The sequence below is a fragment of the Vicugna pacos genome, chromosome 2, assembly GCF_048564905.1.
Source record: "Vicugna pacos chromosome 2, VicPac4, whole genome shotgun sequence".
In the NCBI taxonomy this organism is placed as follows: Eukaryota; Metazoa; Chordata; class Mammalia; order Artiodactyla; family Camelidae; genus Vicugna; species Vicugna pacos.
Window position 1 is genome coordinate 17,876,995 of NC_132988.1, and position 72,089 is coordinate 17,949,083.

The 72,089-nt window shown below is 41.0% G+C and overlaps 1 protein-coding gene across 3 annotated transcripts; it reads right to left on the minus strand.

The window, feature by feature from the left end:
- Window positions 1-13,118: 13,118 nt before the first annotated feature.
- On the minus strand, window positions 13,119-26,559 carry LSM6 (LSM6 homolog, U6 small nuclear RNA and mRNA degradation associated). 3 transcript variants are annotated; one of them, XM_015244150.3, is made up of 5 exons: window positions 26,435-26,559; window positions 24,915-25,015; window positions 19,181-19,296; window positions 15,721-15,834; window positions 13,119-13,324 (listed from the first exon to the last, which is right to left on the minus strand). In XM_015244150.3, exons 3-5 carry the CDS (start codon window positions 19,272-19,274, stop codon window positions 13,290-13,292), a joined length of 243 nt encoding a protein of 80 aa, XP_015099636.1. In that variant the 5' UTR covers window positions 19,275-19,296; window positions 24,915-25,015; window positions 26,435-26,559; the 3' UTR covers window positions 13,119-13,289. The 3 variants fall into 3 exon arrangements, with proteins under 3 accessions (XP_015099636.1, XP_015099637.1, XP_072832252.1); XM_015244151.3 differs by lacking the exon at window positions 24,915-25,015 and having other exon boundaries at window positions 26,435-26,556; XM_072976151.1 differs by lacking the exons at window positions 24,915-25,015; window positions 26,435-26,559 and adding an exon at window positions 24,535-24,680.
- Window positions 26,560-72,089: the final 45,530 nt, after the last annotated feature.

Sequence of the window (72,089 nt, forward strand, 5' to 3'; positions counted from 1 at the left end):
AATCAGGAGGGAGAGGAATAACCAATCAGGAGTGAGTTCAGGGAACCAATAGAATTTTAGGGGTAAGTTCCGCTTTCTTAGAAGCAAGCTGTTTCAGAGGCAAAAGTGAGCTAGAGCCTCTGGGCCAGGGAACCGGATGGTGCTGGCAGGACAGTAGCGGCCCTGCCTGGGGGTCCTGCCTGCCTTTTTTATGGCGCTTCCCGCCTCACTTCCAGCCTTTCCAGGGAAGCAGGAATAACAGCTCCCATTTATTGAGCTCTTACTCTGTGTCAGGCGCACATGGAGCTCTGCTTCTATGAATTCATCTCATCTTTACAAGGACCCTATAAAACTATGTATTAATACCCTCCCCACTTTTTAATAGATGAGGCATAGAAAGGTGAGAATGACTCATCTGAGGTCACACTACTCACAAGAGGAGGAGCTGAGTTGTAAACCCCTGAAGAGACCCTCTGGAGTTCGTACCCCTAACCCCCTGAGCTGTTAAACTGCCCTTGGATGTTCCTGAAAACTGAAGCACGTGGAGAGCGGGGGTTGCGATGGTTCTAAAGAGCAAATTGAGGACGGCGGCAAGACTTCAGTCTCCTGCTTCTCAGACCAGGGTTTGGAAGGACTTCTGTGTAGGTAGGACATCCAGCGAGAACTTCGCGTCCCTGAGGACCTTGCATCCTGACCTTCCAGAAACGGGCAAACCCACTTCTTCCAAGTACACAGGGGAAAACCTGCAGCGTAACTGGACCTGAGGGAGCCTCAGTCCTGAACACCGTCCAGTGTTTTCCTTCCTTCCATCCACGGCAGGTTTTCTCAAATTAAAGAACATTTTTCGAATTCTAAGGATCTATTTTCTTTACCCCCCCCCTTTTCTCTCTCTCCCTTTTTAAAATAAAGACGGCATTGTGTTTGTTCAAGTACCTAACATCATCCTTCACTTCCGCACCCTTCGCACTGCCTTTTCCCACCACAGAAGCAGTCACATCCTGCAGTTTTATCCATCTCCCCTTATAGAAACCATCCAAGCCTCTTATCCAACCTGCAGCAAGAAGCAGCAAATTGTTTGGTTAGCACCCCAGCTCTGCCCTCCCTTGGCAGTGGGGTCAACCAAAATCTTTTAATGTGAAAGCCCTTCATCAAAATTAAAAAAAATTTTAATACATATTTCAAGACATCTACAAAGACCAAACTCCAAAAATGATTCTCTGGTTCACTTTTTTTTTTAACTTTTATTTTTATTTTTTGTTTGCCTGTTTTTGGAGGGGGAGGTAATTAGGTTGATTTACTTACTTACTTACTTACTTATTTATTTATTAAAAAATTTTTTTTTAAATAGAGGTACCGGAGATCGAACCCAGGACCTTGTGGATGCTAAGCATGTGCTCTATAACTGAGCTACACCCTCCCCTTTTGGTTCACTTTTTATAGACCATTTCTATAGAACCAATTCCTTCTTTTGCTTTATGATCCTCAACTCCAGAGCTGGGTGCACATTCCCCGCTGACCAACTGGAGTTCTGTCACATTCTGTTATCACAGCCATTTCTTCTATTAAAAGGGCACCTGAAACGGACGGACCTCGTTCACTGGCTTCTTGCTAGTCAGCCTCTTGGGCAGCGCTCAGTAATACACCTGCACCTGCCACCAGGAGTCTGGCTGGTGTCATTGCTGAATTATTGAAGTCTTCTGCATGCACCTCTAATATGTGAGGGGACATCACAACTGTGCGAGTCTGAGGCATCTCCGAGAAACACACTCGTCTGCTTCCAACCATACAGCAGTCCAGGAAAGCCGGAAGGAGAAACACCAGACTTCCCAACTCCCAATTAATTCTTCTTTCATATAAAAACACTGCAGTGAAGGAGATCAAATCCACGTGGCAACAGCACCCTTAAACATTTAATGAAAGGTCTACCTTGGGCGGAGCCAACAATACCACTTTAACATCATCCTTTCACTAAACCTAATGCCAAATTGTTTATCTCAAAAGATGGAGAAATAGAGATATCAACTTTAGCATTAGTGTTATTCCCTCACTGAAACATCTCTATTTCCCTCACAAAGCCAAACTCACACAGGTTTTAATGAAAGATCTATAGATAAGCAGAAAATATTAATTTTTTGACTATAGGTGAAGTTTAAACAAAGTTCAAATATGGCAGTCTCCTAATGTTTTGTTTTTCTGGCACGTGTAGAGAAGTAACACAATTTGAAATATACAAGATGTGGCAAAGTCCCAAGTAGAATTTACTCTATATAGCCAAATTTTTAAAAATTACATATATTATATAAATACGTCATTTTAAAGTTTTTAAAGCTCTAAACGTTCTTAGAAACAATGAACAGTACATAGATGTAAATTTTAAAAATATGTGTAGTATATTGTGTATATGTATTTACATGCAATATATTGTATATGTGCTGTCAAATTGTAACAATTCTATCTAACTGAAAAATTAAAAAACAGATGACTGGATAAGGAAGATGTAATATATATAATATATATTACACACACACATACACACACACACAATGGAATACTACTTAGCCATGAAAAGAACAAAATAATGCCATTTGCAGCAACATGGATGGACCTGGAGATCGTCATTCTAACTGAAATAAGCCAGAAAGAGAGAGAAAAATACCATATGGTATCACTTATATGTGGAATCTAAAAAAAGGACACAAATAAACTTATTTACAAAATGGGGTGGGGGAGCTTTTGCCACACACGTTATTTCATTTCTATGGATTTTGAATGGCTTAGACCCATTGAAAATGGATGGTTGGCCCAGGTTCTGAGCTTCCTGGCAGCTAAGTAAGAAAGATGAGTATAATTGGTGTCTATTTCTCATTATCTTCATGGACCATTGGGAGAAAAATGGGCTAAAATAACACAAGGCTAACTAGAAGGATGTTAGCTGGCTGGAAGAGTTCCCCTAAAGTGACCTGAAGGAGACTGTCAGCTCCTCCGTGTCACTTGGCCAGGGCCTTCCCCAGGCTCCTTCCCTCCAGGGCTGTGGGTGGAAGGTGTGGTGAGCATGCCACTCTGGCCTGCAGGTGACCAGCACAGGGAGGAACAGGCAGACGACTGCGTGACAGAGTCATGATGAAAAACAGTCTTGACAGGCCAGAGCAATGAGCTGAATCTAACGAGATGAAATTAAACAAGGACAAATGTTAAGTGCTTTTCTTAGGTCAGAAAAAAAAAAAAAATCCAGTGGCATAAACCCAAGATGGAGAAGATATGGCTCACCAGCAGGCATTTAGAAGGAAATAAAAACTAAAACATCAACTTTGGAATTTTAAAGTACCAGCATGTCACTAAAGACAAAACAAAACGTTTTTAGGGCAATTTTGTCTTTTAAACAAGGGATATGAGTTTTCCATTATATTCTGAGATTACGAGTCTACGTTTGGAATTAGATTCTGGGCACCCTGCTTTATTTCTGTGGAAGATGGGTCTACGCTAACATTAAAAACAATTTTGAAGCAGCAAAGTAATTATCAATCAGCTCTTTCACCCAACACGGTTATTTTCATTGCTTGCATGTTATTATTCATGTGGCAGACTCATTTTAACATTATAATACTAATCATCGTTATAAATGGTTTGGGGGTGGGGTTTTTTCCCCCTATTTTACTTTCTTAAAATGCCGAACTTAATCCACTAAATTGATTTAATCTCCAGTGCCATATTTTGTAGACTGAAAAACATTGGACTAGAGAGCTATTGAGCGGGCAAACTAGAAGGCCAAAAATTCCTTCCAACAATGAGATTCAATAATTCCAGGTTCTCCCAAATTGTGCTAAGTAGCTTAAAAAAAAAACAAAACCCAAACCCTGGTTGAAGTGCCTTTTGTTTCTAGTTTATTCATTCTCTTATTCTAGCTTACTGAGTTTTTCCACTCTTGATTCTAATGTTATCTGTCCTTATAGAGTATCATCTGAAAAATCTCTTACTCCTTTACCTGAGAAATTGATGGAAATATGAAACTATATAGATCCAAGAACAGAAGACTGCAACACATTTTAAGTGTAGTTGTTTGCCCAGCTGTGTTTCTTTGTGAACACTGGTGTTTCTTTTCCAAAAATCAGTAACAAATCCTCCAGTCATACTAACAACTTCTCTATTTTATGTTTGTTCACAAAGTTAAGAAATGTTGTTCAATGTTGTTAAGATTAAGAGACCATGGCTGTGACGTACAGTGGTTGGCCCTGAGGATTAAATGAGATGATGTACACTGAGTTCTCCAGACAGTGCCTGCTCCTGGCTGTTAGCCAGGACGACACTGACCGCGACAATGATGGTGACATCACCGTTATCCTCCTCTAGTTTAGCGGTCTGAAAGCCACACTAATTAAAATACTACGTGGTCCTGACATGCCTTCTTCAAGTGAACCCATACTGCCCCCTAAAAATCACCCCCTTTTTCTGCTAAGTCTTTTGAATTCTTTTGAGTATTTCCGGGTTTTAACCTAAAGTCATTGGTCTGCTGTTTTCCTAACCTTTTCCTCCTTTTTTAAAACCAAGGCACTGGCTCACCTCTCATTTTCTTGGGCTCCTAGGCTCCTAAAGGTGTTTCTTCAAGGTCACCTGAAAGTTGTTTTGTGCAGGGGGACATAATTCAATAAGTTAACTTGGAGGAGCTACAGTCTCCCGTATCTGTTTCTTTCCTAGAAATATTTTCAGCTTGGAGAAATTATTTCATGTTTTAAGAATAAAGAAACTAAATGGGACCTGAGTAGCCTGTTCTCGCCACCTGGGACACCCTGCTGTCCTCATTAACAAGTGGCCTGCCCCTTGGTGGTTCACTTTATTCTGAAAAGCCTCAGCTGACTGGGGGTTTGGGCTTTTTGACATATTCAGGTGGTGGCTTAGGGTCTTTGAAATCAGACTGCTAGGTTTAAATCCCACCCCTGCCGCTTACTAGTGGGGTGCTGCCAAGCAAGTCCCTCTTTGTGATTCAATTTCCTCATTTGCAAAAGGAGTAATAATGCCTATCTCGTGGGCCAGTGCCAATAAGCCTGGAGTACACGCTGGCTGTTGGTATCACCATCCTGTGGGACTCTCTGGACCAATCCTTCACTTTCTCTTTGGAGTTTGTGTACAGGAAGGAACTTCACAACAGTTTCTAACCTTCTGGAGTCTCTTCTCAAAAGATGATGTTTTCTCCGAACTTTTGGGGACCTGCTGTCATAAAGGCTGGGATACATGCCTGACTACGTTCGTGTTTATTTCATTCCGTGGGACACATGCCAGGGTGACAAAGTCACTTTCCCAAATTCCCATCGCTTCCCTGCTCAGTGAGCATTTCCTGCTCCGAGCCCAGTATCAGCCCTGCTTGGTGTTTCTTGCCTGGCAGCCAGGCAAGCCAGAAAATGTCAGCTGGCCCCCTTGTAGCAGGATGAACTTCCAGCAGATGTTAGAGTGAAGGTCCCATTGCACTGTAACTGGCTCTTTGCCAGTTTTTTCAAACTTTCAAATGATAATAATAATGGGCTTGATGCTAAGGATGAGGGCAGGTCTATCTGGAAGCAAAAATACTTGCCAACGACTTAGATCAATTATCTAAGGGCATCAGGGTCGTGTTTCTGTGTAGTTACTTGTTAGCAGGAAGACAGCAGACAAACACCCACGAGCCAGACCCCTTCAGGCACTGGAAATCTAAAGCCAAACACAGCCCTGCCCGCAAAGAGCTTCCAGTCTGCAATGGCACTGAAACCAATCTCGTCTCCTTGCAGTTTTCAGTCTAAACTCTCTCTCTCTCTCTCACACACACACACACATGGATCAGAGAGGAACCTCTTTCTTCATGTTTGTTAAATTCCTAACGCATCTACATCAGTGATGCTCACCCCCCCCAGCCCTCCAAGGAGTCCCTGCCTGGGCTGTGAGTCCTGCTTCCACTGAAAGTCAACCATGACTTGGGCGCAGCTCCCCCACCCCCTTGTCGGAGTAACACAGACATCGACAGGCAACTCAGAGGAAGGGCAACTTGGAGGGAAATAATGCCTGTGTAATTTGGGAGGGGTGGTGTCAGAACTGGAACTGTAGAGTCTAAAAGCTGGTCTCTCCCACCGCACAGAAGAGGGAGAGATGGTTCGAGAAGAGAATGCATTAGTTCTGGGTAAGTTTCACTGTTAAATGGGGACAAACCATAATAATAAAAGAAACCATACTAAAAGTCTGCTCTGGTTTTTAATAAAAAGAGTGGGTTTTAAACTCTCGGCCTGATGGCTTGATTATTTACCCTGGTTATCCTTTCAGTTAAGACAGTACTTTCATTCCTCTGAACAGGCGAAACAGGTTTGTTTGGGAAAACACTGTTCTAATCGGGGGAAAGCATCTATTCTAGCTCAACCTCTCACCCATTCTTAGGAAGTATTTTAAATACGTCTTAAAATAGAAGTTTCCTTTTTTTTTTTTTTCTCCCTGCAGTGCAAACACAATGGGACATTTTGATCAAGGCCCATTACACCTCTGGGCATCTCGAACTTTATCCTCAGTTTTCAAAGTGATCAGTTTCCATGAAAAGCTTTTTAGAAAGTTATTGTTTTGTACAAAGTTACATAATAAACTGAAAAATGGTAAGGAAAACAGCAAAAGAGGAGTCGTAAGTAAACTTAACAAATAAAATGTATCTAACATGAAACACAGCATGACCTGATTCAATTTTAAGCCCCAGGTGTGCTCAGGTTGGGGTGCGGTGGTTTCCTGGCCTGGGGCTGGCTGCGAGGCGTGGGGGTAGGGGAGTTCAGCACACATCGTGAGGGTGACAGGGTGCAGAGAGGACCAGCAGCACAGCAAGTCTCACTGTAGTGAGGCACCAAATTGCTTCAGTCTCTTTATTCGACATCCGGGCACATGTACCTGTGACCAAGGACAATGGATCCAGCCAGAATTGGGCCAGGGACGAAAAGGCGGTTCCGATGTACACACTGCCCGTCTGCACCTCTCCCTCCTGTCCTTACTGGGTCTGAAGATGCAGCAAAGGGTTGCTGGGAAATGGCCTGTTGTGTAGTAATTAGTATTCAGGAGACTGGGGCAGGGAGGAGGGCAGGGGTGAGGGAACAAATTCTAAGAGACAGTCATCTCAAAAAACGCGACTCCGCACGCAGCGCCTGCAGACACAGACAAGGGGCAGCCCGTCCCTTGGCCCGGGTGTGAACGGCCCCTGGCCGCCTATTGATCTTTCCTGTCACACCCAAGCAGAGCGCCGACAAATCACTGTCAGCACCATCATCTTTGAACGAGGAGGATGTAGTCTGTGCGCACACCTTGGGACCTTCTTATTGCGACTACTGGATGAGTAGCAGAGAAAATTGATTTATTGATTAAATGCACGCTAGGAGGAATCAACAGAGCTCAGCACTTAAGAGTCTGATCAAACAGCAGTGGGAACTGTTACTCTGGTTGCAGTCACTCCCCAAGTGACCCAGGCAAGTCACGAGATGTCTTTGCTTCAGGCTTCCGCGTCTGGAAAAGGGGACTACCTTGCTCAGTGACCGCAGCGGGAGACAGAACTAGCCCAGGTTGCTCATGAAATCAGGGCGGAGGTGTGACCCCGTGGGGATCCTCCACCACCCTCTCGGCGTGGGGAAATCATCCTAGTAATCTCTGCATCTGTGCTCATGCCAGAGGAACTCCGAAGGGGGTGAGGCAGACTCTGCCCAACTCAAAGATCAGTTCCTACTAACTGGACATCTTTGAACAAATAGGGAGCATATTCACTCTCTCAGGACAGAGATGCCTGCAAAGGGTTTCAAATATACTAAAAGTGAGAACCATACAAGCCTTATGTCTGCTAAGTAATGAGGTTCAGTTTTAGATGTAATATATACCCTGTGCCTCTGAAAGCCAGTTTACGCAGAGCATGGTTGTGATGTACACTGAAGGCTCCATGACTCTTTCCACAGTGAACAAACAGAACACCTATTTGTCTGCCTTGGGGTAATGCTTCCCTGCTCTGTGGAAAGGTGCTTCTTACCTTTTGCATTTTCTTTTAAATCTAAAAATATATTAACTGGGAACTTTTAAGTTATCCTGCAACAAAACCAAGCGAAAGCAATCTCTCCAGACCCATCCTTGGAAACCATAAAAGGAAGCAATCCCATGTCTCCTGTGCACCCTAGTGAAGAACTAGTTAAAGCCCCAGGAGCACTGGTTCCTTAGCCCTAGTCTTAGCAAAGAAAGGATTCTTTTTTTCAATGCAGTAAAAATCTGAGACTTTGCAGTTTGGGATTTGGGTCTACTACTTACCTTCGCTAAGAAAAATTTATAATGCAAAGAACATGGTTAACATACTGTGACGGCGGATTGTATGAGTCAGCTTGGCTAGGCCACGGTACCCAGGTTTTTGGTTAAACATTCTAGATGTTTCTGTGAAGGTAATTTTTAGAAGAGATGAACATTAAAATTAGCAGACTCTGAGCAGGGCAGAATTATACTCCATAGTGTGGCTGGACTTCATCCAGGCAGTTGAAGACCTTAACAGAAAAGCACTGACCTTCCCAGAAGAAATTCTGCCAGCAGACTGCCTTTGGACTCGAACTGCAATTCTTCCCCAGGTCTCCAGCCTACCAGCCAAGTCTGTAAATTTTGAACTTGCCAGGCTCAACTGTGTGAGCCAATTCTCTAAAATAAATGCCTCCCACCCTCCGATAGACAGATAGGTAGATGCACATCCTACTGGTTCTGTTCCTCTGGAGAACCATAATACACCTACTGTGGTAAATATTACCATTGTTCACCAATATTTCTGGTCTTCTCTCCTTCTAAGTCCATGAAAAGATTATACTTCCCTGAAAACTTAAGGTAAACCACAGCCATGTAGCTTGCTTTGGCTGATAAAATGGGAGTGAAAGTGACTGGTGTCACTCAAGCATTTAAGAGCCAGGGCATGATTCTTGATACCCTTCCCCGACGGCACCAAACTAGAGGCACGCTGAGATGGTTGAAACATAAGGTGCTGTGTCGCTCTGCCCAGACCCCAGGTGACCGCAGGGGCAGAGTCCCATCTGCTGGCCCCTGTGATGTACAGCATAAGTGGAAACCGTTTGTTTCAAACCACTGAGATTTGGGGGTTGTTTATGAATGATACATAACCTGGAGGGAAAAAAGTCATCCTGTATCCTAGTACCATCCACTCAATGTTTAAGCAACATGCTCATTACAAATTCTTTATTTTTTTCATTATTACAACTTCAGTAGGCCTTCTATTTAATATGAACACTGAAGAGTGACTTGGAATGCTTCATGCACATGATGGTAGTAAAAATTTCTTTAGAAGTATTTTATGTAAACTTTTCACAAACTGGTCTCTCCTTTTGTCCAAATTATTGGTAGAACATTTGGCCAAACCCACCAGCATCCACTCCATTATAAAACTTGGAATAAGTGGAGTCCATATGGATTGAAAATTTTGTAAACAATACCTCAAAAACTAGTCTGCCCCAACTGCTCCAGTGTTTCATGATTTAAGATCCTAGAATATGTCCACCTTCTATTTGCTGTAACTCCCAAATTACTACTAAGAAGAGATAATCTTTCAATCAGACAGATGAATCAAAACAAAATATGGCTTTTGCTAGATAGGAAAAAAAAAGTGTATAAAGGTGGGAGTTTGAACCACATGGGCCTGCGAGGAAACAGGACAAACAGATGGAGAATATCAGATTTCAAAATTATCTAGTTCTAAAAAAGAAAAAGAAAATTATCTAGTCTTAAGGCTATCTGGAATTTTAAGACATGAACATATAGTTGAGATTATCAAATCCATCCAAAGTGTTCAGATTTAAAAAGAATTCTCAAAAATTTGGCCCAATTAGAAAAAAAACTGGAGGGAGGGTATAGCTCAGTGGTGGAGCATGTGCTTAGAACACACAAGGTCCTGGGTTCAATATCCATTAAACAAACAAACAAACAAACAGACTTACTAGCCTCCCCCTGCCCCCTCCCCCAAAAAAGACAGCGTCACTTTCTCCCATAAATATCTAAAGCTACAAACTCAGTATGGAGAGCATGAACAGGGTCATATTTACTTCTCTATCTCCTCCCAGGGCCTAGCACAGTGCCTGCCTACAGTCATCATTCAATAAATGGAAAATTGACTTCTGCTACCACTTTCTGAAAGCCCACTTGCCTGGCCGCCTCCCCCATGTCCTGAGGGAAGCAGGCTGAGAGGAGCAGAGCAAGTACCAGTTGGGGTCACGTCCACTCTCCCACCAGCCATCCACTTCTGTGGTCCCACCCCCACGCCGGCTAAGACTTCAACTGGCCAGTCAAAGCTGGTCAGTCAACAACAGAGACATGCGTGGGTACAAGGCCAGGTACTGGCACAAGCTGGAATTAAAAGTAGCTGCTGGATATTCAGACCCCAGAGGCCAAGCCTAACTCTTAGGTGGAGTCCAGCTCCACAACGATCAGGGGCGATCTTAGTAGAGGCAGTCAGAGCCATGCTGTTGAGGGCAGGACCTCCAGAAACGAGGTCACGGGAGACAAACACTGTAGTTTGTCTTCCTTTCACCAACAATTTCTTTTTGAGGAGAGAAAAAGGATGGTTAATGTAGTCTGGCTGTGGAGAACAGCCCTGGCCACACAATGGGCTGGGATCTGCCTCTGAATAGAAGAGCTAGCCAATACTTTGAGGATCATTTGCTCCGAGGAGGACAAAGGTCAGCGTCAGCCCACAATAAAAGAACACACTGGCCCTTTGGGCCGGGATGCTGTACTGAGGTCACCATGAGTCAGTGTGACTGTCAAAGACAATGTTTCCCCCCGAGGCTGTTTCTATTCTTATAGAGTAGGTTATTATAGCACCCGGCTGACCAACCACACACAGCAAGTCACTGCTGCCTTTAAGGTCAAAGGTCACTGGGATCTTAAGGAAACCCCTCAAACATCTACTATTTGTCACATAACGAAGCACCCCCAGCATGCAGTCCACATCCCCCTGAATAAAACAGCTTAAAATGTAAACCATCTCTCAACAGCATTCCCTTACTAAATGCTGAGATGGGAACACGGAAATTGCAGCACATGTCTGCCATCTGTATTTGTACTTGTCAACAGCTCTGTTTGGGGATAAACAGTTCTGAAGTTAAGAATCAATTCAACTTGTTGGGAGATTAGCCAAGGAATAGCTCAGAAGACCAAAACAGAACATGAAGTCAGATAGTCTAAAAAAAAAATCAAGCACAACTTTTCTGCTTCTCGCTAAACACTGTTTTGTCACAGCCTGAGAGAAAGAGCATGGCAGCAGGGTTTAGGGGCAGAAAGTCGGGGGAAAAAAATGCATTTACTCAAGTGAAAAATTCTTCCACCCAGAACAAACGACTTTGTACAACGCAACTGGAAATCACTCAGTGACCTCTAGGAGACTACAGTTAGGAACAAAGTAATTTTAGCATTTACACTGTCTCACGGTTCTACCATGTGAAAGGTATACACGGGGGACAACTTGCATCGGTCCAAGTACATAATACAGTCCTTTATTACCATAAAAATGGGAGCATTTCCCAAAGTCCATCTTGATTAAAAGTAGTTCCATGGCTGAAAACACCACCCTACGGCAGAGCTATCAGAATAGAGGCATGGCAAGGGGAAAATAAAGATGTATACCGAAAGGGAGGTCAGGGGAGAAGTTAGCAAAAATAGGATGCTACAGATTGGTGGGAGATAACAATGGAATTGCTTTTAGAAGCGGCTGCTGTGAAGGGACGCGGTAACCTGGCAGCCCCATAGTCTACAAAACAAATGGGAACATGTATGCTCCATGTGGAGGGACATCCATTTTCTCCTTAAAAGAAGTCATTTATAAAAGAGCAAATTGGTGATTTGTACTTACAGACTGGACCCCTTTCAAGCCCCTGTCAAGAAGTGATGAATTATTGAAGAGCAGCATCAAGTGTTTGATTTTTGGTGTGCACCCAGTAAAACCTTGTGAAATGTTTCTGTTCACCTTTCCCAAGTTATTAATTTAAAAATAATTGTTTCCAATTACTCTGTGATCTTTAAACGAAAACCAGACAAAATGCTGCATGTGTTTCTCCAGCCCCAGCCCTAACCCTCCCTCCCCTCCTCCCCATCTGGCCCCTACAGCCTTCAACCAGGAAACTGCTGAGACGCACACGGGGCTCCTGGACCAGGAGTGCTGCTTAGCACGCCGAGGGGTGGGGGAAGAAGGCGGGCACACAATTGTCTGGTGTTCATTCAACCGCAGTGACCAGATGTATTTGTTGTTCCTAGAGACGGCGTAAACTGTCCAGGGAATAGAGCAGGGTTGTGGGAACCTCATGAATAAAGTGTGGAAACCCTCCCGGCAGGAGCCATGAGATGCAGAGGCTGCGACGGGGATGCTTGTGCTCCGCTCCTGGAAGACGTGGCATCAAACCCAGCTGGGACCGGGGAGGAAGGCCTCCTGGAAGCCTCTCCCAAGCAACGGTGGGGAGAAACTTTTCCCATTACAGCTGAGCTTCTGGACCTGAACGTGTTCACAAGCTCCAGGTCTTGCTTTCATCTAATGATGCCAGGCATGTGCACAGTAATGGCTCCGCCCCACCGTGTGCATAAGATGAGAGGATGGCATGGGTGCCAGGGCTCCAGAAAGGGGGCAAGAAAACCCACCGAGTGAACCGCACAGGAGACACAACATGACAACGCACAGACTTGGCTTAAAGGGACTGATCACACCCACCTGGCATGTTGGAACCTCTGGAACCTCTTCCCCAAGTCAACGTGGATTCCTTCTCCTTTCGGGGCAGTGCAACTGGTAGGTCCCCAATTCTATTTCCCACCGAGGTGATGGACCAGGGGCTGAACGTCTGGCCTCAGGGGCCCTTTTTAGCCTCAGACTGAAACTGGATGCCCCGTAGGACATTTTTACTACAGCATTTTGCAGGACAAACAGAAGAGAACAGGATAAAGAAGGGCATCTCTACAGTGTTTTAATCATCCTCACATTCTGTGTCACTTCAGTCCGTCCAACAAGGAAAGCAGGCAAATCAAACGGCACTGCTTGAAACTTCAGTTAAAAATCGTGTAAAGAGAGAAAGATCTTTTCTTTTTCAAAAAATTCTTTTTGCTTTCCGCAAACTGACACAGAGGTAAAAGGAAACAGTTGCAACTTAAATATGAAAGAATGCTTTACAATTAAATCCACAATGTTACACGTTTATCTTTCTCACGCGTCAGTGAAAAATCACCATTACAAAATAGGACAAATTATATGACAAAAGGAACGAAAAACTTAATAAAAACCATATGCGAGTATGGGAAGTACTGCATGCTCACTGTCTTCACATCCTTCTCTTCTGTGTACTTATGTACAACACTGAAAAGAAAAAATAAACCAATTGAGAAAATTGTTCTTGGGTGTCATAATAGCAGGTTTTAAAATTAAAAGCAAACAGGATTTTAGCCCGACACCTCTGCAAATTTCAAAGGAATCTTCATACCACACAAGAGATCCTAGAACTCCTACAAGACTAATTTTATGAATCTAGGCCTGAGTTTGATGTTACAGGACTGTGTTCCAGGCTTCGCTACACTTGACTGACTTGGCAAATCCTGACCAAATGGGTAAGATGAATCTATGTGAAAGTCTCTGGAATCTTAGAGTGTTTCATAGTTGTAGGTATGATAATTATGACTGCAGTGAAGTAAATTAGCAAATCTACCAGGCTAGACCTCAGGTTAAGAATAAAGGACATTAATATACACATATATGCATGTATATGCGTGACTGGGACATTGTGCTATACACCAGAAATTGACACATTGTAACTGATGATACTTCAATTAAAAAAAAAGAATAAAGGACATTATTTTCATCCATCTCCTCAATATAATCACTACACTTGCTGTTTCCTTTTTAAACTATATCAGGATAAACAAGAGCTGAGGAATTTGTCATGTTTCTTAAAGATACTGAAGTCCTTATTCTGATTTCCCTGGAAAGTATCAACCTTTGGTGTTACTCAAAGTTTTACTTAGCTAGTCTTCTCGTGACTACCCAAACTGAACTCTTCAGCATATGTGGTATATAAGAATTAGATGACATCTGATGACTGCGCCACTCCAGGCAAGCCTCCACCAGAGGCTACCTCCTCTGAGGCCTACTCAGATTCTGACAGGTTTGTTCAAAGTCAACACTAAAAGATACCTTCATCAAAGGGCATAGCACAGATTAATCAAATGAGCCAGGATCCTCTTCTAAGAGCCGAGGATGTAAATTACAGTCTAAAGGTAACTAACACTGATCGCCCTGTGGGAAAAGTTTCACAAAGGGAAGCACCATAATGACAGTAAAAACACTACTAGGAAACTGGACAAGTCTGAGATGTGGGGTGTGTGTGTGTGACAGGATCCAGCCTCCCACCACTCGCAGAACCCACAGCTGACTACTGCTAGCAGCTGTCTTGAGATGGGGAAAAGATCATTAACATTCCTCAGTAAATGGAAAGAGTCAAATAAGAACAATACTAAAAACAGGAGAAGACATCCTACACATTGAAAGGACAAAAAAGGTACATATAAAGATATGTGATGACCTCCATGTTCACAGCAGCACCATTTACAATAGCCAAGTCACGGAAGCAACCTAAGTGTCCATCAATATATGAATGGGTAAAAGAGATGTGGTATGTGTACAATGGAGTATTACTCAGCCATAAAAAAGAATGAAACAGTGCCATTTGCAGCAACATGGATGGACCAAGAGGTTATCATACTAAGTGAAGTAAGTTAGAGAAAGACAAATATATCACTTAAATGTGGAATCTAAAAAAAAAAAAAGCAGCAAATGAACTTATTTACAAAATAGAAACAGACTCACAGACACAGAAAACAATTTTATAGGTACAAAAGGGGAAGAGAAGGCAGAATTAGGAGGCTAGGATTAACAAATATATATTACGTATATAAAATAGATAAGGACCAGACAGAACACCCACAAGTCGGGATGTTTAGTTCACAGCAAAGAGATCCAGTTGTTAAGGGGGTTAAAGAAGTTATTCAGAACTAAAGAATGCACATCAATTAAAAAAATTCAAAATCAAGAGTCCTGGAGCCCCATTTGGATGGGACCAAAAAGTGGGGATGCATCAAAGGATAATTCCCACAGTTTTAAGGTCTTCCCTTTCCCCCACAAAAATTCAAATGTGACTTTATTGATAATGTGGTTTTAAATGAGGTACTTAAATGCAACCATAATAATCACAGCGATATATAAGTTGTTAAAAAGCTAGGAAAGTTGAGAATCTTATTTCCCATTTTGTCATTTTTGCCAAACTAAAGGATACAAATCTTCCACAAAAAGGCATCTGAATGCTTAATAGAGAAAAGGACAAGCTAACTGCCAAATGATGCAAACCAAAGACAGCAGGGAAAGAATGGCCACTCTCATAGCTCCAACTGCTACTGTGAGAGGCCATGGTGTGGGAATATCACACCCTTTGTTCAAGAGAACTGAGTTCTGGGTCAGTGTATCAAGGTCCCTCAGTTCCTCACCAGTAAAGAGGATGAGGAGAATTTCTTGTTCCAAAATGCCAAGAAACATCTAAAAAAGAACTGGTTGCACTGACGATCTGAGATGTAAGAATTTAAAAACAAATAAAGCAGAACCCAAACTAAACTTTTAAATTATCTACAAAACCTGCTGGTGATTCTGATTAGAACCAGAAAGGTTCACTGTGGCTACTGTGCAACTGCAGAGTGAAAGGATTTTACCATTGTTTCCTCGGATAAATGCATCCCCGTACTTATTCTTCAGTTGTCCATTTACATACTCTTCCGTCTGCTCCAAGGCAATGTTCATGTAGCCATCCAGGCAAGCCAGGACCCCTGGAGACAGAGTGAGTCAAGAGAAGATGTACAAAGCAAAGAGTTGAAACTTACAGGGTATACCTTAGGGCTGATGATCTCTTTATTCATAAGCACTTACATGCTTAATATAAAAATTCACACTGTAAATGAAACTCAACAGACTGAAGCACAAAAAAATCCCCATCTCTGCTCTCTGCCAGTCTGAATGAAGGCTAAGAAGCACACAGGGTGAGAGCCGTGGTGCACCCACTGCTGGCAGGAAGAACAACGGACTGCTGATTCGCTCGTGGTACGTGTTGTAATGACAACTTTTACAGTCTTCACAAAAGTAACACAGTAAGAATATTCCAAATAAAGTACCATTCTTTGAAAGCTAAAACCAGGAGTGGGCAATTATGCAGGAACAAACGACCACTAGCCAAGACACCTCATGTCCAGTGGCATTTCTTACTTAAGCCACCAAATGAAGAACGGGTCTGGCAGATTTATCTCATTCTCTCACAACCTCTCCCGCAGCAGACGAATGTACTCCAGGGTTAAGAGGAAGCCTCCACAATCTGTTACAATAATAGAGAAGAGGAGACAGCAGGTGGTCCTGAAAGAACATCTTAAAGCTGTGACTCACAGTGAAGAGCAGCTTGAGAACACGGGGCGACATATTGCATTACAACACGTCCCTTTCCGTGTGGCTCCAGTGAGGACATTTGCAAATCCAGACTAATATAGAAAAACGGCCAAAAACATTCTAGGGAGCTTTCAAGGAAACTGCTCAAGTAAATCCTTTTCATTGTGTTAAGATGATAGCAATTTTGCAAAATTTGACCTGATGATTTTTTTGTTTAAAGATGAAAATCTACATCTCTAACTCTGAGTCTCTAATTTCATGTGGTATTTTCTATAAAAACAACACCACAAAACAGAAAACAGAAATTTGATTTGATGAACTAAGTTGATGGCTTCATTTAGTCTCAACTTCGTTAATATGCTCCTCACTCTCTGCCTCTGCCCCCATTATCCTCAAGACAAAACAGTTCCTTTTCAAAGTTGTGTGTGTGTAATAAGAGCACAGGACATTAATCTCACAGAATTCTGCCAGGAGCTGCAAACTTGCAAAGCATCAGAATGGACTGTGAACAATTAATAACAATCATTTCCTATCAAAAGAAAGCTGAAGATACAACTTTACAGTTTATTTCCTGCTGTATTACTTTAGATCTAAACCCCCATCATGAATAAGCAGGAAACTTCTAAGACATGATATGCAAGTCTGTTTGAAAGTTAATTAAATGGACTGAAAAATGAAACGTTCACTTCTAATAAAAATACTCTCATAGCAAAGATTTTTTTAAAAGAAAAAGATTCCACGGCGTTGGAATGATAATCCCCTCCCTTCCCTAAGGGTTAAACTACAACGAATAACAGAAAATAAGTTTCTTCAAACTTAAAAGGCAACTGCTACAGAGAGCTGTTTCTTTTTTTATTATTATTTAACCATATTCTTTATCATAGATTCTCAATACCGTACAATATTTTGCTTTAATACTATAGAAGCCATGAACTGACATTCATAAAAGGAGAAAAATTATAGTTACTACCCATATGAAAGGTTGCTCAATCCCAAACCAGTAAACAAAGAAATATAAAAGAGATATTACTTGCTACCAATTAGAATGGAAAAGTTGTTGAAATCAAAGGCTAACCCAAGGGCTGATGAGAAAATAGGGGAAAACGAGCCATCTGCCCTGATGGAGGCCATTTGCCACCCTCTTTGACTCCAAGCCCAGGGAATTTACAAATGAGACACTTGGTCAAATGCTCGGGATACATGTCAAAGGAGCAGAGCTGTTTACAACAGCAAAAAACTACAAAACACCTAAATGTCCATTAATTGGACAGTGGTTAAAAAAAACATAACCGTGGTCCACCCACTCATGGTACTCCCATGCAGCCATTAAACACTGTATTGTCAGAGAACCGAATGCATTTTTAATGTTAAAAAAAAAAAATCAGGATGCGTGTCCCTGATTCCATTTCTGTAAAATGATGCATATATGGAGACAGGTCCTAGCTGCTACGGCTGATTATCTCCAGATGGTAGAATTTTGGGAGCGCTTGCTTTCTTCTCTATACTTTTCAGTCATTATTTGCTTTGAAATTTCTTAAAAAAAAAAAAAAAGAAAGAAAGAAAGAAAAGGAAAAGGAAAACGTATTTATTACCTTTATAGACAGAAAACATTTCCCTAAAAAGTATAGAGGAAAAAGGCCAGGCTGACGATCTCAGTGAAGAGGGTACTGAGGAGATACTGAACACAGGTCCCTGACCTAATCAGCTACGGAAGATTCTCCCAGAGTCTATCACCTTCTTTGAGCTCATCAAAGTTCCAGGGTAAGAAGCAGCACATAGAGACTTAATAATATCTCAGTATTCAGTATAAATCCATTAATTCCACTATAAAAATGAAATTAAACCAGAGATATGCTAATAAAAGGAGTACACAAACAGTAGAATACTTCTTAACAAGCCTTTTAAGTCAAGCTTGAGTTTGAGTTCCAGCTCCTCCTTTGCTAAGTGGGGACAATCAACAGAAATCTCAAAGGATTTTTATGACTAGAAAGTGAAAATTGAAGTGATTAAATTAATGCACACTGGACCCCTAGCAAGCGCTCAATAAAATTACGTTTGCATGTGTGGAAAGTGGAGAAATCTCAAGAGATTCTGATCATTATTCAGGAAAGAGACCAACATCTATTCAGAAAAGACCAAGAAAAGGATTTAAAATTCTGCTAATGAATTGGTTATCTATACCTGTGAAGTATTCCCCGTAATGGAACATATCTCAGTTTTCAAGATTAGGAATTTCAGACTTTAAAGAATGGAATTTGATACTGCTACTTCCACAAAGTTAATTTCAATAGTCACAGCCTCTTCAAAAGAGCATTTCATCCTCTCTAAGGACAGAAAGGTGTCTCTGGATACCCCACACACTACATGAGCGGGAAGTCTCTATCGCTGCTTGCCAATCCTGACCACTTCCGTACAAATGCGGCTGGGCCAAGGTGTTTTCAGTATCCAGTTACTCAGGCCTGGCTGTCAGCAGGGAACTCAGGCACACACGATCTCAAAGCAGAGACAGGAGACAGGAGCCGCACATCACACCGCAAGTCAGAAGTGCACACTCTGCTGTCAGAGCTGTCTCTCTAAAACGAACCATCTCAGAGCAAGAAAAAGAAGCGGGTAGACAAACTATGGGGGCAACCAATGCTTTTTGGTCTACTGGGTACTTCTAAGAGGCTCATAAAAATCAGTTAAGTCACCTTTAGTTATTTAGTTAACACCAGCAAAGATGCAGCATGAAGATATTACCTCGATAATCCACTCCAGAATTTAATTTTACCACTACTGGTCGCCCGATGATTTGCTTTAAGAAGTCACTGGGTGTTTGCTTCCGCAGACTCATTTTAACAACCCTGATCCGAAATCTGAAAAGGAGCAATAAAGGCAAAGATAAAAGTTAATTATTCAACAAAAAAGACTGGAAGGCCTTCATATATTTACAGGAAATCAAGAGTCAAAGGATCACAGTGAAGTCAACATCACTCCACCATGCTCCAGCAACGAGGCAGCTAACGCGATGCCAGTACTTCCCACGAGCCTGATGCTGACCTAATTAAGTGTTTTACACCTCTTCTCTCATTCAGCCCCACCAGAACCCTATGACACAGCCTCATTACAGAAGAGCCCTGTGTTTACAGAGCCCCTGTTCTCAATCACGCGTCACTGCTGTCTCAGGTGTAGTCAACACAGCCACCACAACCACAACCACCTCCACCCCTTAGGGAATGCTTGTCTTATGCTTGAGTGTCTGCTAAGATCCTTATAAAAACACTATCAAATTTAATCTTTACGAGGACCCTGGGGAGAAGGTCTTAATATCCCTACGTTGCTGGTGAAAATAAACGCACAGAAAGATGAAACAACATGCCCTCAAATGTGACGGAATCAATATTCAAGTTCAAATGAGCCCTATTTTAAAGTCACGGATTATATACTGCTTATATAACATTTACAACTACTGATGCCAAAACAGTCCCTCTGAAAAAAATTATAATCATAACTGAGAGCTAAAATTTGAGTGTACTACAGGCTAGCACTTCTCTAAGCACTTTACATCTATTAATCCACTTGGAGCTCACTGAGGTAGGTATTGTTTTAACCTCATTTTACTAATGAACAGACACAGAAAGGGCGAGGCATCCTGGTCAAGGTCACACAGCCAGTAAGTGGCTAGCCAGCCCATGTCTTAATCACATCTTTATACAGCCTCCAGAAAGCTGCTAATGTAGCCGAAGATTCTGATTTACCCTATTATAATGACAGCAGACAGATATTCCATATAATAAAGCAAAAAATCTTAAAAATCAAATATAATAGGAATCTGAAATAGGGAAAGAATATTAGGCACCCAAATCAATCACAGACATACAGAACTGCCCATCACTCCTTTCCAAACTCATCTTGTTATATAAGTTCTCTCTCAAAATACTTCGGTATACAAATTGGAAATTAACATTTCTGTTTCAGTCGAATCTAGCATCACTTTTATTTGGTAGCCATAAAAACAGCACTGACACTTAAAAATAAATATAAATACAATATTTTAAGGACTCCCCTAAAGAACTCAAATCGGTTTTTTCGTTGGTTTTCAATCAAAATTTTCATTAAACATTCTTCCATAAACAGCATTGCTTATCTCACTCCAAGTCCATCCACTCAATGATCTGAATTCAGGTTTAAGATCATCGTTTGGAGATTTTCTCAAAGTGAATCTGTGCAAGGCTCAGCAGTTTGGATAAGCTAGAATACTAGGTTATTGGCTTTTCATCTGGTTAACAATTATGTGTATGGACACACTTCAAGGGGATTCAAAAAATACCATACACACAGGCTCTGACCTTAAAGAACTTAGGATCTAGAACTTAAACTCCTGCTTAAAGGGTGTGAGTAAACAAAAGTAAATTTAAGTAAATAATTAAAGTAAAATAATTTTCTTTAAGTAAGAAAAGTCAACATCTCAAGTTAAATAAAAGAAAACACAAACTTCATAAACTATTCTTGAATTTGGGGCTGTTACTCGGTCCATCCTCATCCATTCCATCTCTCCAAGGCTTGAAAGATTTTTTAATTGATCAACTAATTATTCTTCTCAGCAAATTTTAACTTTTCCAATGAATTACCAGTTTATGTATTTTTTTAGCTACACAGTCTCAACAGATAACTAAAATTACCATTCAGGACAATCACTATTCATTCATGACTCAGACCACACAACAACTTTATTTATGCTGTTTTGAGCACGAGGAAAAAAAAAATTACAAAGTAAATCCTGTAGCAGATTCAGTAACTTTAACGAGTTTAGTAAAAAGAAACAGATCTTGCCATTCACCCATGAAGTGCTTTACTTACGTCTTGAACATGTGCTGTTTTGTGGATGACCGGGTCTGGAGAGACTATTAACTCTGAAGGTCTGATAGAGACCCAACTCACGGGTCTTAGATTAATTTCCCATCAGATGCTAAGTCCCATTATGTCAGCTTCCTCGTGTACAAAATTGAGATAAAACTATCTGTTTATTTTGTGCTAAAAAACCCCACTAAAATGCATTGTGATATGAAAATCTATTATTAACCACCTTGTCCAAAGGTAAAAGTTAATGACAGATTAAAAAAATACAAACCTAGACTGTCTGTTGCTTAACTGATGGTATTACTTTAAAAATGTTATTAATACTATCTTTCCTCATCTTTTAAAAAAGCACACATATATTCTTCTTCTAAGCTCATCAGAGATCACACCTCTGCCATTAAGCCTCATCTTTACTGCAATTAACATCAATCTCTTCCTGAAGGCACCCAACACTTCAAATAGTCATCCAGCACTTAAGTGTCAGGTACTTTAGGCTGGGGATGCAATTCCAGTAAGACATGGCCTTGTGCCCTCAGAGCTTACACTCCCAAGGGGGCAGAAACATGCAAATGGAGTTTTTAAAAGTTGTTTACATTTGGATAAAATTATGCAGAGAACATCACACAGAGAAGACTCACTGAGCCCAGGCCTGGCAGATCAAAGAAAGATTTCCAAAGGTACACCTGTGGAGAAAAAGTAGTCCACCAGCTGAAAAGGAGAGGAATCTTAACAAAGGCACTGGACAGTGTGTTTAGGTTTGAGAGGGAAATGCTACCTCGGCAAGGGGTGAGGAACACGCTCTTGGGGGACACAGCAAGGCAGAGTGCGGCCTTGAGCCTCTAGGTCAGTTTCCCTAACCCGAATCATCTGTCACTTAGAGATTCTGACTCAGTAGTTCCCGGGCAGAACCCAGCAATCCGTTTGCAAAAACCTAGGAAATTCTTATGGGCTGGCGAGTATGGGAAAGACTGTCAGCGATAGAGGCCATGGGAAGGTTTTAAGCAAAGACCTGCAGGAGTTCTGTTTCCACCTTATCACAGATTGGAGACAGGCCATCTCACTCAGTTTCTGGCCTCACAGTTTCCCATTTGGTTACATTTGATATAACTTGTCACTATTTACTCTCTTCTATGCACTTTTTTTTTTTTTAAAGAGGAGTCTTTTCTCCCTCAAAAGACTGGAAACCACATGAGAGACTAGTACCAAGCTTCTCACTTACTCTCTAGAACATCTCCATTGTTCTAAATCTCATGAAAAAAATTTTTTTTTATGTTATTTTGAAACAGGATGGTTGTTTCAAACGCATTTTACCCACCACTTGAGGAGAGAGTATCTTTTCCATTCGTCTTCATTAGGCTTCTGTGGTACTCCCTGTTACTTAATGACTTGCCTATAAATCCATTTTGTATGAGTAAATTGGTCTCGGCACCACAATTTTTCCCATCACTTGGCTCACATAATTTTAAGTTTTCATCTTTTAAATTGGATAAGGCAGAAGGATCAGTTCTGACCGTTTCTGAAGCAAGAGAAAAGCCTCTTGAACCATAAACATGTAGGAGGAAAAAGGCTTCCTTTTTTCAGGGTCACCTTGATAAAACTTCTCTTCAAAACTAAAGCCATAATCACCCTCTGTGCCTCCTCTCCCTTCCCTAACTCCTACTTGGGTTTGTTTCAAATGACCTATTTTCATAAATCGCTATTAAGTCAAAAGCAGTACATTTTCTGGCAGAAGCTACTGAGAGGTCAAGAATGGGGGTTGGGGGACCAAGTTTGATTCATCCAACTAACTACGTGCCTGGCCACGTTAGACTCCTGAGCAATTCATGTAGTAACCCTTCGAGGTGGTGAGCAGAACAAAGGCTTCACCCCAAAGCCCAAAGCTCTTTCAGAGGTACAGCTGCCCTTTTGAATATGTCAAGATTCTCTTGTTAAACCTGGGGAATGGCCATGGAGACAATGAGAGATCTCTTTGGAGAGTAGTAGTATTGCGGGGGAAACACTCAAAGTGACAGTACCATAAATTACCCTGTGAAGATACATAAAAATGGTCAGGTGGAAATATATTTAATATGACTGAGTTATATCATTGAGGAGAAGACATGCAGATCCTTGTTTCTTGGCAATGTTTACTGTAAACTTTCACCTACTTGGAGTATTTACAGTTTAGGGTAAAAGAACACTGAGATGGAAAAACAAAAAACCAAAAACCTGCAGTGGAACATGACACTACAGCCCAAGTAAATGCAGCTGTGGACCCCCACATCCGTGTCGGAGAGGGCATCAGACAAGGAAAACACGAGCTCTCTACAGATCTCCCGTCTGAGACAGGGGATACTTAGCCCTCTTTCAAAGGATTCAGACCAGTCTGTCCTCCCCACCCAGCAGGGACTACTTTTCTCCCCTCTGGCCCAAGCTGAGCTGGTACCCTGTGCACTCAGAGCACCCTCTCTGTGCCCAGTCACGGCCCTCAGCAGGCTGCTTTGTAGTTTTCCTGTTTGCTGACCAGTGGGTTTTAAGGTTCTCAGGACAAGAGAAATGCCTTGCTCACTTGGTATCCCTGGACCCTGAGCACACTGCCCGGGCCTGTGGAAGCGGTGTTTAAGGGCAGTGCCAAGGAAAATCCCCGGCCCTTCCCCTCCTCCCCCAACGGTGGGTACAGCGACTAGGACAGCATCATCCACACACGTGAACAGCTATAACCTAGTGATATCTCTATTACTGGCCACGGGGCAAAAGATGAAGAAAACAGAAAGGTTTCTGTGTTGTCCAAGAACTAGCTGCATCGGAATCAACACAGATGCTTGTTAAAATGCAAGTTCCTGAAACCCACTCCTGGTCAGACTCTCCAGGTAAAAAGCACTATAATTTGCATTCTAGAAAGGTCCCCAAATAATTTCCATAAGCAAGTGGTTCTCCATCAGGAGTGATTTTAAACCCCATCCACAGGGACACTGAGAAATGTCTGTAGACATTTTGGATTCTCCTGACTGAGGAAGGTGGTGCTACCAGTATCTATTAAGCAGAGGCCAGGGATGCCGCTTAACATTCTACAAAACACAGGACAGCCCTCCACAGCGAAGGATTACCTGCCCCCAGATGTCAAGTGCAGTTGAGAAACACTGTTACAAGCTCTAAATCAAAAAACCACTTGTTCTCTGATCTTAGAGCAACAAGGAGATTTAAAAACCTTTAAGGGTTAACAAACGAGAACAGCTACGTTCTAACCAGATGACAGAGTATAAACGATAACTTACTAGATATTTTATTCCAACATGTAAAGAATCTGAAAATGGGCAAAGAAATCTTGAAGGGATTGCCGTTCTAAAAAATGACGTTCTAGTCCTGGCCATGAAAACAGCCACTTTCCATTTTTCAGTGCTACAGATCCCTCAGATGATGATGATTTCTGGTACTTGGTACAAGTCTAAAAGAGTAGAGTATAAAATCATATACATATATAACTGAATCACTTTGCTGTATACCTGAAACTAACACAATATTGTAAATCAACTATACTGCAACCCCCCACCAAATAAAATGGTAGAATAATCCAAGTGATGTAAACACCTTTTTAAATTCTAATGTTAAGCCAGTTTAGTGAGAGACCACATGTTGCAGCATAAAGAGTACTCACTTGGGAGGCGGGAAACCTGAGTTCTAATCCCAGCTCTGCTACTTAATTAGCTGTGTGCCTTGGGTAACTCATTTCACCTCTCCAGGACTCAGGTTTCTCATCTGCAAAATAAGGGAGTTATGCCAGATGATCACTTAAGTGATCATCCTGCTCTAACATTCAGTCGGCCTATGCAGTAACTCCACTAATACACATAAAAACATACTAACACAGTCCTCTGTTCCTGCCCAAAAGTCAAGAAAGTTGAATTGCCAGAGACCACCATAAAAGAAAAAAAGTTTCAAAGAAGTTCAGCCTTGCCGGTTGATATATTAGAAATGAATTACTCTTGGTAAGGTATAGTCATACGTGAATGATGTAAACTACTAAAATTTTTTAAAAAACAATTTGGCGATGTGTGTGAGGACCTAAAAAGACCCTACAAGACCACAGCATTCATTCTAATAATTTCACGTCTCAGAATTGGTCCAAAAAAAAAGGTTTATTAAAGTATTAGCTGGAATACCAAAATGAAGCAAAAATTCACAAACACCCTAAATGCCCCACAGCTGGGAAATGGTTACACAATTCACAGGACCTACACAGTGATGGTACAGGCAGCCAATCAAAGGAAAACATAAAACTAGAAATTTAGGAGTGATTTTTTAAATGAAAATTAAAAACTAAATGTACTGTTAAGTGATGAAATGGGTACAGCCTTAGCTCAAGTACAAACTAGTACAAACAGGAGTAAAATACAGAGATTGTAGGTTGAAGAGTGCCACGAATATTATTTTCCTTACTAAACTCTTCTGTGTTTCCTACTTTTCTATAACCGTCTCGTACTAATACGGGGTGAAGGAAGGGCACCCCAAATCACAGTCAAGATGATCTGCATCAGCCTAGCCTAATTCTAGACACCTTCAATAAAAATACGTGCTGCGAACGCGCGCACACACTACACACAAAAGCCCGGGTGACAGGACTTCACCCCTTACAATTACAACCCAAATTACAATTACAGTGGGCGTCCCCGAACCTGACAACTCGGGAAGCTGGGCTAGTCCAGCTACTAATTCCTGGGGGCCAGGAGTAGCCACCCCGATGTAACCGAGGCCAGGTAGTTCCGGGCGAAGCCTGGCCTGTGTTCGGGGTCTGCTTTCCCGCCGAATCCCCGGGCTAAAGCTGGGGCTCCCTGCGGAACTTCGACCCCAGTGAGCGGTCTCGGAAGCCAACCCGGCGGAACCCGGCTCGTGCCGTCCCTCCCCGCTCGATCTAGGCGGCCCTCGGGGAGGGGTTCTCAGGGCCGGGCTGGGGAATCCAGGCGCCGGCGACCCCAGAAACCCCGGCCAAGGCGGGCGCCGAGGACCGAGCGTGAGCGCGCACCTCGCGGGGACCCGCCGGCCGCCGGCTCCCGAGTCCGCGCTCGCTCCCGGCCCCTCCAGGGGCTGCCGGGTCGGCCCCGGGCTGCCGCTCCCGAACCCTGCCCGGGGTGACGGAACACGGGGGCCTCGCACGGCCCGCGCGGCAGTGTGGCTCACCTCGCGGTCTGGAACAGATAGCGCACTCCACGAAGCCCACAACCCCGGCCTCCGCGGACCAACCGGGCGAAACCGAAACTGAAATCGCCGAGGCGGCGGCGGCACTTTCCCGCCTCAGCCAATCATTGCTTTCCCTGACTACGGCAGCCCGCGAGGACCGAAAAGGCCGCGCCCCCTCCGGAGCGCGCAAATCCCAGCATCCAGATTTGCCTGAATGCAGAGTGGGTGCCTCGGAGTCAAAAGGCTCTCTCTCTCATTACAGAAAGCAGACATCATCCACCCTCCTCCCCTACCCGACCTTAAAAAAAAAAAAAAAAACTGGAAATGATCTTTTGGCTAGGATTTCTTTAGGCAGAAATGTTAAGAAATAGCTTGAAGTCATAGAACTGAAATTCACTGCTAAAGTAATGACTATACATACTTAGAAATATCCTGAATTTGAATAATTAAATGCAAATAAATAAATAAAACAAGCAGCCTCGAAGCTTTAAACCTACTTTTGATTAAATGTGTGAAGACGAAGTCGTGATTAGCACGAGATTGTTTCCGTAGCGACGTTAATCGACACAACAAATTGAAATCACTAAAGTAACTCATAAAGGCATAAATTGCGTTACATTACAAACTAGTTCTAATTGGAAATGGTGTGCAGACATTATTTAAGTGCTGCTATGGGAACTTGGTTTGGAACTTTGCATGAAATCTCAATATTCTTGCTATTAAAAGGAAAGGAAAAAGAAGAAAACTGTTATTTCAAGACTTGATTCCTTTTTTCCCTACACACATATCCTCATCAGCTTAAAACTTATACTTTAATTCTATTCCAGATTTGCAATGCTATAAACAAAGTGATAATATCTTTAAACAGATCTTTAACCCTGTTTAAGTGTTATATGATCTAAGATACAAACGTTTTTCTAAGACAAAATGAGTTCACCCTCTTGTAATCCTCTCAGCTAAAGGCAGAAGAAATGAACCTTTGATTGGTATAGGGGACAGAGAATGGCTAGGTATGATTTGATAGAAAAATGAAACTTCTTTATATGCTTTTGTAAGAGCTCACTTTGCGTAAAGACTAAGTAATTATAGATTTATTGAAAAGGGCTGTATCTGAAGATCTTTCAATATAAAATATAATGCAAATTTTAAAAATATAAGTATCATTTAAATAAAATAATTAGCTGCAAGAAAAAACCCCACACAACATAATAAGATATAAAGTCCTGTTCCTAAAAACCTTCTTCACAAAAGACATCAAATGGTACCATATTCCACACTGATTGTTTCAATTATTCAAAAAAGAATTTTTAACTCATAGCCTCTCTCCCTTTAGCAAAGACCCCTCATGGGGTCAGTTCGATTGGTGTGGTGTGCAGGGGGCAATGAAGAACTCTAAGGATGTGGTCTACCTGCAAAGCAGCTGCGAACATTTCTAAGGGGCACAGATCTGTAAGGGCCCAACTAGACAAATGGAGTGGACACCATGAATTTGTTCATAAGCCAAAATGTTCATCAAAATGTGACTGTGTCCCGAACCCCCTCAGCAGCTTAGAATTGACTTTTACTAATCCACAAAGCAACTTCCCATATTTCACAGGGTTCCCCCCACCCATCATGTTTTATTTTACAAAGAAAATAAATGCAAGACTTTTTTGGAACACTAGACCACTAAGAACAAATCTTCAAAGCCTTGAACATATTTTATTAAGGAGCTTTAAAGTCATAAAAATAATATGACAGGATTTAGTTTAGCTTGTGTAGTTTAGTTGTTAGAATTAATAAACCTACGCCGACACATCATAATCACCCCAAGTCCATAGTTTATATTAAGGTTCAGTTTGGTGGTGTACATTCTATGGATTTTGATGAACATCGAATGACAAGTGTCCACCATTACAGTATTATACAGAGTAATTTCACTGTCCCTCAAATCACCTGTGCCTCGCCTATGTCTTCAACCCTTTCTTCCCACTAATACCTGGCAACCACTGATCTTTTTATTGTCTTCGTGGTTTTACTTTTTCCAAAGTATCATATACCTGGGATCATATAATATGTAGCCTTTTCGGATTGGCTTCTTTCACTTAGTAATGTGCATTGAAGGTTCCTCCATGTCTTTTCATGGCTTCATGACTCAATCCTTTTTAGCTCTGGATAACATTCCATTGTCTGGATGGACCACAGTTTATTTATTCATTCCCTTAACTGAAGGACATCTTGGTTGCTTCCAAGTCTTGGCGATTGTGAATAAAGCTATTATTAAATTCTGTGGGCAGGTTTTTGTAGAGACATCAATTTTCAGTTCACTTGGATAAATACCAAGAATTGCAACTGCTGAACTGTATGATAAGAGTATGTTTGCCTCTGTAAGAAAAAGCCAAACTGCCTTCCAGAGTGTCTGTACCATTTTGTGTTCCCACCCGGAATGACTGAGTACTCTTATGCCCCACATCTTCACCAGGATTTGGTGTTTCCAGTATTTTGGGTTTGGGCCATTCTAATATGTATATAGTGGTATCTCATTGCAGTTTTAATTTGCATTTCACGATGACATCTGCTGTGGAGCATCTTTTCGTATGCTTAATTTGCCATTCGTGTATCTTCTTCTTCATCTTCTTTGGTGAGCTGTCTTTTCGAATCTTTTGCCCACTCTTGAATCAGATTGTTCATTTTTAAAAATCAACTTTTAAGAGTTCTACATCTATCTTAGGTAACAGTCCTTTATCAGGTGTGTCCTTTGCAAATATTTCCTCCCAAGCTGTGGCTTGTCTTCTCATTCTCTTGAAGCTAATATTCTTAACATAAGCAAATGCTGGCATAACAATTCTGAGATGAAGGTTTGTCATTTCATTTTTTTCGTTCCAAACTTCTGCAGTTTTTTGTACATACACCTTTTAAAAATTATGTCCTTCAGTGTTTCATGTTCATAAGAGAAGGTATTGAAACCAAGGCTAGTTGTCAGTTAGCCAAATAAAGAATAAACTGTAATCCACTTTCACTGATCATGCTCCCTTTAATCGTTTTTACGAAAACGTGCATGTCCTCCAAGCGTCATGTAGCCTAAACAATAAGATGTTTGCTCAAGTTGTTTTTTTGTTTTTTTTTTCAGAAATTTGAATTTAGCTGTGTCCAGTTCAAACTCAAGCAGGTTAAGACTGATTAGGACCACTAACTTTCCCATTAGGCTTGTGCAAGTGTCCAATCTTTTGACGTCAGAGGACCCAAAACTCCATCCTCAGAACATGCTGACCATTTTCTGAACGTGCGTCCCACAAAGAAGTCTGTCGTTTACTTGCACCTGCACAGAACGATTACTTCACCTTGTTCCTATCTCCAACCATCTTTCCTCAGTCTCCCCACATCTCAGCTCTATCCCATAAATATCCCAAGCCCCTCACCTTTGAGGAGGATGGTTTTAAAATTTGTTCTCCCTGCTCACTTGGCTAACTTGTGAATACACCTCTCCTCTGCTGCAAGTCTCAGCATCTTAGCGTTTGGATGCTGTGTATCCGGGAAACAGCCTCACGTCTGTGGCTCGGTCACAGTCTCAGGTCTAGCCCTGCGGACACGTGGGTGATTGTATTATGTTGAGGATGGTGACGAAGAGAGACACAAACATGAAACTGGATTGGTTCACATTCTCCAAAGCAGATTTTAACACCTAAATCAGTGTAGTAATACTGGCAGTGTTGTTCCAGCAACGTGTTAGTCATATGATGTGCGGATATGCACTTGGACCGTCAGACTGGACAATAAAAACACCTAAGCCGTCACATTCTAAGTTTGGGTATTTGGACCACTGTCATCTACCTTCTATTATAGGATATGAAACTTACTTGTTAAAGAAAACAAGAAGAAAGAATTGTTGTTGAATATCTTCTGAGAAGTAATATAAATTTACGGACTAATGGGCAAATTCCTCAGCAAAGGCAGTGGTGCCTTTTATTTTTACCAAAAGACGGGATATATTCTACATCATGGGCACTTGGTTTCAGAGATAACATTTGAGATGTTTAAATAAAGGTTCAGACTTCATTGGCCATCGTTTTGGTAAAACTTGAATCACAATCAGAACTTCCGGCTGAGTCCAGAGCCAGGGTGGACGTTACTGTAATCACATTGGGCGCAGGGTCTGAACTCCTATGAGGAAAATCTCCCAAATGCTGTCATGCTTTCTGCTCCACTGTGAACTCTAGAAAACCTCTCTCGGCTGTAAAATGCAGGGAAATTGGTGCAACGCTGCCCTTGTATTTTAATCAAGATGAACTTGAAAGGTGAACATTGTAAGTGGGAGAAATTATTTATAATTCGGTAATAAAAGTTTATGTCTGACACTCCAAATTTCATACATCTGCTATGTGCTGGCCCTGAGATATAAAACAATTGAAGTTGCCTTTACATTTGGCCTTATATGAAAGGTCATAAATTAGAATGATAGTGTTCGTCCTCTTTCCTAGCTCACAAAATTTCCATATTAACATCTTCACCTCAAACATAAATGGTTACCCAGCTACAAAGAAAAGAGTTGTATTGGGCTTTTGTGAATTATAGTTGGTGTTGGAAATCTGTGGTACATAAGGATGCTATTCATCTTGCAGTGGAATGAATCGACTTCAAGCTAATTCTACCGCAGCGAAACTAATTAAAACTGGATGGCCAGCTCACATAAATAAAATACAATGTATAAAAAATTAGGAATATTTTAGATATCACCAAATAATTTCCAAGGTATGTGGTTCTTCTAATTCTTAAAAGTGCACTCCTACATCTGTGAGGTGTTTTCTCTGCTTGAATACCTGCCACCAAGTTTATTTAAAGTAAAGTCAATTTTCAAAATATTTCTTACTAATGTGATTTTAACTGATAAGGTGAAAATGTTCATCTTTTCAACTACCAAAACCACCCCCCCACAATCCATTTCTATTATGATACATCATAACTAAATTCATTCCAAAACATTAATGAATTGGGCCAGTGCTTTCTGTTTAGACTGTCAAAAAAAAAAAAAATGTTGACAGCCAAAAAAGAGATGTCCTTGATTTCCAAGGAGGGTTATCAAATCCACATGCTTCTTTTGGTGTAAAGGTTTCTCCCACAAGCACTGTGGTGTAGTTAAAATGCAACATGTTATAAACTTGTAGGGTCAAGTTCAAGAACAACTCCAGCACCTCAGGCCTTCAATCCAAGGAGAAAACAAAAATTTAAGACTGGATGTTACCTCTCTGTAACTTTTCACATTAGAAGCTGTTTTTTCACAGTCAGATTAGTGAACATAACGTAGCTGGAAATTACCAATATATTACCATTAGCGCTTTGCTCTCAATTTTGTTTTACTTAAGGAGTTGGCTTTTTCTGTCTCTAACATCAGGAGAGATGGATGTCTCTGCAGTCGCTGAAGGCACTGCAATAAGAAGCACATCTGTTGTTACCTAAAACACTCAGAAGCAGAGACTACCTAGGTGTTTCTGTTGTGACAAAGCCTGCAGCAACGTCCGGACACATTTCTAGAAAGTCACCCACACCGAGAGAATGATCAGCTGCCTCAAAACATATAGCATTGTCTTCTTTTCATAACTGTCCCCAACAGAATTTGAGGAACCAACATCCATCTTCATCAGTTGTAACTAGAGCAAAGAATAATATCCTCTGTCCTCCAGGGTCTTCTAAAAAGCTCAGCTGAGAAAAATCCTTCCTGCCAAGGAGGAGCATGGCTTTCTGATTTATGCTGGAGAATGGAGACACGTGGGTTGCAGAGGACACAAAACATGGTGAGGGCAATCACAGCTTCCAACCGAGTCCAGAGCCAAGGTGAATGTTACTCTAATCACACTGGGTAGGGGAGGTAGTGAATAATTAATAGAGGCATTTGCTAGACTATGGGTCCTCTCTAACTTTATATCTAAATGACACCTTGTTCTCTTTTTAATTTTTATGTATTTGTTCAGTGCCTGGCAAAGAAAAGGACTCCTAAATATACATAGGTGAACACAGGGCCACCCGATTGCATACTCAGTTGGTCCCAGAGATAAGATCCTCTGAGAATCACAGCTTAAATAAATTTTAAAATATGAAAGTAAGTGAATTTCCTTGATGTGAACTCTACAAGAATCAGAATCTGAACACTTTTGGAAACTTTTTCTCCCATTTTGCAATCACGCCATTAATTAATCAACATTTCTTCATCATTTCATGATTATATGCCTGAAAGTGATGATTTCTTCCAGAGCTGAGCTTTTGCATCCATTCCTATTCAGCAGCAACAAAGATCTCAGAACCTTCACTGAAACTTAACTTTTCACTTTCTTAGCTAGACAAAGAACACATGAGTTCTGCCTTCAGCACATAGGTTACTCCCTAAATACACATGAAGGAAAACTAGAGTCTTATGGGCCCCAACTCCCCGACCCCAAATACCTTAAGAAGATATTTTGAGAATATTTTATTGTCAGCAAAATTCAACAGTACACTGATAAAAATTCAAAAATCAAGACAGAAAGAGATTCTAGAGGAAACCTATTATAGAGAAAATTGGTTGCTATTTCAAAATAGAAAGGCAGATGACTTTTGTATTCTTAAGATGTATGTATGTATTTTAAAGAATAATATTTTATTAATCTCCACTCGCTGGAGCTGAGGAAGCCTTGGCTGTGCATGGCCTCATTCCATCTTTGAAGTTCCTTCATTCCTAAACCACTAGCAACTTTCTGTTGCCCCCAGAGCACTTGCCTAACTTAGAGATATTATTGACAAAGTATGAGGCTGTGAATTTCACACAAACCCTGCACAGAGTGTCATGCTAGGATGAGTGAAACTTTCGTCTGGGTACAACTGCTCAACAAAACTCAGGCAGGGATTATTTTCCTCCTTTGACCATTTGCAAGACAAATGCCAGTACTACAGCTGAATATTTGCATCTGACAGGGATTTGCAAGGATCATCATAATGGTGGCAATGATGAGGTAGGTCCCCATAGCTCACCCACCCTCAGTCTGAGAAGGCCATGGCAAGTCAGACCTTGTGCCACAGAATAAAAAGGACATTCACTGGAAGACACACCAGAAGCAAGGTTTCTGTAGAGAAGGTATGTGAGGAAGGGATGAGCCTGTCCTCTCAGCAGGGGAAATTGAGCCTCTAAGATGGCGCCTTTAGCCTCCCATGTGGGTAACAAGCACCAAGGCAAGAGCTGTTTGAAGAAAGTTGTTGTCCTTGGTGTCTTCCCAGAGTTTCCCTGCCGAGCTGCTCCTCATTCTGGTCTCATCCGCTGACAACACTGGAATTCTTACCGGTGTGTTCCTCCCAAGTGTCCGCATGGCACTCAGCCTTGGCTGTGGGTTCCAACGTCTACCCTCTAAGTATCCTCTAAGATAATTCCTGTGCTTTTGGTCTCTTCCCCAGTTTTTCAGTGAAGTGTCATCATGGCAGAGACCTTATAAATTCATTTCTGATCAGGTGGTAATAGCAGATCCAATATGCGATTTTGCTCATGCGCATTTTAATAAGGTGGAGTTCTTTAATAGCTTAAAGGAATAAATCTCATGAAATGTTGGCATCAGTGCCAGGTATGAGGAGAGAGTGCAGGTTTCTCTAGGTGCAATGGCTTTCCCAGACGGAGACGTGCCCACTTGCCCAAAGGAGCAGAGCAGCCTAACTGACTAGCCTTCCTGTTGTATGGGGTTAAGAGTAGATTACACTTGACTCTGTTCATCTCATTCACATCAAGGAATAAAATAGGACCTGTTTGCAACAACAACAAAAAAAGATGGGGTGAGGGAAGAAGGATGTAAGAGTGACGTGGGATAAAATTTATTTCACTTGTATGCTCGAAATATTTATAAGCCCAAAGATTTAAGCCTCTTATTCCATCCCTGAAAAATGAAGGCCCCTCACCATCACCACCTACCTCAGACAGTTCGCATAGTGGCAGCTGCCGTGAAGGTGAGAGCAGCAAAGACGATGGAGATGAACACACCTGATTCCTTCCAAGGAAATCGATCCAATGAAACCACAGAGATGATGTGCTATTTTCTATCAATACCGTTAACATTTTATATCCACACTTTAGATCATAGTTATGCTCCACACGTGGATCTGGATTTGGAGGGACAAGCAGTCTTCCAAAAAGTGTGTGTCTCCTTAGCTCACGTCCTGTCCTGGCTCACAAACTTGCCCTTTACCTACTCTTCCAACACGTCTCAGACCAAGCCAGAAGGTGATTCCAAGTCTGGAAAAACTGATGGTTTACTCAATATGTGTTTGTATTGAAGGTGGACCAAGAAGTGAGGGCAAATGCGAACATTGAACGAGACAGGTTTATTACCCTGAGTGAAGTGTAGTCATTCTTTTCTAAAAGCTTCTTTACTTGTTTAAAAACATAAATATGAAAATGTGTTTTCTGCAGATAAATTACAGATAAAAGAGAAAAACTCAAATTTTGCCAGTTATTTTACCACTCCAAGCAAAACAGCAGGAGGACGGAGCTCTCTGGGCCACGGCCGTCATCGCCGTCCCTTTTGTTCTCTTACTGAGTATAATGCTCACTGTTATATAATCTTTTTTTCCTCATTTAATTACACTTAGGGAAGATCTTTACATGTCAGTGAATAGAAAATCATTTGAGTAACAGTGTAATCCTCAGCCACAATTTAGTTAATCCTCGCATTATTGAACAACCATGTATTTTAAATTCTTTGCTACAGTAACAACATATATTTCAATATGTGTGTGTGGTGGTTTTGTGAATGCTTATCTGTTTCCTTAGATAAATCTCCCAGTGGAGAGTCACTATATATGTGCAATGATTTTCACATTTTAAAGGATATTTTGCTATAGTTATTACCCCATTTCTCTCCAGGAAGGCCAATTTATACTCCTTTCAAAATAAATGAGAGTGCCCAAAGACAGCTGTTTTCAAAAATAATCTGACTCACTTGTAAATGTCTGTTTATTTTTCTGCCTTCTCTTGTGGAATAGAAGTTTCTAGAAGGCAGGGAAAATACCTCGATTCTATTAGGTCCCTAGCACCTGACACATGCCTAACCCTGAGTGTTTCTAGTATTTGTAATTTTGTGTATTTGGGTTTAAAGAGAAACCAAATTGTATATGCATCAGGCTCCGACACAACTTGGAATTCGCCTGCTAACACTTACTATTTGTCAGGTACTGTTGTATGCATTTAATGAATATGAATGAATTGAATCCTCATACAGACCCCGTGAAGTTACCACAGTTGTCGCCTCCAATCTGTAAATGAGTTGACTGAGGCTGAGAAAGGTGATCTTCCCAAGGTCATACGGTGATGGATCTGGTATTTGAACCTAGGCAGAGTCCACGATCTCCAACTACTTAAATTTCTTTTAAATTGCACAAATGCCAATGTAATCAGGGGCCAAATAACTAAGCTCTTTTCTGCTGTCTATTGTTTCATAACAAATCACCCCAAAACCTAGTTATTTAAATAGCAATCATTTTATTATATCCCACAGTCTCTGTGGGTGAGAATTTGGGGCAGATCGGGGTGTTTCTGGATCAGGGTCTCTCTCAAGGTTGCAGTCAGATGGTGGCTGGAGCAGTGGGCTTATTATGCAGCTGGGCGTTAGCGAGGCATCTCCCTTTCTATGCGTGTGGTCACGGGGCCACGCTAGAATGGCATCTCTGCGTGGGTTCCTTGTGCTTCCTCACAGCATGGCAGTTTCAGTAACAAGACAACTTACAGTGTGGGTAAAGACTGTTTGAGTGAGTGTTCCAGCAAACAAAGCCAAAGACTTTAATAAACCAGCCTCAGAAGTCTCATGGAGTCTCTTCTGCTGTATTCTGTTGGCCCAAAGAGTCACAAAACACCTCCACTTTTAAGGCAGACTCCTCCCCTCAACAGGAGGAGTGTCAAAGATACATCATAAGAACATACATCATATTTCTCTTTGAGAAATACAATCTGCCACGTAACTAGCAATGTCTTTGCCCATGAAACATGCTCTACAGTTCATGCTTCATTTTGAGCTGGTGCGGTGTATGCTGATTCATTCCTGTTTATCAGCAACCCCCTCTTCTGACTGATGAAAAGTACTTATAAAACGGCACATTGGCAGAGGATAGTTACAGGACGGAGGTAGAATTTAAGACTTTGCACCTCAGTGAACTGACTCGCCTTTATATAAATTGAGCCTGGGACCTTGGCCTCCATGTCTAAGATTTTTAAAGCTGTCTGCAGAATTTCAACTAAATGGGAAAGCAACTTTTTCTTCTTCTAAAAAACTGTTTGCGAAACTGTTTCTTATTATGTACCCAAATTAGATTCAATGTAGCGGACTTTACTGTGCTGGGGTTTCTATATAGGGTCACTGGTAGGGTCGCAAGTGTTTGCCTCCGGCCACAGGCAATAAAGATCTGGGAGCAGAAGGGCAAAGGCAACTTGACCTCCTTCCCATGTAGTGATGCCCACTGCAGTGGCCTGTCCTCTCTCAGCTGTGGTTTCGTTTACCAAACAAAGATGTCTTTAAGAAGATGTCTGGAGGGCCACGAGGTTTCAATCCTATTTACTTTTTGGCTCTAGGGAAAAACGGTAAAGGTCCTTACAAGGGAAACCAGCTCGGAGTGGCTAAGTCAGCCCTTCATGGCCTTGGGGATACTGGGCTCCTCGTGTTTGTTTGACAAAGGCTGACATTGGTCTCAAACTTGTGGGGTCCGAGGACACAACGTTTCCGGCTAGATTAGTGACTCCAGCAGGTAAGTCACCACCGCCTGCCTGTGCTACACGGTCCCAGGCGTCCTGGACACATCCAAAACCACTCTAGTGCCTGGCTATGTTCAGTGGTAAGAAGTGGCTCAGGCACTGGCCCGTTTTCTGTGAGCATCTGATGGTGACTCTGTAACTGAGCAGGACCCTGTGGGGCCTTCCCAGGACAGACCCCTCCCCCGTATCCTCTGCTGCAGCTCCTCTCTGAAGTACCCAGATAATAGTTCCTCATGCATATTTCCTGAGTTTTTCAGATGCTAAAAACCACCACCAAATGTGAGAAATTAACGACTTGATCAGCGTGAACACGTGGCACCCAGACCTTCTGGTGCCCAGGGTTGATAGTATTGACCGTCCCGTTACCTCCACATCAGCCAATCAGGGGACTGTGCACGAGCTGATCATGTACCTTGCAACCGTCTCCTTCACTTGACCGTTAAGTAGGCTTTGATGAAACTCTTTGAGAAGTTTGGGGGTTTTTTGAGGATGGACCATCCTGTTCTCCTTGCTCAGTCCTGCAATAAACCTTTCTCTGCTCCGGGCTTCGAGGTTTTTGGTTTGTCTGGCCTCACTGTGTGTCGGGCACACCAACTTACATTCAGTAACAATTCCAGAAGGAACCAGCAACCAACATGTCCCACACAGAGTACAGGGTGCCTGCAGACAGCTAGGAAGGAAAGCATCCTAGCCCTAAGCCGAGAAATCCCCAAAAGACCAGGAGTCTTTCCCATCTCCTTCAACAGAACGATCATAAAGGTAGGGATTCCCTTTAATGCTCATTGGATCTGATACTGAATGAAGATTTGGTTTCATTTTGAATTGCGATTTCCCGTGGCCCAGGCTCCCGTTAGGTAATTTTCTGGGTGATGGAGTCCAAACTGACCTTTTGTTCCTGAGGGCACCTGCCATCAGCTTTGACACACAGCTATTGGTTGTTAAGTTGTTAACTTTTGTAACATGGTCTAGATTTTTTAAGGGAGGGGGGAGGTGGAGAAAGGATGAAATTTCCCCTTGAGAATTTTGTTATAAGTTACATGGCTTCGCCCCGCTAGATAGCTGAGTGCCCCAAGTTCCTTCTCTGACAACATTGCCGAATACAATTCTTTGCCACTAGGAACTCCAGAGCCTGTTCCCTGGCTTAGTTTTATGTCTAGGTACCTGCAATCATTGACTGATCTCACCTAGACTTCCCCCTCCACTGAGAAAGCCACAGTGCAGGCCCCGCAGGAAAGGCGGCAGCTGGGATGCACTATGCAGAGCACAGCAAACTGGTACAGCAGGGTGTCTGGGCTCCAGCCACCTCCCTGGAAATTTTCCTCTTTCGCTTCTGGTAATTGGATAGTTTGTCACATATCCAAGCCTTTCCTGGGCTTGTTGAGTGTGGCTATTCTCATTTGAATTAATCCATAGAAAGCCACAAGTCGTAGGGCCTAGACTTACTGATTTACAGATAAACTCCCTCCATAAAATCATTTCACAGCATCCTTTGGAAAGTTATCATATACAGTCTACAGCGTTGTGTCAAAAGCAAGAGAGGAAGCCTTGTGTCATGTCTCTTCATCTGTCAGTGGGATAAATATAGAGATATTTGTATTTTAGCCTTTTATGAATGAAAAAGGAGTTAATCTCATCCTATGAAAAGTTCTTGATTTGTCTGCTTTGAGAGGCTGAGTTCTCTGAGTCTTTCTGACTCCACAGAGTGAGCTGACTGCCCAGTGCAACTGTGTTACATTTTTCACTTACTGGGATGCCCTGAAGAAGCCCACCCTGGTTTTGATGGTCACTTCTGCAGAGATAAGTAACTATCTCTGAAATCTCGGTTCCTCTTCACAAACTACCAATTAAGAATGAACTTCAGAGATGATCCTATAAACTGAATTGAGAATCACTGGTTTGCCTCACAGACAGCAACCACTCCCTGAAGCCAGCAGGGTTTAAGGATTTAATTTAGGTCTCTGGTTGTAAGACGTCTCAAAATATCCAACTATCTCTGCCTGGAAGGGGTTAATTTGAAATCTAAAGACTCACAGAGGCAATAGATTATGGAAAGAGCTGTAGATTCCTCAATCATATTTCTCTTTTTTTGTGTGGTTACATAGCAATGGACCTCCACCTTCCATCAGTATGACTCCTTAAAGTCACCTTTTTTTCTCTCTTTTTTTTCATTAAAGTATAGTTGATTCACAAAGTTGTGTGAGTTTCTGGTGTACAGCACAGTGATTCTGTTTTATATATGTGTATACTTTCCCATGTTCTTTTTCACTGTGGCTATTACAAGATATTGAACATGGTTCCCTGTGCTACACAGTAGGACCTTATTGATCTATTCTGTATAGACTAGTTTGCATCTGCTAATCCCAAACTCTTAGTGTATCCCTCCCAACTCCTTTCCCCTAAACTCACCTCCTCTATCCCTGTGTAGGAGACAGGCTGTCAAGCAAATTTGACTAGCAGGTGATGATTTGGCAATAGTGTTTAAAAGTTAAGAAAAATCTCAAATCTAACACAACGACTACTTCATTTGTGAATTATAGGTGATTGGTGGGTGAAGTATTTTTTTTTGTCACTTTCTAGACTGGACAACAAAAAAATGAAGGGCTAAAATCATTGAGAATGTCTCATGATTTACTCTAAGAGCAAGTGTGAAATGCATGCATTAATAAATCTTACTTCAGCTGTATTTCCTATCTGAGCTATGCCAGCCCGCTTTATAAGCCTGAATTTTTAAAACTTAAAAAAAAGGGGAGCTATCTTTTCCAAATGTGCTTCTACAATACTCAGTAAAGAAAATGTATATTTATTTTCTAAAATAATGTCATTACCAGAAGCCTTGCCTCTTTCCCTTTGACAGGAAAACAGAGTGCTTATCTTCATATTTTCATAATGAAAACTCCCCAAGCTCAGGCCACTCTGGCAGATTTACAACCTTTGAGCAGGAGAGCTGACAGGCATTTTAATATGAAAGGAGATATGATGTCTTTCATGTACAGTGATGTCACTTCTAACGAGGGAGAAGCCGCCTTCTGCAGTGCCATCCCGCCGTTATAGGGCTGACCTGGCTGCGGGAGAGAACTTCTAACCTAGAGAAAGGTCACAAGTAAGACAGGAGGAAGGGACTCTTCCCGACTGAGGGGCAAGGGCACCTGGCGAGGTCGTGGGCATAAGCCTACTGTGAGTGTGCATTAGCTGTAGGAAGCTGAAGGCAGGAACTGTCTAGACAGAGCTGACCTTGAGAAAGGAAAAGATAAGGCTTGATACTGAAAGGGTAATGAAAATCCTCTGGGGAGTGTTAAAATGAAAGCTGGGTTGCCTGTTGACCACCTTCTCTCTCCCCTCTCTCCTACCCTGAAGTCCCGTAACTTGAAAGTGATATTGACAGCCACGCTGTTATTAACAGGGTGCTTGATTATTGTGCCTGGAGAAATGACAGTGAGAGAATGCCAGAAACTTGCAGTCTTTTATTTGCAAATGAGGTCTTCAAGGTTTAGCATTTTATATAGAAAATATTGCTTCTGGTTTTGAAAAGAGCTTTCCATTCTCAGAGACTGGTATTCAGCTGTCCTTGCCCTAAGCCCTCTGATTAATACTGCTACTCACTCCTGATGGAGCAGGAGGGATTTTTAGCAAATCATCTGATAACTGCTATGTTGCCAAATCCAGTGGACCTGGGGAAGGTGGGAAGGGGCTTCCTGCAAGCCAGTTCCTGTGAAATTCCAAAAGCACCCTCTACTGCAGCAGAGAATCAGGTCGGTGCGTTGATCTCAAGGAAAATCCTGATATTCCAAAACTGGGGACGCTTTCACTATTTAAATAAACTTTTATTCATTAAGCAAAATACCTGGAAGTACAAGGGTTAACTGAAGAACTTAGAAGGTTTTGCCAGCTCAGAGGATAGCCGAGCGTTTAAAATTTGCCAGTGCAATTAAATGTACTTCTCTTTAATTAAACGTAGGCACATCCAGCCATCTACACACTCAAAATTAAGTATCAAAGATTTATTGTGTAAAAGAGCCAAACAGTAAAGGCAAGGGTCAGAACTGACCAATATCACAGAAGACTATAATTTTTAAAAATATGTTATTATCTAATTAATTTTGCTGCAGTGAAACAGTGGTTATGAGCTTGGACAGGCTGTCCTGGGCTGTATTCTGTCTCTGCCACTTACAAGTTATAGGATTTGGAAAAGTTACCTAATTTCTTTAGGCCTCAGTTTCATTATATGTGAAGTGGGAAGTATCATTTTACCTACCTCACAGTTTCTGTAAGAATTAATTGAACTCATCAATAAAAACCACTGACCACCATGTCTAAAGCATAGCTAAGCCCTCAGTGAATGCTAGCCCCTTTCACTGCCAGTATCAGTATTAAAACAATTAAATTAAATTTAAATGAAATATTAATTTAATCTTAATCAGTTAATTTTATTTATTGGGTAATTAAATAATTCAAATAAAATTATTTAAATGTTGGGTAATTAAATAAATTATTAAAACATATTAGTCGTGTATCTTGCATTAAAATCTTATTTGTGGGCTTCAGAATATATAAAATGACTTTATATATATAGTTTGTAATGGAAATTTTTTCCTTCATGATTGGCTCAAAGGATCATACTTCCAGCTCTAAAAGGCTGCGTGTGGCCACAGGTCCATGGGCCAGTGATCCCTGAATGACAAATCAGACGTGAAAATGTGGACCCATTCAAACATTAATGGCGACCACTACCCCAAATGCCTGCTCCTCTAACCCAGTGACTCTCAAACTCTGATGTGCACAAGAAAATCAGGGAGCGTATTAATGCAGATATTCTGGTTTGGTAAATCTGGCCTACAGACGGCAACCCACCCTGAACTTCTCAAAGATGCTTGTACCCACTCCCTCCCAACCCCCCCGTCATTCCCACCGTTTCCAGCCCCGGCATTCCTTATTGCCTCGGAAAAGGAGGCCTTCTGGGAAACGTAGTCAGGTGGTAGGTCTTAAAACGTGAAGCCATTCTCACACACCCACCTCCTTAAGACTTCTGACTCTCTTATCTAAACTAAGGTCGAAGAAGTTCCAGTATATCCACATCATCTCCTTTAGGCCGTCACGGTGACTAGACCTGAAGGAGCCACTGCAGTAGTGTGTAAGGACCAGCTCCACGTGTCCTGGCCAGAACATTGAATCCTGAATCACAGGTAGGTGTCCATGCCGTCCATTCTCTAGCCTCTGTCTGCCTCCTCTGTCTGTCAGGTACTCTCCAGATCCACACCCACGGTGTTCGCACAGTTCCGGCCAGCACATTTCACCAGGTCGGACTTTTCCTTCGGCAAGTAGGCTCTGTCTTCCCAGCAGGGCTTGTACTCCCTTAGTATTTGCCTGGGGAGGGCGGCAAGGGAAGGTCAGGGTGGGTCTTGAGGCAAACTTGAGAACAAGCCAGATTTGGGGAGGCTCGTGCTTCTGGTAACATCACTGCACTCTCCCCAGGCAAGGGCGGGGATGGGGGTCTTCACCCCTGACAAGGAGAAACAAGCTGTTTCTGCCAGCCAGGGAGATTCCGGCGTGTCTACTCCAGTGTCTTCTTCCCAGGTTTCAGTTCCCCACTCTTTCCCTATCAAGGCCCTGACCGTGACCTAGGAGACCTGTTGAGTCTGCACAGTTAGTTTTCTTCACAGCCCTGCCACTCCGCACTGATTTTCAGTACTGATGCCTTCCAGGTGCAGGAGATGCCAGCCTCACTTAAAGCCGTTCTGTAGGTCCTCTGGCTTTGAGAGCATGACTTAAATCAGTAATAGCTACCTGAGCCTATCATTTTTTTTAATTCAAGCTTTAATACAGTAAGATCAGAGTGTCTGGCAGGGTGGTTTTGCCTTAGGCATTTTTGTTTGTTTTTTATACATTTTTATTTTTTATTGAAGTACCGTTGATTTACAATGATCATTTTCTTTTATCAATACCTCAGATATCTCAAAAACAGCCCCCCACACCTCACTATGTTGCCCCTCACTGATCAAACATGGTAGCTCCCTGATGTTCCAAAGTTTCGCTGTCTACCCAATCTCCATCCAAGTCAACCACAGGTGAAAGAGTTAGAAATTGTGAAGTCACTTCTCAGGGCTATTACCATCCCCGCTTACCTGATTGTTTTCAGACAGTCAAATACAAAATCAGTCCCAAAATCTCATTCTGAGGGTCTTTCTAGGACACTTCTTCTGCTGACTTTCTCAGTAAACAAAGCCTGAGGCAAAGGCTGTGTGTGAATGCTTTATTTACTGGTCGTGTAATGCCAGGACAGCCAGAGTCAGGAAAAAAGGGAAGAAAGGCAGGGAAGGAGGGACAGCAAATAGAAGGTGGCCCATGACTGAGCTGGCCACAGCTTCGCAGGGAAGCACAGGCAGTCGCTTGATCATATGAGACGTATCTGTGCTACAGCTTCTGAGAACAATCCACTGAGGGGAAGTGCTCTAGTTTTTCATTGCTATATAACAAGCTACCCAAGAACCTGATGGCTGAAAAGAATCATTTTATTCTGCCCTGGTTTTGTGAGGCATCCGGGAAGGATGGGACTGAGTGGTTCATCTCTGATCCATGTAGCTTCAGTTTGGGTGGCTGAGACAGACCACCCGCTATCAAGATGGCTTCTCCACTCACGTGGTCTGGAATAGCTGGTAATTGATGCTGACTCTTGGCTGGGAGCTGAGCAGAGGCCACTGACACGTGAATTCCCTATGGGGCTTGGGCTTCTCTCAGCACCGTGGCTCAGTATCCCGAGAGAGCATCTTCAGGTAAAGCATTCCAGGAGAATCAGACAGAAGTTGCAAGACTTGTTAACAACATTTGCCCTGGAAGTCCAAGAAGGTCGCTTCCACTACATTCTACTACTCAAGCAAGTCCCGAAGGCCAGTGTAGATGCAAAAGGAGGGGAAAATTAAATTTTATTTCTCAGTGGAAAGAATAATGAAGAATATGCAGCTGTCTTAACCACAGTCCACAGGCAGGGAAAGAGGGACAGCAAATATAAGCTGGTACTTGATGGAGCTGGCTGGTTAACACAAGAAAACACAACTGGTTATTTGAACATTTCAGTCTCTAGATGTGATGTTTGGAAAAAACCAGCTCAGAGTAGTCTGCTGGGGAGAAGAAAGAAGACTGCGTCTGCTAGTTCCTCACTGCTGTGTTGTCTGTTGTCTTTCTCTGTCAAAGTTTGCCACATGAGTTGGCAACCCCACACCCCTGCGTTGTGTCACTTTGTCCCCCTTCCTCCAAGGTGGTTGCTGGGGAAGTCATATCCCACAATCCACCACATGGTCCTCCATCTGAGTCCAGAAGTAGGTGGGAGGATCCAGAACCTCCAGGCCTTGATGGTAAAGTTCGGGTAGCCCTTGCAGTGGGAGGCAGGCTGGGTCATTCTTCAGCCAGCCCTTAACCTAGAGGAGCCAAGAAACTGGTGCTGGTTAACTTGTGTGACAGTGGAGCTGAGCAGGCCTCTCCACTGACAGCAGGGGAGGTTGGGTGAATCTGGGAAGATGCATTAATTTGGTCCAACGCACACATCTAAGCATTGTCATTCAATCCAGCTTTCATAAGTCATAAAGCAGATGTTTTTCTACCCATCTAGTCTCTCGTGGTTGATTTAGAGCCATCTGTGCCTCTTTCAGTTGGTTCTAAACTTGGGAGGAGTAGTGGATATTTTCTGTCACCTCTCCCATGTTCACCCACCTGTCTGAGCTCTGGAAGGCTGCCTTTAGACACTATATCGAGAGGTTCCCCAGTTTTCTAGCTTTCAGATGATTTAGCCAATAGAATGCACCAAGAGATCAGAGGATAAGATAGGAGTAAGTTTGAGGGGGATGGCAGGGTATAGCTCAAGCTGTAGAGTGCGTGCTTAGGAAGCATGAGGTCCTGGGTTCAATCACCGGTACCTCCTCCAACAACATATAAACAAACAAATAAAAAAGTAATTAAATAAACCTAGTTACCTCCCCCTGCCAAAAAAAAAAAAAGATAAGAGTAAGTTTGCCACTGTTGGCTGTGTCCTCTTGACAAAGAGCACAGCTCCTGTCAAACAATCTTCTCCAAACATCTCTCACATGGTTCCAAAACCACCTCCTCCTTTGCCCTACCTGGTCCAGGAGCTCACTTCTGCTGCTGACCCTGGGATACCCACCACTCCGTGCAGGTCTCCTTTAACACATTTGTGAAGTGTCCTTTTTAAAACTCTCTTTAATTACAGGTTTGAACGTGCCTTCTGTTCCTTTCGGGACCCTAAAGAATATGGGTGGGGACAGGAATGTAATTAATGATCACCCCTAGGTCCACAAAAGCAAGCCCTGGTAATTGTTAGTAGATTACTGGTAAATACTCTTTAGTCAAATACAAAAATAAAAGTTTTACTGCTGGCTCACTGTGCTCCTATAAGTAGAAAATAAAGGACTTCAGTTTTTAATCGTCTGAGGCTCATCGGGGAGCCCCCAGGGCCCCACCAGACAATTCCTGGGATGGAGTGAAATGCCAAGGCATTCCCAGAGGAAATACATGAAGCTCTCATTTCCTATCATCTGCCGGGGAAGAATTAGAAGGAAAGAGGTAATGAAAACAGCTAATTTACTCTTTTTGGGAAATCAGGCAAGTCCCAATGTTGATTTTATTAAGGCAAAAGGAACATTACTCTGTGGCGAATATCCAGGAGTACTTTTATCTGGACATAATTCAAATGATTATAACGTTAGAGCCATGCCGTTCCATCGGTGGCTACTAGTGACGTGTGGCTATTTAAATTTGAATTCATTAAAATTCAGTAAAATTTACAATTGAGCTCCTCGGTCACACTAGCCACATGTGGTTAGGGGTTGCGGTCTTGACGGCACAGACACAGGAATTTCCCATCATCACCGAACGTTCGATCAGATAGCATTGTCCTTAAGAACTAACACCACATTTCTCTATGTTGCATGTTTTAAATTACCATGTTTATTGAACATTGGGGGCACTAAATTATCAGACGCTGGAGAACTATATTTAGTGTGAGTGTGTTATGTGGAGGAGTAAAAAGAGTTCTGTGCTGTGATCCTCCAGAGGAGAAAAGACTTCAACTTACTTCAGAAATTTTTAAAGTATGTATTTTGACTTTTGTTAAATTATTAAACCAAATAGTGAAATAAGATGGTCACCCTAACTGAATTAAATGTGGGCTTTTTTTCCCTCAGATATTAGAATCAGCATTATAGCAACTTAATTTGTTTTAAAATTAATTCTTAGGATGAAGATAAAATCTTAAGAGCCATGTATAATATACTCATAGTTTCAGCATATTGAAAGAGAAAGTGTTTTAAATAAAAACATGAAAATAAAGACATACACTCATCTCCTCCAAGTAAGGTAAAGAAAAACTAACATTTTAGGTACATAAACTTGAAATCTCTTTAAAAAAAATCATGAAGCATTCCAGCCATAATAAGACCACTTATTAAAAAAAAAAAAGAGGGGTGAGGTAAATCCATGCAGAAATGATAAAATATCTAGGATATCAGATTGGATTGCATATACAAATAAATCCAAATACATAGTAAATGTAGCTTAGATAAGAGGTCTTTAAACCTTGTTTTTATGTATCTCAGTATGCAGACTTCATCTAATTTGAGATAAAGCCAGTTTGCAACTCTTACTTTAAAACTCCCAGACTGAGAAGCTAGGGTTTTCTTCGAAGGGTTGTCATCATCACTGGGTTGTGCTACCTCCTCCTGGAAAACATGTTGAACGCCAGACCACACGGATGGGCACTGAAAGCACACTGTTGACTATTTTCAATTGACATGCTGTTTCTTTCTGGAAGAAAAACAAAACTGAGGGATGAGGAAAAGAGGTAAATCGAGGTCATCTTGGACATAAGTAGACTAAGACTGGTCAGTCTAGAAAGCTGCCAAGATTTTTCAAGAATTTTTTTAAACAGCTTTTTTTTCTTACTACAAAAATAATTCATATTCATCATAGACATGTTAGAAAGCACAATTAAACAGATAGAAGTATATGAAAAAGACCGATTTACTCTCCCTCGAGATAAACTCTATTAATAGTCTGGGATGTATTCTCCCAGAATTTTTGTTTCCTTGTATAGAGAAGTATACTAGTTTCGCCACTTGAGGGTGTAAAGGTGAAACTTTTAATTTGAAACCTGCTCTTTTTCATATTGCACCATCTTGTATCATTAGAAGCTTTTACAATGTCATTTTTTAAAAGAGCAGCCAGAAATTTTTGATCTGTGGGGGAAGTTCACTGTAGTTATGGTGTTAAATATTGCATTTTCCCAAACCAGTCAACAACCTGATTCAGACTATTTGACCTAGTGATTCCCTAAACAGTTGCCTCTCAGTTTTCCATGGTCAGAAACAAAGGATCAAAAAACAAACAAAAAGTTAGACATCAGTAATGCTCCTTAACTTTTCTACTTCCCAAACATAGCTTGAATACTGTCGAGGCCTTTTCAAATCCAACAGAGACACAGTCACATCTCCAGGAAGGTAGAGGAGTTTTCTTTAAATCACTCAGGAGGATCTAGGAAAACGTTAGCCCTTCATCTTAAATGAAGCATGTAACTCCATCCAAGACTAGAGTTGTGACATTGCCCGGAGTCAGCAAGGAGCCACCCACGGATGCTGCCCATGAAAGTAACATCATCATTTTCTGTTTTAAGACCATCCTTCTGGGAAGCAGCAGAAGCAGTGAGGGGGTTATTGTTACAGAAAAAGGGAAGATGGCTGAGGCCAGAGCAGCTTGGGTGGAGCAGGGGGTGCACATTAGATAGTCTGAGAAGGTAGATGTAACAGATCTAAGTAAATAAACTGCCAAATGAGGAACACAGAATGCAGATTCTGAGCCGTGTTTCCCTGTTACTGCAGGACCTCACAGGTCCTTTAGTTTAGTGAGAGGTACTGCAAATCTCCACAAACAAGAGGTTTATAGCTGGCATTTCTCAACCTTATTTGAACATGGAACATAACGTCCCTTGGAACATCATTTTGGAGACACTGGCATGTTGGTGTCACTGAGGCCTGGATATGGATAAGATTCCCAAAGAAATAATGTTGAATGGGAAGAGAAGAGTGCTGAAGATGAAACTTGAGAGACTCTAGAGCTGTCATATCCAAAATATTTAAGGAGAATGAACAGTGCTTTATTCTGATTCCTTATTGTAATTTTCTATCCCAGTGAAAACTATGCTGCCTCAGAACAAATAAAACCATGTCTTAAGTTTCACCATTTACTTGAGTAGCTTTTGTGCTTTCCACAGTTCTAGGTCCATTTATACATTTACAGAATTTCTTTTAACTCTTAAAAACTGTACCCTAAACTTAGATGGATCCTGGAGAATATCAACATTTAAAAGGGATCCAGCTAAAGAGGCTGGAAAGAGATAGGCAGTTAGATAAGTGGGGGCCCCGGGCAGATAAAGTGGAGGAGAGGGAGGATGGTCCGGATGATATTTTTGCCCTCCTTCAGCATTAGGGGCTTTACTTCCTTTAAATGTGTGCTGGCAAGAAAACGGTTGGGACTGGACGGCCGCGATTGTGTGGAAGCAACAAGGACCTAACCAGACAAGACCCGACGCTCATTGTAATATAGTTAGCATTGCAGTTTAGGTCCTTCCCCCTCGCACCATGGGCTTCTCTGTGTGCATCATGGGTAAGGACATGCACCAAAGGGGACAGGATTGATTAAGCACTCTGGGGCAAAAGCCGTCCATCAATCAAGAGGCCACCCCTAAGCGAGGGTATAAGACAGAAGGACCAAGAAATACCAGGCTACTGTCCTCTCTTGGATTAGCTCTTGGACATGTACTTTAGCTTAAAAAAACAACAAAAACAAAAAAACCCACAAAACTTCTGCGACACAACACTTTTGTCTCCTATCTGAATTCTTCTCTTTTGGGCAAGACAAGACCTGAGGCCTTCCCCTTTTGGGGTAACAGAGACTTTTGGGGAAGAACCCCAACTGTTAGGAGAAAGATCTTGCTTAGAGACTGTTGATGGTCAATTTTATGTCATCTTGGTGAGGCTGTGGTGCCCAGTTGTTTGGTCAAACACTGGTCTAGATGTTGCCATGAAGGCATTCTGTAGATGTGATTAACCTTTATAATCAGTTGACTTGAAGTAAAGGAGATCGATCATGCTGGATAATACAGAAAGATAATACCTTTGTCAGCTGAAGGCCTTAAGAGCAAAGATTAAAGTTTCCTGGCGAAGAAGGAATTCTGCCTCAAGACTAACAGGGAGCTCCTGCCTGAGTTTCCAGCCTGCTGGCCTGTCCTGCAAATTTCAGATTTTCCACCCCGTACAATCCTGTAAGCCAATTTTTAAAAATAAATCTCACCCTCCCTCTCTCCCTGAAACCTACACGAAAGCAGAGGGAGGAGGATATTTCATAGAGGTCATGGCCAGCGCTATCCAACCGCCAGACGCCCTAGAGGCCAAGATAAGGAGCAAAAGAAATGCTATCAAACCAAATGGACATTTAAACTCTAGAGTATTAAATTTTTCTGAAGTATTTCAAGCCATTATTATCACCTCCACACCTTGATCACTAACACCCCTTGTTCTTAAGATTGTAAATTGAACCGTTGTCCTCTCAGGTCTGAGTTCCTGACAGAATTTGTCTTCCTCTGTAACCCTGATGGTTCCTCGTGGGGCCAAAGGATGTAAAAGTGAATTAACTTTGCCTCAATCTTCTCTTTCATCACCTGTAACTTATGAGACATAAAGCATCACTATTTCCTTCTTCTTTTCAGATCTGCCCTGTTTTTTGTTTTTTTTCTCTCTTTTGCTCCCATTGGCATTACTGCAACCTGACCCTCCCTTCACCCCTCTTGTGGGGAGCTTTGAGGCTCAGCAGAACTTGAGGGTTGGTGGCAGTGGGGTGCACCCCAGGGGCCTGAGGAGCCTGCCGGGGAAGATGTGTGGCCCAGGGACAACCCCTCAGGTTCAGAGGGAGGGAGTTCTGAGATGTTTGGTGTCATTCTCTCCCTCCATCCCACTCCAACATCACCCTGGTGCCGGAGTCCTCGGGAGAGAGAAAAGACTCAAAGGACCTTTCTCACAACTTTCTGAGGCTCTGAAAATCCAAAGCAAACCTCAGCTTTGGGAAAATGTAGCCAAATAATGTAGAAGGTGCTGTGAAGGAGGCCGATAAATTTATTACATAACGTGGCAGCTTGGCTTTTGTAGATTTCAAGTGGCAGGGCACTGACACATTTGAGCAACCAGCTCTCTGGAAAAGAAAGAAATAAAAGCCCAAATGTGTAGAACTTGCTGATGTTCACGGTGTGAACATTCCCAGCACGGCCCATTTCTGGCTACCAAAGTGACATCATTAAACACGGAGCTGGGAGAAGATAGACAGACTTTGGCCCCCCTCACATAATCTTTTCACTATACTGATTCAGTAGAGGTGAGGAAACATTACGAACATAGATCATAGTAAAACAATTAGGACGTGATGAGTTCTGGGTATTTATTGCTTTTCTTTGTAATATGTTTAATTGTAAGTTTATATAATTTAGATTTTAATAATGCCTGTGTTGAACAACCCCAGGCCAAATTCCTGAATCTGTCACCACCAGCTGCTGTCAGCCTGTCTGCGCGGCTCCAACCCAACTGCTGACTGACTCAGGGCCCCAGAGCACAGCCCGCTTGGGGCATCTGGGGACCAGAGCACCAGCAGCACCCAGAGTGGAGACTCAGACAGCTCTTGATGCACGAGGTTTGCAATGGGGAATATTTACCGCGTTTAACCTGAAACACTCCTGAGCCCAATCAGCTGCCACAAGTCCCCACTTTTCATTCATCTCTGTGAATGTGTGCTCTGTTATTTCTGCCCTATGACAGACCCACAACACTGGGGCAACCTCTAGGAAATCTTCCTGCATTTCATTAGCAATTCCTCTTTTTGGCCAATCTTTCTTTTATTTGACTGCCTTTACCTACCAAAAAATGCCTAGCATTTTTTTGCTCCTGTCTCCTAAATTCCTTTGGCTATAGTTTGTCTCATTTTTATACCTTGCTGTCTTACTTTCTGAAGTGAGGTTTTTATTTTTTTTTTCTTATTAAGAAAAAGCAATCATGCATTTATTTCAGGGAAAAATGAGAAAATATAGTTAAATAAAAAATGCATAAAGCAAACCTTCCCACTAAGAGAGAGAACACTCTTAATATTATTACCTTTGTTTTCCTGTATCCAGATGACTCCAGGGCCACGTCCCTGAACTTGTCTCACTTTTGAGAAGTTTCATTCCACCTTGAGGACTATTCCTACATGGGTAGGGTGTTCATGTCTTTTTGAGGGGCAGGGGGTAAGGGCAAAGTTTCATAGATCCTCTTCATTCATACATTATGTAAACTAATGAGAGGTTATCTTCCTCCTCTCACTCCGATAGTCCGCCTGTCTCTTCCGTTCCTTTAGCGTCTTCGTTCATTTGGGGCCTTCCTCCATGCGCCAAGGGACGAGCTTCTTGGGAAAGGCCCACTCTATGGTACTTCGACAATAGTGTTTCTCTCTTCTCTAACAACCCCAGAGCCACGTTTTCTAGGCCCCAATGCCAACACACAGAGGGCTTTGCTGTCTGCCTGTGATCATGCCTTTCTGTCAGGGCAGTTCTGAGCTTCGGGGAGGAAGGATGGCTCCTCACTGTGCCCTTCCATGCTTGCTAACACCCACATTTCTATTTTCTGCTTGGACAAGAGAATTTTTCCCTTTAAAAGGAGGATCCTGGATCCATAGTATCCAATAATGCGGATTTCCTTTCTAAGAAGAGAAAGAACAGAGAGAGAAAGGTGCACAGTGATTAAAGAGTTCCGCGGCGACAGCTCCCTGGAGAGAAACACAGGTCTTACTTTGGCAGCGCTGTCCTCCAGGAAGGAGCTTCGTGGACAAGCTGTGTCGCTTGCTTCAGTCCCTGTCTGGGCCAGGATGGGACTGGCACATTGCCGTGTTGAAATTGGCTCCACACCTTGTTGAAGTGGGCAGCCCGCCATGCTAATTGATGGGTATGAGTGCAGACATGCTGAAGAACCAGTATGCACATCAGATCGGAGCGGGAGAAGGATTTCAGGCCAGAAATATCAAATATTGTGCAGAGATCCTGTGCCAGGGAGAGGGGGAAGATGGTACCCATGTGACCGCTGCAGCCCTGAGTTGCATTTATTTTTAAATGCCCCATATAGCTGAAAAGACAAGGAAGGTGTGGGTCTGAGGAGGAGCAGGAAGGGGCAAGGTTATTGACTTTCAAAAGATATAGCTATTATCTGCCAGTTGGGGTGCAAGATGGTTTTTTATCCAAAAAGCAGTGCCTTGATTAGAGTAACTTTCAAGCTGTGTACTTTGGGCAGATACATAGAAATCAGAGCCACTGCATGGTTTCCAGGTTAATCACAGTGGGGACTGCTGAGGGTGGATGCTGATATCTGCTCCCTCCTCTTCCTGCTTGTCCTTGATGCCCCAGCCACCCCAGGGGATCAACCCTCTCTGCAGCAAGTACGTCCAGCGGGCCCACAGCATAGGTAGCCATCAACCCTATCCTCTTGTCAATTACATATCAGTCCTCTCCATTGGCGGACAGCTCAGTAACACCCCACTTTTAGTGTGGAAAAGAGAAACTTGACAACATTAGGATAAGAAAGACCTTGTGAAGGGTTCTGAATGGATGTTAGCATAGACTACCCTTGCTTCCCTCTACTGCTGGCAGTGACTGTCTTCTAATTGCCTAGTGATAAACAGCCTAGGAGAAAATTAAGGGAGATTCAGGTGAAAATTAACACTTAGTAACAGAGATACTGAGTCATCAGATGCAGGACCTCGTGACAACTAGAGATGAACTGGTAGAACTGGTAGAGATGAAGTTTGTACCTCAATGTAGCTGTATGTCCCAGGATAACATATAAAGTCAAATAAAAAGCTTTGATGAAACTTCCAGAAAGCACCTGTCTGAAGACTTTAAAAGCACACCCTTTACAGTAAACTACACATATTTCAAATGTACAATTTGATGAATTTTGTTAGAATAAAACCAATGAAACCAATGAAAGCACTACCACAATCAGGATAGCTAACATTTCCATCACTCACCAAGAGGTGCAATTTTCGAATTCCCAATTTACCCCTTCTGTAAATTACTGTACAGGAACCATACCACAATAAAGGTGTTAAAAATTAGCACTACCACAATCAGGATAGCTAACATTTCCATCATTCACCAAGAGGTGCAATTTTCGAATTCCCAATTTACCCCTTCTGTAAATTACTGTACAGGAACCATACCACAATAAAGGTGTTAAAAATTGCATCTCATGATTTTATCCTTATATAATGTTGAAAATATTTTTGCAGGTTTAAAATTACTTTTTTTCCATGCACTGTTTATATTTTTAGGCCCTTCTTTTCCTGCTGGGTGTTGAACTTGGTCTTATTTTTTTTGTGAGTCCTCATTACATATTAAGTTAAAGATATTGGCCTGTGATTAAACACACACACAAAAAATAAAAACACATCCCTTGAATTGTTGCAACATTATTTGAATTGAATGACAACGAGCCAGAAAGTGGGCCTGTCAGTTCAGTCCCCGTCAGCTTTTGGATTGATTTCATTTTATTAACAGTTGAATTTTTGCACAGAGTAGGAATCGAAGAAGCCACTGCTCTGAGCCTGATTTTACATCATCTCTTCCTTCCTGATTGTAAAAGTGTTTCATGTTCTTTCAATACTGAAACCATAAAGTTAATAAAAAAAAATTACACAGTTGTCAAACAAATGTAGTCGTGTTCAACTCACTTTTAGTTTCTCCTACTTTTTTTTTTTGTATAGCATCTTTAAAAAGTCAACTTAAAAAAAAAAAACAACTAAAATCAGGATAGGGTGATGAGAATGAAGCCAAAAGCTTCTTTGTCTCAGCTAAATTAAAATTACTAAAAATAAATTTATTTTGATTTTACCAAAAGATCCTAATTATTCACTTGAAACCAATGGAAATCATTGAATTTGGAAAAAAAACAAACAAAAGAAAACCCTTTGGATTATACTCGAAAATGGTACTGAAAGAACAGGAAGAAGTCAATGTATTGGACTGCATTTATTGAAAGGTAAGCAAAATCATCTGAATTTAATGATTCTAATGTCGTCTAATGATGGATGTAGTCTAAGCTTCTTGCATAGAAAATGTATCCATAATTCCCAACAGTGCTCATTAGAATAACTTATATGTGTGCATATTTCCTCATCTGAACTCAAATCACATGGACATTTGATCAGTCCAATCAGCTTTCTTGACTGTCTTAGAGAATCTGTTCATACAAACAGCACTGTTCACAAGGAGCTTTGAAAAGTTCCAGCTCGGTGGGAATGACAGGGAATTTTTCAGGCGTTTTCTCTTCATGGCTAATTAAAGGTTAGGGAGTTGGGGGACGAAGGGCCAGGTCATTTTCCTCCTGAGGTATCCCCATGTAATTTGTTAATTTATCTTACCTGATAACCTTGAAAATTCTAATTCCGTGATTACCTCTGACATTCCAAATGCTCAGATTGGTGTACTGGCCGGCTTTTCCTTTTATGACTTCTCCTTCTGAAACAGGAGTGGCGCGTGATTGATTACTCATTCAGGTTTGAGTGTTTTCCTTCACAGTCCTGAGGCACTCAGCAGCCAATTCTGCGCAGAGAAAGAAACGAATTCTTGTCCCCTAAATTCTCCACGGTGATGAACTCAGTGGTCAGTGGTCAGGTACAGTGTTTTTCAGACACACCCTGTTGGATTCACCAGTGTCTGTTCTCTGCAGTTTCATCCATGCATTTCCTGAACCTGACCTGACCTAGTAGCAGCCCGGGCCACCAGCTCATGGGGTCTGTGATTACCTTGTAACTACATACGGTCTGGAATTCTGGGAGTGAATTGTTGGTACCTGAGACCCACTGAGTGGGTTCCTCTTTGTGTGTGTTTCCTAGGGCTGCCTTATCAAAGTGCCAATATGTAGGTAGCTTAGAACAACATACATTTACTGTCTCACAGTCCTGTAGGTTAGAGGCCCAAGATCAAGGTATTGGCAGGGCCATGCTCTCCGTGAAACCTGAAGGCAAGGATGCTTCCTTGCCTCTCCCAGCTCAGGTAACCCCAGGCATCCCTTGGCTTGCGACAACATGTCTCCAGTTTTTACGTGGAGTTCCCCTTATGTCTCATCATGTAGTCTGTGCATTTTTGTGTTTGTATCCAAATTTTCCCCTTTCATAAAGACACCAGTCGTATTGGATTAGAGCTCACCCTAATGACCTCACCTTAACTTACTACATCTGCAAAGACCCTATCACTAAATAAGGTCATTTTCTGAGGTACTGGGCATTAACCCGCCAATACATCTTTTTGACACAATTCAACCCATAACTCTCCCTCTTGACCCTCCACCATGCCAGCCCAGTTCCTCTGTTTTCATTCTACAAATATGTTTAATGGGGTACCTACTATGGGCCACACACTGGTGAGGCACCAGATGCAGAGCAGTGAAGACCAGTGAGGTCCTGCCCTCATCAAACTTGCATCGGAACACAAGGCAGATAATAAACAAAATGCAGTATGAGATAGAACCTATGGATAGAGTGATCAGGGTGAAATTAACACAACACTGTAAATCGACTATACTCCAATTAAATAAGTAAATAAATAAACAGGGTCACTGATTGGGAATAACAAAGACAGGCGAAGATACTGCTTTAGAAAAGAAGTGAATGAAGGGCAGGGGTGGCCCCATCTTTCTTCATAGTTTGGTTTTTAATTGCTTCTTATGAGACACCACAGAAATTTTCCTTTATATGTAACTTCATGTGAATTGCCTTTTTATTACAATCCAGAGTACTAACTAATAAAAGTCTATTGTCCCATTTTACAGATGAGGAAACTGAGGCTTGGATAAGTTAAATAATTTGTATGAGATCACATGGTCCATAAATCGTGGAGCAAAGATTTAGATCTGGGTCTGGGAGATGCCAAAAAATTTCATTACACACCCTGTAGACTTCTTACAGCTTTAGACCCAGCGATGTGCTATTTCCATGAAACATACTTAAAGCAAACTCTCACTGGTTGTACATAAAAAGTTGGCAAATATATGTCAGCCAAATGTAAACTACACGGCACGTAAAAACGTATTTGTCAAAAATATAGATTTTAATGAAGAAATCATTAATGTAATGTGAGATATTTAATATTGACTTAAAAATACAATACACAAAGAAGATAAGAGAGCCAAGAACTATTTTGTTCTACATATCAGTGATCAAAAAACATAAAAACCAGAAAGTTAGAAATGCAAGGAGAATTGTCAAAACCACAATCATAGTGGGAGAATCATATCTCTAAAATTTGGCAGGTCAAGTAGTCAAAATCTATAACATTATATAGAATTTGAATCACAAACAAATAATAAGCAAGACAAGATCCAAAAACAATGTATTATTTCCAAATCCCCATGGGACATTTAAAATTTTTGTTATGTATAAGACCATGAAGAAAATCTCAATAAACTCCAAATATTATATGCAGCCACATTCTCTGATCATTATGCAAAAAAACTGATGTTAAGAACAAAATGCATCTAAAATAAATCTAACTACATAGGAGAGAAAGTCTATTTTAGTAATTCTTTAAAATAAAAAAAGAACTGTTCAGAATGAGGTGCATCTATGTGTGTGGCTATAAATACATCTCCAAGTTATATTAAATTAAAATAATATTGGTTATAAAGCAGTATATAAAGCAATTTAATTTTATATATTTAAGAGGATATTCATATATATTATATTAAACACTTAATTTTTTTCCTGGAAGAATGCACCTGAAATTGTTGACATTGGCTATCTTGAGAGAAAGAGGATAATGGTCAGAGGTAGGGAAGGGAATTTATAGAGAATTTAAGTCACACACAATTAACTAGCTGTCCAGTATACAAAATTACACAGTCTTTCCAAATCCCTAGTGAATATTTTTTAAACTTTATTATGTAGCTGGCCATGCAGAAAACTTAAATAACTTCCAAATACTATATATAGAGCACATTTTTTAAATGAATTGAACATAACATACACAGCCGAACATAGATTGTACATAAAAGAAAACCAGAGACCAAATTCATTTAATATCAATAAACATCCCAAATAAAATATTAACAAACAGAATACTGAGCAGCATACTGAAAATATGCTACACCATGACGAAGTGGGGTTTGTTTCAAGAACATAAGAATACTCCAATATTTAGAAATCTTTAAAATGTTATTTCCCATATTACTGCATATAAGGAGAAAAAACATATGATTCTTTCCACAAATGCTCAAAACATTTGATCAAGTTCAAATATATTATGGACCGGATTCTTAACAGATCAGGAGTAGATAGAGTGTTGTTCAACATTATTATTTATCTATGTGTCTAGAGGTACAGGTAATAGACGTAGATGTCTTTCCTCCAAAAACAAGGGCCAGACTCAGTTACTGGAACTGAACGGGCACCTTTAAGGTTTACTAGTTAGATAGGAGGCCACGTTAGCGGGACCATCAGCTTGTTCTTCCAACTGATGAAGGTCCCCGGTGGGTCTCCCCAACAATTGTAAACAAAGCTTTCTTTCCAGGGCACCACGTACATTCTCAGGATTGTACTTTTTGTGTGCAAGTCAGGTATTAACTTACCTCTCTTCCCAGAATATGGTGTCTCGCACTTTTGAGGGTGTCACAAGAGACCTTCAAACGTTTAAGGACACACCATGAGTAGATCATATCGCCTTCAAATGGCTGCAGAGACCTCTCCAAAATGAGGCTACTCTTGGTTACTTGGGGTTGCTTCTCAGATAGGTATCTTCTTAGTTGTGCACACTTTGTAGATAATAATCTCTATAATAGGGGCTAAGAATGATGCAGTTAATAAAGGCAGTATAATGTTTGTCCTTTACTATAGCTGAAGTCATTGATGACACTACCTGAGCCCTGGAAGGCATTTAGTCAGACCTGTTATGGGTGATAGAATTGCCGTAAACTTCCTCATCATAGGCCGAGGAGAAACCTGCGCCATCACTAATACATTCTGCTGTACCTACAGCAATGCCAGAGCCAATGGAAAGGTCAGTGCTGAAACTTAGGGAGAAAGCCAGGTGGCTTTCTAAGACAGACCCTGACATTTTATGAGATTCGTTTAGCTGGTTGGCCTGGCACTCTGGGCAACATGGCTGGAGTCAGCACTGTGGGCTGCCCTCATCCTGCTGCTTGGAATCCTGTTACTAGTAGCCTTAATTGTAGTAACTTCATAGTAACCTCGTAAGTGCTGTATGGGACAGACTCAATGGATTTGGTCCCAGCCTTCACCAGTTAGATAACTGAGAGTAGCCAGTGGAGTGGCGTACTGATGGGAAAATTCTCCAGAAGCCTAAATCATATAAAACACAGGGTGCATATTGTTTTTTTAAAATTGTGCACAGCATATTTTTTCTTTCTTATAATATTGGTTTCAGCTGTACAACATAGTGATTCGATATTGTTTAACATTACAAAATGATCAGTCTAGTTTCTGTCACCATACAATGTTGTTACATTATTATTGACTATATTCCCCATACTGTACGTTACATCCCTGTGACTTACTTACTTTATAATGGGAATTTTGTGCCTCTTAATGTCCCTCACCTATTTCACTCATCCCCCCACCACTCACCCCTCTGGCAACCACCAGTTTGGTCTTGATATCTATGAGTTTGTTTCTGTTTTGTTGTTTGTCCATTTGTTTTGTTTTTCAGATTACACATATAAGTGAAATTATACAGTTTTTGTCTTTCTGTATGTGACTTACTTCACTCAGCTTAATACCTTCTAGGTCCACTGATGTTGTTGCAAATGGCAAGATTTTGTTCTTTTTAATGGCTGAGTAATATTCCATTATATATGTCACGTCTTCTTTATTCATTTATCTATTGACAAATACTTAGATTGCTTCCATATCTTAGCTATTGTAAATAATGCTTCAGCAAACATAGGGGTGCATATATCTTTGCAAATTACTGTTTTTGTTTTATTTGGAAAAAACACCCAGGAATAGAATTACTGGATCGTATAGCAGTTCTATTTTTAATTTTTGGAGGAAGCTCTATTCTGTTTTTCTATAGTGGCTGTACTAATTTGCACTCCCATCAACAGTGCATGACATAAGGGTTCCCTTTTCTCCACAACCTCACCAACACTTTTTTGTTATCTTTTTGACCATAGCCATTTGGACAAGTTTGAGGTGATATCTTATTGTGGTTTTGATTTACATTTCCCTGGTGATTTGTGACTTTTGGCATCTTTTCATGTATCTGTTGGCCATCTGATGTCTTTTTTGGAAAACTGTCTATTCAGATCCTTTGCCCACTTTTAAATTAGTTTTTTTTTTTTTGATTTGAGTTGTATGAGTTCTTCGTATATTTTGTATATTAACTCCTATTTTGATATACATTTGTAAATATCTTCTCCCACTCAGTAGGCTACTTTTTTTGTTTTGGTAAGTTTCCTCTGCTGTGCAAAAGCTTTTTAGTTTGATGTAGCTCCATTTGTGTATCTTTGCATTTGTTTCCCTTGCCTGAGGAGATATATACAAAAAAATATTAAGACCAATGTCAAAGAGCATGTCTTTGTTTTCTGAAATCTTCCTATGTTTTCTTCTAGGAGTTTCATGGTTTCAGGTCTTGCATTTTAAGCCTTTAATCCATTTTGACTTTATTTTTGCATATGGTGTGAGAAAGTAGTCCAGTCTTACTCTTTTGCATGCAGTTATTCAGCTTTCAGAGCACCATTTATCAAAGAGGTTGCCATTCCCCCATTGTATATTCTTGTCTCCTTTGTCATAGGCTAATTGACCATATATATATGCATTCATTTCTGGGCTCTATTCTGTTCCATTGATCTTTATATCTATTTTCATGTCAGTACCATACTGTTCGGATTACTATAGTTTTGTATATAGTTTGAAATCAGGGAGCATGATACCTCCAGCTTTGTTCTTTGGGACCTTTTGTGTTTCCATACAAATTTTAGAATTATTTGTTCTACTTATGTGAAAAATGCCATTAGTATTTTGATAGGGATTGCACTGAATCTGTAGTTTGCCTTGAGTAGTATGGCCATTTCAGCAATATTAATTCTTTCAATCCGTGAGCATGGTATCTTTCCATTTGTTGGTATCATCTTCAGTTTCTTTTATCACCATTTTATAGTTTTCCTGGTACAAGTCTTTTATCTCCTTGGTTATTTATTCCTAGATATTTTATTATTTTTGAGGCAAATGTAAATGGGATCATCTTTAAATTTTCTCTTTCTGGTAATTTATTGTTAGTATATAGAAATGCAACAGATTTCTGTATATTATTACATATATTATATTACATATAATATTCTGTAGAGTAACTGTTCTGTATCCTGCAACTTTACTAAAACCATTTATTAGTTCTAATAGTTTTTTGGTGGTGTCTTTATGATTTTTTGTATACATGTCATCTGCAACTGCGACAGTTTTACCTCTTCCTTTCCAATTTGGATTCCTTTTCTTTCTTTCTTTCTTTTTTTTTTTTTTTTTTGTCTGAATGCTGTGGCTAGATCTTCCAATGCTATGTTGAATAAAATTGACAGGAGTGGTTATCCTTGGGTTGTTCCTGATCTTAGAGGAAATGTTATCCACTTTTCACCATTGACTATGATGTTAGCTATTGGTTTGTTGTATAAGAACTTTATTATGTTGAGGTGTTCCCTCTATACTCACTTTGTTGAGAGTTTTTTCATACATGAATATTAAATTTTGTCAAAAGGTTTTTCTACATCTATTGAGATGATCGTATGATTTTTATTTTTCAATTTGCTAGTGTGGTATATCACATTGATTGATGTGTGGATATTGAACCATCCTTGCATCCTTTAGATTAATCCTACTTGATCATGGTGTATGACTCTTGAAATATATTGTTTAAATCAGTTTGCTTATATTTTGCTTAGGATTTTTGCATCTGTATTCATCAGTAATATTGGCCTGTAATTTTCCCTTTTTGTGGTGTCTGTCTGATTTTGGTATCAGGTGATGCTGGCCTTATAGAATGAATTTGGAATCATTCCTTCCACTTTAATTTTTTGGAATAGTTTGAGAAAGATAAGTGTTAACTCTTCTTTAAATGTTTGGTAGAATTCACCTCTAAAACTTTCTGGTCCTGAACTTTTGTTTGTGGCTTCTTATCTAATAAGAATGTAAGTTGTCTTGATATTTTCTCTTAGGCTCAGAGGAATCATCAAAACCTTTCCATAAGTTTCCACAAAATATGACCTCCAGGCCCACACATTCTAATCTGGACTCTTCCATTCCACAATTTCTAAGATTTCTTTAGGTTCTATCTTTGACCTCACTCAAAGGAAGTCTTTTTTATCTGATACAAAAAACTTTTCACCAGAAATATCAGATCATCTTGCAAAAACATGACACTGGGGATTTCAATAGCCCTGAGTCCCTGGAAAGACAATTCTTACATCATTTATTCATTCATTCATTTACCAAATATCTCTAACATCTTGTACACTCAATAAATAGTATGTGCTCAGTAGCTACTTACTAAATAAGTTAATCCCAGACTAGTTAGGAAATAGCCATCCTTCAAATTGACACTCAAATAATATGGAATTTTAAACTGTGAAAAGTGTTATGAGGGAAAGTACCAGGTAAAAGGAAAACATTACGAGTCATACAGACAGTGACATTTAAACTGGGAACTGAAGAAGGAGAAGGAGAGCTGGACAAAGAGATGGTGATAATTTTTAGGTTCTAGGCAGAGGAAAGAGTATTGACTCACTTTTCTTGGTCCAGTTCGTTTTTCCAGTCATACGCAATGGCCAGCTAGAAAGGTCGGCTTTTCCTTTCAGGGGCTCCATTTCTTTTTCCCCTGTTCTAATGTGGAATCTGTGATTAGTCACAGCATTATCCAAATGGTCTCAGTGGCAGGTATCATTTTTTCTGGAGCTGTCCCTGCTTCACCGTTCCCTCCACTGACCCCAAGCAAGATTCCCATGTCAGCAACTGTCAACCAAGCACTTGCTCACTGAGGGGCACATCCCTCTCCCTGCTGATTTGCCTACCCTGAGCCCAATTACTCATGCAACCTTTATTGGTTACTGGTATATCCCCCCAGATTCTCATTGCTATCTCATCCCTCAAGTGACTTTAAAGAAATGAGAGTTCCATTAAGCTTTTTCATACAATATATCTTGAAAAGACAACAGACATAACAGAACTAGAGAAACAGAATGCCAACTCCTTACAGGGTCGTTTGTGAGCCCAGCAAATTCCTATACTAATTGACCTGGCATTTTCCCACACAAAGTAAATAGAGAGGTAGCCAGCCATGAAGAAACATCTGGTGTCCACTGGTAGGTCTCATTTGTTGTAGTGACGACCGCTATCTTTAATCATATTAAAGTAGCTTCAGTCTCCTCTCACTAATGTTGGCACTGCAAAATAATACTTACTGATTCTATAACAAAATACAGAAATGTATGCTTTTAAACATCCTCCTTAATCATTTAGATCAGAAGAAGGATGTGACTTTGAGTGGAGGAGATATGTGATTGACACTGAGTGTGGAATAAGCTTATCTCACGTTCAAGCTTTGGTCTGGGGCTGGGGAAAGCACCAGTTCTGGTTCATGCCAGCCAAGTTTTCTGTCACTAGTAAGATAAATCTGTGGCAGGGTAAGAATTGCTGTCTAGTACAGAAAGCGGCTTCTTGTTAGCGACATTACTTTGCTGTTCTATGACCTGCTTCTCAGGATGATGAGTAATATGACAGGCTTTTTGTGTGCTTATACAATAAAACTTTTAGTTTCTTGCCACAAAATGAAACTGGGTGTTGAAGCTATGTACAGTGTATAGGCTGATATTTTCTTAGATAATAACCTGAATTAATCCTGTTATGATGCTATCTTGATTTGTAAAAAAATAAAACACGATTGCTTTTCCAAGGTATGATTTCTGAGTCTCTGAAGTATTCTTCACCCAGTCTTTCTGAAATGTAATTTCAACACTAGATTCAGTCACTCATGATTGTTTGAGAACCCTGTGTCTGGGGAGTTTATAGTTTTAAATTTTATAGATTTTTAGTTTCAAAACTGCAAGCAAAATAAGTGCTAATGTGAGTGGTGACTGAAAGAAGATTCCATTCAGTATTCTCTTAGTGTTAATATGAAATTATAGGAACAAGAACACGACAGGTAAGAGGTTTGTGGGTATAGTGGGAAATAGCAGGGAAACTCATTTGTTGTTAAAAAGATAATCAATTGTAAATCAACAACACTCAATAAAAATAAAATTTTAAAAATCACTTATATGTAGAATCTAAAAATAAAAATATAAATTTTACTTACAGACCAAAAATAGACTCAGTGAAATGGAAAACAAATTATGGTTACCAAAGGAGAAAGGGCATGGGAGGGATAAATTAGGAGTTTGGGACTAACAGATACACATTACTGTATATAAAATAAACAACAAAGACCTACTTGATTGCACAGGGGACTATATTCAATTTCTTGTAATAACATATAATGGGAAAGAATCTGAAAAGAAAAAATATATATGTATAACTGAATTGTTTTGCTGTATACTTGAAACTGAAATTGCAAATCAACTATACTTAGGTAAAAAATAAAATTAAAGAAAAAGCCAATAAAAAGATAATCAATAACTCCACCTCACCCCTTCCAAAAACAAAACAACTAGATCAGGAAAAAAGAGTTTTTCTTCTTTTCACACTGAAGCAGAATGGAGAGAGTTTCCCAGAATTCAAGAAGGATGAATCCAGGGGTTGATGGCAGCCGGCTATGACAGGAGATGGGAGAGAAAATCTCAATGATGAGCTTTCGTCCCTCACACCTGGCAGAGGCTGTGCCAGAGACAGGCTGAGGAGGCTGGGGGGTTGAGTGTTGAAACTCAAAAATCAAGACAACTGTGCCAAGGGTATCAATGAGCAGGTTTCCATGAGTAAAAACAGTCACCAAGTTCAGGTTAATTTTTTTTTTTACTGTTTCTAGCCTAAACAAATTAATTTTCCTAGTATAATTTAATTAGATAACAATTTATTATTTTTTCTTTTTCTTTTTTTAAAATTTTGTTTTTTATTGAAGTGTGGTTGACTTACAATGTTAGTTTCAGGTGTACAGCATAGTGATTCAGTTATACGTATATATATATTTTTATATTCTTTTCCATTATATGTTATTACAAGAAATTGAATATAGTTCCCCGTGATATGAGGTTCATTCTTCAAAGAAAAAAAACACAAACAGGTAAGCAAGTAGTTATCATTGTCCACAGGACCCAACCCAGGCTGAGACAAACAAAGGACCCCTGAGCTCTAACCCTACAGCGTGCTCTCAATATGGCGGCTGCCAGACTCACGTGTGGGGTTTGGAGCCACCGTGTTCCTTTTCTCCACAGCCCTATTCATATCCCATAAACCAAGAGTACCCACCTCAAGGAAAACCTTCCATATATAAGCAGAGAGAAGGGAACAGGAAGTATGCTACTGACTGATGGTCTCCCAGAGTATCTTGCTCTCAATCGAAACTTTCCAACTCATCTGCCGACTTGAAATAAGTCAGAGTTTTAATTTTTCCCCTTAATTGTTTAATGTGTTAAAGGTTGGGGTCTTCCTTAGTCAAAATGGCAAATTAAATTGGATGAGCCAGGAAAGGTGCCTCCTGCTATAGGGTCCTCATTCTGAGAAGCTTTAGAGAGCCTGCCACAGCAGCAACCTCTTCTGAGAGAACCCTTGCATAGGTCAGTGGGTTACCACGTGTATCATGTGACATCACAGCCATGGTCAAAGCTGACTGGACCAGGGGTGGGTGCTGGTCAGCCATCGTAATTTGGCTAGAAGCCTATGAGAGAATCTAGCCTAAGAGCTCTATCGTAAAAAGACATTGGATAGGAGTCAAGGGTCCAATCAGAAACTCTTATTGACAAATTGAATGCAAAGCATTCAGAGACAGCAGGCTGGAGAGGCCAAGAGACCCACGCTCAAAAAGAAGGCAGTAAGCAAAAACTGGGTTGGTGGTAGAAGCTCTGAGTAAACAGAAATCTTGAGATAAACAGATGAGATTCAAGATCATTATTCAATTGTAGTAGCAACAGGAGCAGAAACAGAAACCAAGAGAGAGCAGAGAATTTTAGTTCTAGGAAAAAAATAAAACATTAAGTGGGAAGTGGAAGACCTAAATCACAAGCAGGTCTGATGGCGAGGGATAATCTTTAAGTGGACATATGATGAGAGCTTTCAGTGTATCTTAAATAGCAATAATATTTTTAGTTCTCAGCGGGCTTAGCTTGGGTGATCTTGACTTTTCCTAGTTTTTATTACTTTCCTTGTGATCTTACAATAAACCCTGTTAACTGAGATAATAGACTGTTCTGTATTCCTTGCATCCTAGAAGATCTTAGCAATTCTTTAGGTCATTTTGTAAATGGATCAGAGCAATACAATCAAATGTAATAAAATTCAAAGAGCCCCAGATTGTACCTTTCTTAATAAACAGGGGCTACAATATGTTCCACCCTGTCATTCCTTTAAAGAAGATATTTTATTGTGCCCTGGACTCTAAGACTCCCAGAAACTTCACTGAAGTGGTAGGTCTCTTCCTCTGTTTTTATGGGCTGTATATTTCCTTCCTTCTTGCAGACATGTATCTTTTACAGCCTCTAGGATACCTCTTAATTTCTGCTCTTCAACTCTTGTCAGCAAGATGTCATCAAGCTAGTGGACCACGATGATGTCCTATGGGATAATTGGATGTTCAAGGTACTTGTGTACCATATTGTTGCAGAGAGCCCCCGAACTGACATAACCCTGAGGCAAAATGGTAAAGGTGTTCCACTATTCCTACGAAGTGAAAGTAAACTTGACTGTTTTCTCTACTTAACGGCATAGATCAGGAGTCAGCAAGATAGAGTCTGAAGGTAAAATCTGGCTCATCACCTTTTTAAAAATTTTATTAACAGACTTAGTTTTTTAGAAACATTTTAAATTTACAGAAAAACTGAGCAGATAGTACAGAGCTCCCTTGTAACTACCCACCCCCAGGCTTTATCCTTTTCATTAACATCTTACATTTGTATGGTACATTTTCCACAGTCAATGAACCAACATCAATACACTGTTAGTAGTTTATTCAGACTTCCCTAATTTTACCTAATTTCTTTTCTGTGCCAGGATCTCATCCAGGATACCCTATTGCATTTAGCTGTCATAGCTCCCTAGGTTGCTCATGGCTGTGACTGATAGTGTCTCAGACTTTCCCTGTTTTTGATGTCCTTGAGAGTTTTAAGGAGTCCTGATTAGGAATATGGTAGAATGTCCTTCTATTGGAATTTGATGATTTTCTCACGGTTAAACTGGGGTTCTGGCTTTGGGGAAGAAAATCACAGATGTAAAGTGCTCTTTCATCACATTATATCAAGGGTACCTCTTATCAACCTGACTTACAACTGTTGATGTTGACCTCAGTCACCTGCATGGAGGCGTGTTTGTCAGGTTTCTCTACTGTAAAGTTACTTTTTCCCACCTTTCCACACTGCACTGTATTCTGTGAACAGAAGTCACCATGCATAGCCCACACTTAAAGAATGCTCCTTCTTCTTTGGAATGGAGTATATTTAGAATTCTTCTGCATAAGAGATTTGTCTCTTTTCTCCATTTACTAATTTATCTAACCATTTATTTGTATCAGTATGGGCTCATAGATATTTACCATACACCTTGGGTTATACTCCAATACTACTTTCCTTTTTTGCTCAAATTGTTCCAGCTTTGACCATTGGAAACTCTTTTAATTGGCTCCTTTGACATACCTCCATCAGTGTGAGTTTTTTTGAGCACTTCCTTACTTTTTGGCTCATCTTATGTATTTTTTTGCCCTCGCGTTAGAATTGAACGTTTTTCCTAGAAGCCTTAGTTCTTTTTATTGGAGAACGATGTTAGAAACCAAGATCGTGGCACTAGATGTGCTTATTGCTCCTGGGACACTTCCAGCTTAGTTTGGAAATAAAATTTTATTGGAATACAGCCATGCCCAGTCGTTTATACACGGTCTGTGGCTGCTTACATGTGGCAATGGTGGAGCTGAACAGTTGCAACAGAGAACGTATGATCTGCACAACCTGTCATATAAACTATCCAGTCCAGAAAAGTCTTCCCACCCCTGGGTCAGAGCGAAAAGAATAAACTCAAGCAGTACCTGCACACATTGACTCTAGAAATTGCCTCCAGTAAGGAGACTACATCTGGAGTGGAAGCTGCCATTCGAGTCACCATCTCATTGAGTTTACAGTGATCCACCGTACTTTCTAAGCTCCATCCATGTCCTCCTCCAGTCAATCCAGAAAGTGAACTGGGGATACTAAACCATTTTGTGCTTCTAATCTCTAATTTCATCATCAGTCTTAGCAGTTCCCTCATGAATGTTAGGTTGGTTTGATTAACTCTTTAAATGGGACCTAGAGGAAGCCCTGGAAAACCAAGATAAAGACAAAAATCTTAAGTTTAAATGTGTGTTCTCCCCCTCCTTGACCAGGCACCCCAGAATCCATTCCCCGATCATACTGAAAAATATTTTTAATAATTTAAAATAGGGAAAAATTATTCTTTCATTCTACAAAGGCTTTTCCTTTGCTACTTAACTTTGTATTTTCTCTCTCTCTCTCCATCAAGGCATGCTGGCATTTTAATTATAGGCCTATAGACAATGAAGGATGTTGGGAGTATGGAAATCAACAATTGACATTTCCCTGGAGAATAAATCCTCAGAAAGGCTGTTACAGGGTTTTCAAATGAGGCAAGAACAAACCTTTTCAGATAGTTGCTGCACATCAGGACATAGACTGGGACCTTTCCCCCATTACATTGCTAACACTCAGTAGAATTTCCAAAAGCTGATGTCTGTAGTGCTTCATGGGCTGTTTCCCTATGAATGTTCCTCTGTGACCTCCAGAGACTCAGTGGCAGCTGGGGGATCAAAATAGGCTGAGGCCTCTGCATCCTCCCATGTACGCCCACTTCAGTGCTCGAGATCCTACATCTTTATGTTCCATGTTCTACTGGCAAGGCTGAGAATTCAACAGGTCAAAGGAATCCTCAGAACGAGCCATTGCATTTGGTTTGCAGCTCTGCTGACCCTGCGCTTGCCATCCTGCAGGACTTTTTATTTCACTGTGACCTGAAGTCTATGAAACTATTGACCTTATTTCAGTTTTCTTAAGTTAGAAATTATAGAATCTTCAAATTAGAAGGGATTTTATAGTTCAACATAATTCAACTTCCTACCCACTGCAAACTCCCTTTTGGAACTTTCCAGATTCATAAGCATTCATTCAGTTCTGCTTGAGTACTCCCAGTGGCAGGGAAGGAACACTGTAATATGGATGTGAAATATAAACTGTTCATGGATAAATTATTGCATAATAAAAACATGCCTAATGGCTACATTTCCCTAATATGTTCATTTGCTAGTTATGTTTTTATATGCAAACTCATCTTGATAAAATTGTTTCTTTAAAAAAAGCTTTTAGTGTAATTTGTAGTGTAATATATCTTGAGACACCTAAAGTTTCCACTTACACCCCCTTATTAATAGCCTTATTTTCTGAGAGGAAAGCATCGCAAAGATAATAGAGAAGAAATAGTCGCATTTGCTCACGTTGTTGTTGTTCAGGGGTTAAAAATAAATGCTAACAGTGTGTGAGTGATCTGTTTAATATTTGCAGTAAATTTCCCACATATACTTTAAAAAGCTAGTATGGTACTGTTTTCTCCCACTGTTTAAAAAATCTGTCTCAAATAAACTGCTGGAAAAGTTAGGACATCATAAATTCTGCTAAATAGAAACATTTCTTTGATACTTACCCCCAATTAATGATGGAAACATCAATTACAGCTGTTCATTCTGTAGGTTCGTAGTTCGTGTTTATGCCGCAGCAGAAGAAAACCCAGGATCCCATAATTTGGAAGAGATTTCTAAATGCTAGTGTGACACAAAACTTGCAAGTGTGGTTTTCGTGGGAGACAATGGTGCTGTCTCATCCAAGAGTGTGGGTTCTGGGGTTAGACAGCCTGGGTTTAAATTCCTGCAGCTTTCATCTTGTTAGGATGTCAAGAACACACAATACTCTCAGCATAACACCAATAGAACAGTAAATCGCAATGATACGATTTTCCTCCTCCAGTGAGATCTCTTTGAAAGGTTCGGCAGAGAGCTTGAGACTGAGAGTGAAGGGTCAGGTTCAAAGTCTTGTTGCCCAAAGTTTTCAGTTTCCTCCAATTTATCCAAAAATTAAAAGTGGGGCAGTAAGGTGGCCCATGAGTGACATCTCAAAGCTCCAACAAGACAGACCAGAGCGCAGGGAAGGAAGTACATGAACATTGGAAGGTAAGTTGTGGCCGTGACCCATGTCAGGTAAGGCAGCAGCAGCCAGGGACACCCAGAAGCCAGAGGTCCCCTCCCGGAGCCAGCAGGGCACAGGCACAGAAGTATCTCCCAGGCCTAAGGTGGCTTAAAACTGAGCAATCTCTACATGTTCCTCCTTGACTTGAGGGAATGGCCCCAAACCAGACTTCCGACGACCTGGATTTTAGTCCTGGGTCTGCCCTCTGTCAAATTACGGGCAGGTCACTGACACTTTCTGAACCTCAGTTTTCCCATAATAATATTGTTTTCTGCCTCCCTTAGGGTTATTGAGCTACGGTTGTGGGAAAGTGCATTGAAACAAGGTTTCAGAGTACTATCAATACAAATGTCACACTTTATCACTCTTACCGCAGTCTTCTAATACGATTACTGACTTGCCAGGACCCAGCAAGCAGGGGCTGGGAGGCAGGCTGAAGCAAAGCAACAGGAAATATGCCATAAAAACAGGCACAAACTTTCTTTTTTCACCTCACAAGCCGCAGCTTAAGGCTGGACAGCCAGCAAATGCTAACAAAGCCTCATGCATTGATTTGAGACTGGTCACTTTGCCTTTCATTCTTCAGGAAGCACTTAGCACTTTTTCAGTGGGTGATGATGTTAACATCAAATGCTCAGTTTAAAACATTCCAAATAAAGGGAAATCTGTTCTATGAACAACTACAACTGCAGAGTGAAAATAGGGCGGTTTCTACATGTGCTTTAGCGCAAGGACGCAGCAGTACCATTTGCTACGTGCTCAATGATGTGATCAAAGTTAATTGGTAAATAAATATTATGCAATAACAGACGAGGTGCTTTTCCTTGTTGGGCAAGTCTCTAAAATCTCTTAATGTTAAGCTTTGCAATATAAAATGTTCCCCAAAGTGAATAAGGCACTATGTCGTTTTTAGTTTCTCCATCTTAATGAAACACTTGTTTTTTGTTCAATGGAGAGATTTTGTTCATGAGAAGGAAGGACAGAGGTGTGGTAGCATGGTCACAGAGTCCTCAGGGAGTCACGGAATTTGAGAGCCAGATCAAATCCCAGTTTGGTACTCACGGTGTACATCTGACGGTCTCCATCTGAGGGTCCAAAAGCTGGCTTCCGATGCCATCTGAGCCATTAAATAGCTGTGTGACCTTGAGCAAATCATTCAAACTTTCTTTAACTCAGTTTATTGGTTAGTATAAGTAAAGGACTTCCACTTCTATGATACTTTAAGTTTACTATATCAGCATCTGTTTATACATTTTGTAAGCAAATTTGTTCCAGCAGATTTTGGTTTTCTTTCTATTTTGACAACAAATGGGTAGAACTGCCTATAATTTAATTCTCTGTGGTTTTGAGAGAAACAGTATTCTTAAAGGGTGGTATATACCCTGAAGGTGGGGTCCTGGGTTGATTATTTTGTGTCTCCCCTGAAGCCTCTAACACACTGGGTACTAGCAAAGAGTGAAGGACTGTAGAATTTCATTGCTGTTGTTGTGTTTCATTGTATTTTGGATAAAAGCATGCTGCTCTGAAACACCAGTGGGGGCGGGAGGGGTATATACAGCTCAAGTGGTAGAGCACACGCTTAGCATGCATGAGGTCCTGGGTTCAATCCCTAGTATTTCCTCCAAGAGTGAATAAATAAACCTAATTACCTCCTCCCACCAAAAAGAAAAAAAAAAAACCAACCCAAACAAACGAACAAAGAACCCTAGGATGAGGGTTTTTAAAAAAAAGAAACACTATTGGGGAAAAAATTCTAACATAGTGTGTGCTTCTGATGAAGTGAGTTTTAATCACAGTGCCCAATACGAATTGGTTAATGCCTACTGGCACACAAGGGCACTCACACACACACAGTGCATATATAGTTTTGGAAAGAAGTGTTTGGGTTTTCCATCGCACCCTGCCATTGGTTGGGTGCTTGTCATCATTAATTTGTATTAAGAGCAGCAATTCCCACAGCTATTCTCCAGCAGCATAAATGTTGACATGCCACTTAAATGGATGATGTAAATACTGCCGTTCAGAATATCCTGGACATTCTATTTTATGATTTGGAACCTGCAAGATGCCCAAGACGTGACAGACATTATAGTTTCTCAAGGGAGTCATAACTAAACCAGTTTACGAATGGTTGACTGTAGATGGTCTAAACCTCATACAGGGCCACTTGTGTCACTGAATTCTGTGCTCCACAGGGGTGGTTTCAAAGATTCAGCAGAAGTTCCCATTTCCAGTCCCTTTTTCTGATTTCTGTCACCCAGGGTCACCCACTCCTCCAAGGCATGTCGCTCCCTGCACTGATGGCAGCATGAGGAGACCATGGCACTCAAGGTTCACAACACATGTGATTCATTTTCCTCCCAGAATGACTCAAGAAGAAATTTTTTTAGAATTCAATCTGAGTCTCAATAATTCAATTTGTGGAAAAGAGCAGATG

What these genes read in the sequence shown, in the direction of transcription:
- LSM6 (XM_015244150.3), bottom strand. Translation starts at nt 19,274, where the DNA reads ATGAGTCTGCGGAAGCAAACACCCAGTGACTTCTTAAAGCAAATCATC. An exon ending in TTCTGGAGTGGATTATCGAG is followed by an intron (nt 15,835 to 19,180) that starts GTAATATCTTCA and finishes CTCTGTCTCCAG; the next exon opens with GGGTCCTGGCTTGCCTGGAT. An exon ending in ATTTATCCGAGGAAACAATG is followed by an intron (nt 13,325 to 15,720) that starts GTAAAATCCTTT and finishes TTTTCTTTTCAG; the next exon opens with TGTTGTACATAAGTACACAG.